General features: G+C 43.4%; 1 protein-coding gene across 1 annotated transcript; it reads left to right on the forward strand.

Moving 5' to 3' along the window:
• The first annotated feature begins 21,505 nt into the window (after window positions 1-21,505).
• LOC147438803 (DDT domain-containing protein DDR4-like) lies at window positions 21,506-55,505 on the forward strand. Its single transcript, XM_086484771.1, has 12 exons — window positions 21,506-22,013; window positions 22,330-22,440; window positions 22,543-22,629; window positions 22,719-22,756; window positions 22,841-22,922; window positions 52,403-52,509; window positions 52,608-52,767; window positions 52,859-52,951; window positions 53,595-53,718; window positions 53,815-53,857; window positions 53,959-54,186; window positions 54,277-55,505. The coding sequence occupies exons 1-12, from the start codon at window positions 21,693-21,695 to the stop codon at window positions 55,178-55,180; spliced, it is 2,298 nt and encodes a 765-aa protein (XP_086340897.1). The 5' UTR covers window positions 21,506-21,692; the 3' UTR covers window positions 55,181-55,505.
• Window positions 55,506-72,089: the final 16,584 nt, after the last annotated feature.

Genomic DNA, 72,089 nt, shown 5'->3' on the forward strand with positions numbered 1-72,089 from the left:
TATCTAGCATAAACTGATAACTCTGCATACCTGGCAATTCCCATAGCACATAAACTGCGACATATGAGAGCAGAGAGAGACTGAGAGCAAGACAAAGCAAAAGAGCACATGTAGGCGCACCTCCCAGAGTGGAGTGCTACGCCAGCATGGCGAGAGAGAAGAGAGGAGAGGAGAGAAGAATACACAGACACTGGGTGCAATCTCCCCCCATGCAAGAGTGAGCATTTCCCTCTTGCACATATTTCATTTATAGATTCTTGAATGCTAAAAAATGAATACACATTGGCCAGCCGACACAAATGACCATAGCTCCTAATGAGCACTTGAGTAATAAATGTACAAATCCCATATCCGTAACACTGTGTGTGTGTGTGTGTGTGTGTGTGTGTGAGAGAGAGAGAGAGAGAGAGAGAGAGAGAGAGAGAGAGAGAGAGAAGACATGGGGGAGAGAGGGGTGGTGGGGGGTGGAGCTCACTCCAAGAAGGGAGGGAGGGAGAGAGAGAGAGAGAGAGAGAGAGAGAGGGGGGGGGGGGGGAGGAGTGGGAGACAACGAGAGAGAGGGGTGGTGGGCGAGAGAGAGACACACGCACGGAGGGTAGACATCACGAGAGAGGGGTGGTGAGAGAGAGAGAGAGAGAGAGAGAGAGAGAGAGAGAGAGAGAGAGAGAGAGGTTATAGAGTGACTAAGAAAAGAGAGAGGAAGAAGGGAGTAGGAGATAGGAGGACTTTAGGGAAGGGATGGTGGTTTCTAGAGGAGGAGTTGGAGGAAGGGAAGGTGGTTAGAGAACTAGATGGAGAGACGACGTGGAGGAGAGGAAGGATGTTGGAGGAGGAGGAGGAAGCACATGGGCGGCAAGAGGAGGAAGGGGAGGTAGGGAGGGCGGCACTCCCAAAAAACAAAAAAAAAAACTCGCTGCGTTGAGCTCGCTTAAAGACCTAGCACCTTAGAGAGTTTACCGATAAAGGCTTGAACCACGTTCCCCATGTTCCAATTAACCATGACCCTGTTGTAAAAGAACTTTGTCTTGGCTGGGACAAACTTTGTACTATCATCATATCTACAAACTTTGTATTATCATCATATCTCTAGCCCTCAGAACACCACAGATTCATGAGAGAATCCACTCTTGAAATCTTTCAAGACAAATTTCCTAATCACAAATATCATCAATCTCCTTAATTTAAGGACCAAGAAATCATGAATGAATTGGATTACATAATGAAGTTCATTTACATTTGTGGGCTTGATAAGTCAACCCAGACTCCGATTTTTATTTGCAAAAAACAATTCTTTTATTCATGCTTTTGGAAATAGACCTAAAACAATGGCTGCTAAAGTTTGTGTCTCACAAGTCCTCCCAATCCTCTATAATGCTTCCCGTACTTTTATGGCATACCTGGACATTCTTCATCCGATCAGTATGTTTGTAAATAATGGTTTTCTTGAATCATCAATTTGAAAGTACATTCTTGGATTCTTGCAAAAGAATGAGTTCCCAGGAATAAGAATCAACACATTAGGATTGATCGATGCACTTGGTGAGGGGATGGGTCCAGTGGGCCTATCTCCCACTAAGTGTACCTGTCCCCTAGGATGAGGGAGGGCGACACACACACACACTCCGCTACCAGAATCATCATCATACTCTATTCCTCATATTTGTAGAAATCGATTGAAGATGAAGCTCACACTTCTTAGACCAATGGAAAGTAGAAAGTTCAACCTAGTCGTGGGGCAGATAGTTCAAGGCATCATGTATTCCAATTGATGTAGCCTCTACCACTGCAAAGAAAATGAATTGTCGACCATTTGCAACCTCTACCTTGTATCTTGGCGTGGATCATTCCATCCTGTTTCTAGACGTATGCAATCACCTGCTTCATGTAGAATCTCTTTTGTAAGCTTTCCCTTTTTAGCTAATTGCATGACATTTGGCCAAATTTGACCATGATGGTCACTCACCTCTTCATCACAAAAATGTTCAATTTTTACTCCATAAGTAGCTGCCTCAACTGAAGAGGTGGCATGCTTGGTTGCCATATCTTCAACTAAGGTTTGCATTCCCCCCTTCCCAAAGTTAGTTCTCAAGGGTAGACCTGTCTCTCTTAAGTGGATTTTACCATCCTTAAAAAAGACAACATCTTTTGACAAAGCATCACTAAAATCATCACAATCCCTTCTTACATGGTCTGTACTATCACACCAAATACATCTATTAACAAACCCTTCTTTGGGCTGTTGTCTTTGCCTAGGAAGTGGCCCTGATGGTTGGCCTTTTTCTTCAAGCTTTGCAAACTTCACCTTCAAGTCACGCATTCCCTTCACAAGCTCATCTATTATGGACTCATCAAACTTAGGAGAGATAAAAGTAGGCTTTACCATTTTGTCAGAAGTTGAGGTGGAAGGACTTGTAGTGTTTACTACCATCTTGTCCCTTCTTCTTTGTCGTTTGGCAAGCAGTGAGACAGCACCTTCAACCTCATTCCAGTCGGTCTTTAGTCCTTGCTCAGCATCTTTATCTTCAAGAAGAAGCTCCAAATTTTCTTGAAACTCTTTACCTGCAGCTTGTAAGAAAAGATCTGTCTTCTCTGCATCTAGTGTGGCCCTTTCTGTCCTAGTGAGTTGTGCATAGCGCCGCTCAAATTCCCTAACTAGCTCTGTTATTGATAGTCCTTGCTTTGGCTTGACTACCCATTTTAAGAATGTCCTTTTGGTCACTCTCTCCGAGTCCTCCATGAAATATTCCTCCTTTAAAGCTACTTTGAGTTCTTCCCAATTTCTCCCATGCCCATCTTTAATTGCCCTAACATGCTCCCTAATTTCTGGAGCAACAACTAGCTCAAAGCTTTGAATCATCTCACCTTCTGACACGCGATGCAGCTCCATCTCCTTCACATACTCGCGTAAGTACTTGGTTACATCTTTGCCATTGAACTGATCCATTCTGTTGACGATCGCTTGTATGGCCTTCGTTGCTGAAATCTCCCTTCTTTCAGTAGCATGTTGTTGTTGCATGAACATTGCAAATGCTTGAAACATTTGCATTGTTGCTGGGTCAAAATGCATACCCTGTTGCTCAACATGATCACCCATGGTTACCCACAAACTCTCACCCTAGCAGATTCGCGTCGGGTTCACCAAAAATATGTCGAGAAATTTGCGGTCTTGCTAGGAAAGCACCGGGCTTATGGCTGTGAGAGTTTGTGAGAGAACTCAACAAAACTATATGAAGGAGTTTAAACCATAGATGCCATGAAGAATAGGGTTTGGAAAGAAGTGCAATCAAAGAAAACTCACTCTTTCTCTCTTGTACTCACACACACAAAGAAAGAACGCAAAAGAGAATGTCAAAACAATACGAAGATGAAAACATCAAGGCTATGGTCATATCGTATAATGGGTAATATGAAAGGGTTAATGGATGAGTTAATGGCATTCAATCTTGGCTGACCAAATAGGCTACGAATTGTTCTTTGGAATTGTAGTTTTGTGCTTACCATAATATATATATTTTGTCTAGTGATTGGGATTAATTGTGTGTACAAATCCTCTTGGTTCATAGCAAGATAACTACGCTTACATCAAAAGAAAAATTATAGTCTATGAGAGGTAGTATGATGGGATCCGGTGATAGAAGTATTTCATTGAGCCTTTCAGGGCCGAAGAGAAACATTATACGTTGTTGAAAGTGTATTTTACGGCTAATCCATACGTTAATTCTAATAGATCGTACAGAGTGAAAGCGATAGAAATGATCATCATGTGGGTTATTCATCTAGGATAGTATGTGAGAAATGTAGATATGAGAGAAGTGAAGAGATGAGAAGTTTCCCTCCCAAGCCCTATTCTTGCCCGTAGACAATAAGGATACTGCGGGGAGAGATGTACCTGTAGCAAGGAGAACCTAAAATTCGTAGAGAGGATGAATTACTAAGAGTGAGAGAGATAGGTTTGGTTAAGGAGATGAGATTAGATACATATATATATATATATTTTGAATTAGAGATGAAAATGAAAACAACAAGAAATCAAGAAAACATCAATGTAGGACACATCTTACTTGACAAACCCTTCGGCACCATTATTGATGGAGAGAGAAGAAGAGGGGAGAATTCAACTTTGATTGATACGCCAAGTCCACGCCCTTCTTTGATTAGAGTTGATCTTCCAAGGATAGCATGCAAGGATGGCTAGTCTTCCTCTAGGAGAAAGTGTAGGCTTAGGCTTATGTTAATGGCTAAGTACAATTAGGCATTACTACTCACTCCCTCAAGAATTCCTCTCATCAATGGCTTAAATGCTTGAGTTCCTTCCAAGGAAGAAGAGGTCCCCTTTTATAGGTGAAGGGAACCCCCAAGGGTTTACACAAGAAGAGAGGAGCCAGTGTGAACAGGAATTGGAAAAGTTGAAAAAGAGTTGTCCCTGCATGATGTGGGCAGACTGGGGTCCAGTATTTTGATCATATCTCCTCAACCGTGGCTCCAAATAAAAAAGTAAAAATATGGGCAGAAACTTCAGCTCATTAGCTACGATTTTCATTTTAAAATCATTCTCCAATTCGGATTGGAACCTTGTGTAAAAAATTCATCAAAATAGGGTCCATTTATGGCAGCAAAAGTCTTCATGTGGTCTCCTTAGCCTAGACTTTCATTTAATTCCAAAGGACACCTCATGCCATATGAAAGCATGACATTGCTCCTTGACAAAGTTTTGTAATCATGCTTGCAATAATGCATTAAAATAAGTGTATCTTTGAAATCATGCCACCTACTGTCCCACTAGGATTTGATTCTCTCCTAGTAGCTATTTAAAAAGAAATATAAGAAAAGTATAAAAAATACATAGAATATATATATATTGGAGTTTACCCTAGATATAGGATCTAGCTAGGGTGTGAGATGATAATGAAATAGTAGAAATAAAGAATCAATGCTTTTTGCCCCAAGTTAAAGAGGCGTAGCTATTGATGCTTTTTCCATAGTATTTTCTGATGGTAAAGTAAGGATATGTTACCCTTGAAAAAAATAATAGGATGAGATAGAAGGCATATTATTATACTTAAATATGCATATGTACACTATAGGAAATATAATTATGTATCTAAAAAAATACAAGATAGATCTTGTAGCATGCGTTCCCACTATGTACGTGTCACAGCACGACATCCACCCCCTCTAAACCTGCACATCCTCCGGTATGTGCCACATTGTTTCCTTGTAAGATTAGACCTCTTGTACATCTTCCTTGTCTTCTTCTTCACTGGATGATTCCAGAGCTTCATGTTCACTTTGATCTTCACCTGTGTTTTTCTCTTCTTCCTCATCCATATCTTCTAGATCATTGTCTCCTCTTCTCTTAAACATTTTAATCCTTTTTCCTGCAATGGGAATCTTTACTTCTGTACCATCTAGTTCAGACAAGCTGTAAGTAGCATTTTCATGCACATGCGTTACAACATACGGTCCAAACCATCTTTTTGAGAACTTACGCATGACTGTGTGCTGGTTATCAAGGCTACTATCATACACTAAAACCCAGTCACCTTTGTCAATTGCTTTGCTCCTGAGTCGATGTCGCTTATCAAAATAGTGCTTGTTTTTCAACCTTGCATTTTGAGTCGTTCTTTTGCAGCTTCAATGTCTCCAGGTCTTCTCTCTAGCTGCCTTATATGCAGTGCAAGGAGATCTTCCCTACTAAGCCCCTCTTGCCAAGGTAGTACATTCCATGTGGGAATTGTATCCTCAATCGGCATCACTTGGTTTTGACCATGCATTAGCTCCGCAGGCATGTAGCCAGTTACTGAGCTATGTGTTGTACGATCAGCCCATAAAGCATATGGTAACAATTTTGGCCACTCGCCAACTCTTCCTTCGCAAGCCTTGGCCAAAGCTTTGATGATAGGAGGATGCCCTCTTTCACTCTTTCCATTGCCTTCAGGGTTGTAAGCTGTAGTAAGAGAAAGCTTGATCCCTAATCTAGAAAAGAACTCCCTTGCTTCTTCGGCATCCAGTTCACCTCGATTTGCAGTGATTTTTCCCACACAACCATAACGGCAAATCACCTCATCAAGAAGGAATTTGCACACAACTTCTGTGGTCTTAGCTCTTAATGCTCTTCCTTCAACCTGGTTAGTTAGGTCCTCTCGTGCAAGAACCAAGTATCTCATCTGCCAGAGTCCTAAAGGCATCGTGACTAGATCCACAACCCATTTATAGTGCATGGCTAGTGGATATGTAGGGTGCAATCCATCACGATATCGAACATTTGAATACATTTGACAAGTTACACATGACTCTACAAACTGAGATACATCTTTATACATACCCTTCCACCAGTATTTTTCTTTCAACTTGGAGAAGGTTGCCCACACACCCCTGTGTCCAGCCCATAGACTCTCATGAAACTCTTGCATGAGCTTTACTTGAGTCTCTTTTTTACATATAACCCGTTGTGGTGTAGCACCCTTTTGTTTAGGATGCTTCCACAAGTAACCATCCCTCAAAAAGTACCCATATGCTTTCCTGCGTATCCTCTTGAATTCTTGTTCAGACCAATCATCCCGTTTTGTTAGAGTACTCGAGTACCTTCCAATAGAAAGCCAATCACCTTCATAAAGATCTTTCAAGAACAATTCAAGTGAATTAGTCATGCAGACATTGTTACCTTTGACATGAGAGATAGAATAGAATTTTGTGCCTACATCATCTCCGTCATCAATCATTTGCGACTCATCTTCATACCTTACCCTTCATAGCATATCTGCCACTGTATTGTCTTTACCTGCAATGTGCTTAAACTCGGGATTTAAGGACTTAATGTAGGCAATCCACCGCAACATAGCAATGTCTGGTGTTGAGCAGCTTGTAATCATCCCAAGAAGTGGTAGACAATCTGTTTCTACAACCACACATGCACCAATTAGGTACTCTTTCCCGCTTTTCAAGGCTGTAACCATACCCCATAACTCTCTCTTTATCTGTGGATAGTTTCTTTGGTGAGCACCTAGTACCTTTGCTCCAAATCTTACCACATACCTGTGTCCTTCTTTGTCATCTTGCCCTATTGCCCATCCAATCCCTGTAGGACTGGTATCTACTGTCACAATCACTGGCCTTTGACACTCATAGTCTACCTTTCTCAAAGTCGTTGCTGACTGGAGTAACTCCTTTAGCTTTTTCATGGATTTTACATGTGCTTCTGTCCATTTAAACTTTTGATTCTTTCTAAGCAGCTGATAAAGAGGATCAGCTACATGTGCATAATGTGGAATCCAAATAACATAGAAGACACATGCTCCCAGAAACCTTCTAACCTCAGTGATGCTAGTGCATGTTTCTTTCATTCTTTGGATGGCATCTACCTTTGATGGACAAGGTTTCCTACCATATGGCCCGCACATGTGCCCCACAATGAGCACTTCTTTGACACCAAACATAGACTTTTTCCCTGACAATGTAAGATTCACTTCTTCCAACCTAGACAAAATTTTATCACAATCATTTATGTGATTTACCACAAACCTGCGACATCCCTTGAGATCCAAAGCTTCATCTTTGTCACTTTCTTCACATCCTTTGATAGGCAAATCATCAATGAAAGGCATTGTGATTTGAGGAATAAAGTCACGTAAGACCTTATTCATCCCATTCATCATATGTGCAACCGAGTTGGTTGCTCCCTGTGGCAAGGTACACATCCTTACCAAACCCAAAGGTGTCCTCATGGTTGTCAAGTCTCTGCTTTCGATTGCAAGCTGAAATTGATCATACCCTGAGTAGAGATCCCCCATTGAGTAGATTTCCCTCCCTGCAAACGCCTCTGCAAATTCATCCACAATTGGACCTGTACCTACATTTCTAATTGTCACCTTGTTCACTGGTTGCATATCTTGGATTAAGCGTAGAGAACCATTCTTCTTTGGAACTGTGAACCACCTGTTTGAGTATGGAGCACAAGAAGGCTCCAAGATTCCCATTTTGATTTTCTCATTCAGTAGCTCTACTAACTTTGGCAAATGAGCCTTTGGAACCGGAATAGGCCGCAGATTCCAAAGCACATGAGGTATTGTGAAAATTACCATAGGAGCTACAATATAAGGATCAACACATCCTATCTCATGTGGCTCAAATGCAAAAGCCTTACCATGCTTTGAAAGCATTTCTTTGAAGCACTTTGTCTCCTCCTGTGTTAGAAACTCCTCGCAACCAATCTGCAACTCTTGAAAGGACTCCTTTGTGAAGGTATGCCCGATCTTTTTAGGATTCCGCAAACTTGGTTGTAAAGAAGCCTGTTCAATCTTTTCCTTGTTGTTGGGTGGTAAGGGTGAAGCTACTGGTTTCACCTTCTTTGCTACACTCTTGTATTTAGTTTCAACATGGACTTCTGGGCCAACTGTTTGGATTTCTTTAAAGGCTTCTATTACTTGATACATTTCCATAGAGCAAACTTCCACAACTTCATTTTCAAGATGCAAACTAGACCTCATTATAGCATCAAGCTCACCCATAGTATCTACAAAAGAAACTTGTTCACACAAACCCAAAACATTTTCAGTAGGCTTTAGCAACCCACTCTTTTTCATGCCTATTTGTACATTATGCACATATTGCCTCTCATATCTCTTCAAATCTTCAAGTTTTGTAAAACATACTGATCCATTCCTTGTTACCAAGGAGCTCATTGAGAAAGTTTCACCTATTTTTGGATCAGGCGAGACCCTTTTTATTTCTGTACCACTGCAATCCTGCTTTACAATGGTACTTGGCAAAAACCCATCATTTCTCTATGATCATGAAACTCTTTGCTTACCTTTGGTAGAGGATGTTCTCTGAGGTTGTCACGATTTCTTTCATGGTTTACACAAACTGTGAGAAATTGGACAGCACGTTTACCATCTTTGCTACGTATCCTAGCATATGTTGAACCATCATCCATTATCTTTGTTTCCATTCGAACTCCCACAATGTGGGGTTGTCCAAGGATGAGATGATATGAAGATGTATCCTGAACAAAGAAGTTTTGGTCAATCTTTACATCACCTATTGTCACCTTCACACCTGGACATGCTGCATACAATTCACCGAATGAATTGTTTGCCACTTTTACCATCCAACCATGATATGTGTCCATTGGCCATTTGCACTTGTTGTAGAGACTCTTTGACATTATGTTTATTTCTGAACCATGGTCAATCAAGGCAACAAATGGCTCTTCAAGATCACCTACCTTGACCAAAGTTTCTGTAGTAGCCCTTGCCCAATGACTTCGTGAATAGTAACTCCTAGGAATATCTTCAACTTCTTCATCATCATTTGAGAAATGCACTTGCTTCACTCTCCCACTAGATTGGTGGCATCCTACCATAGCTCCATCATTCTCCTTATTTTGCAGTTGCATCCCTTGTGTCTTCGAGGTTTCCCCTTCAACCTGTGGACGAGAAACTTCAGCAAGGGTTTGCCTCTTCCTCTTGATGATGTCAATGATCTCCTCATGGAATTCACGCTTTGCAATGCCAAGAACTTCTCCCAGAGTAAACTCAATCTTGCTATTCAAGATCCTTTCCTCCAAGACTTTCTTTAAATCTGTAGCAACCTCAATATCAGATTGTAGTTTATAAGTTGGGCCTTTTGTCTTACCTTTCGTTGGCTCTTTCTTTTTTCCTGTTGTAGACTCCTCCATGAGTACTTCAGGTGGAGATGCTCCTTGTGTTGAGGGTGTTTGAGAAGGCATTGATTCGCTTCTTCCCCCACTTCTAGAAGCTCTTTTTGATGGTCCTTCATCAACATTCTCACGTCTGCGCTTCTCTTCTACAATTGCCTCATTTTGTAATGTAGGCATGCATTGACAATGAGTCCACTAGATCATTCCATCCTGTTTCTAAACGTATGCAATCACCTGCTTCATGTAGAATCTCTTTTGTAAGCTTTCCCTTTTTAGCTAATTGCATGACATTTGGCCAAATTTGACCATGATGGTCACTCACCTCTTCATCACAAAAATGTTCAATTTTTACTCCATAAGTAGCTGCCTCAACTGAAGAGGTGGCATGCTTGGTTGCCATATCTTCAACTAAGGTTTGCATTCCCCCCTTCCCAAAGTTAGTTCTCAAGGGTAGACCTGTCTCTCTTAAGTGGATTTTACCATCCTTAAAAAAGACAACATCTTTTGACAAAGCATCACTAAAATCATCACAATCCCTTCTTACATGGTCTGTACTATCACACCAAATACATCTATTAACAAACCCTTCTTTGGGCTGTTGTCTTTGCCTAGGAAGTGGCCCTGATGGTTGGCCTTTTTCTTCAAGCTTTGCAAACTTCACCTTCAAGTCACGCATTCCCTTCACAAGCTCATCTATTATGGACTCATCAAACTTAGGAGAGATAAAAGTAGGCTTTACCATTTTGTCAGAAGTTGAGGTGGAAGGACTTGTAGTGTTTACTACCATCTTGTCCCTTCTTCTTTGTCGTTTGGCAAGCAGTGAGACAGCACCTTCAACCTCATTCCAGTCGGTCTTTAGTCCTTGCTCAGCATCTTTATCTTCAAGAAGAAGCTCCAAATTTTCTTGAAACTCTTTACTTGCAGCTTGTAAGAAAAGATCTGTCTTCTCTGCATCTAGTGTGGCCCTTTCTGTCCTAGTGAGTTGTGCATAGCGCCGCTCAAATTCCCTAACTAGCTCTGTTATTGATAGTCCTTGCTTTGGCTTGACTACCCATTTTAAGAATATCCTTTTGGTCACTCTCTCCGAGTCCTCCATGAAATATTCCTCCTTTAAAGCTACTTTGAGTTCTTCCCAATTTCTCCCATGCCCATCTTTAATTGCCCTAACATGCTCCCTAATTTCTGGAGCAACAACTAGCTCAAAGCTTTGAATCATCTCACCTTCTGACACGCGATGCAGCTCCATCTCCTTCACATACTCGCGTAAGTACTTGGTTACATCTTTGCCATTGAACTGATCCATTCTGTTGACGACCGCTTGTATGGCCTTCGTTGCTGAAATCTCCCTTCTTTCAGTAGCATGTTGTTGTTGCATGAACATTGCAAATGCTTGAAACATTTGCATTGTTGCTGGGTCAAAATGCATACCCTGTTGCTCAACATGATCACCCATGGTTACCCACAAACTCTCACCCTAGCAGATTCGCGTCGGGTTCACCAAAAATATGTCGAGAAATTTGCGGTCTTTCCAGGAAAGCACCTGGCTTATGGCTGTGAGAGTTTGTGAGAGAACTCAACAAAACTATATGAAGGAGTTTAAACCATAGATGCCATGAAGAATAGGGTTTGGAAAGAAGCGCAATCAAAGAAAACTCACTCTTTCTCTCTTGCACTCACACACACAAAGAAAGAACGCAAAAGAGAATGTCAAAACAATACGAAGATGAAAACATCAAGGCTATGGTCATATCGTATCATGGGTAATATGAAAGGGTTAATGGATGAGTTAATGGCATTCAATCTTGGCTGACCAAATAGGCTACGAATTGTTCTTTGGAATTGTAGTTTTGTGCTTACCATAATATATATATTTTGTCTAGTGATTGGGATTAATTGTGTGTACAAATCCTCTTGGTTCATAGCAAGATAACTACGCTTACATCAAAAGAAAAATTATAGTCTATGAGAGGTAGTATGATGGGATCCGGTGATAGAAGTATTTCATTGAGCCTTTCAGGGCCGAAGAGAAACATTATACGTTGTTGAAAGTGTATTTTACGGCTAATCCATACGTTAATTCTAATAGATCGTACAGAGTGAAAGCGATAGAAATGATCATCATGTGGGTTATTCATCTAGGATAGTATGTGAGAAATGTAGATATGAGAGAAGTGAAGAGATGAGAAGTTTCCCTCCCAAGCCCTATTCTTGCCCGTAGGCAATAAGGATACTGCGGGGAGAGATGTACCTGTAGCAAGGAGAACCTAAAATTCGTAGAGAGGATGAATTACTAAGAGTGAGAGAGATAGGTTTGGTTAAGGAGATGAGATTAGATACATATATATATATATATTTTGAATTAGAGATGAAAATGAAAACAACAAGAAATCAAGAAAACATCAATGTAGGACACATCTTACTTGACAAACCCTTCGGCACCATTATTGATGGAGAGAGAAGAAGAGGGGAGAATTCAACTTTGATTGATACGCCAAGTCCACGCCCTTCTTTGATTAGAGTTGATCTTCCAAGGATAGCATGCAAGGATGGCTAGTCTTCCTCTAGGAGAAAGTGTAGGCTTAGGCTTATGTTAATGGCTAAGTACAATTAGGCATTACTACTCACTCCCTCAAGAATTCCTCTCATCAATGGCTTAAATGCTTGAGTTCCTTCCAAGGAAGAAGAGGTCCCCTTTTATAGGTGAAGGGAACCCCCAAGGGTTTACACAAGAAGAGAGGAGCCAGTGTGAACAGAAATTGGAAAAGTTGGAAATGAGTTGTCCCTGCATGATGTGGGCAGACTGGGGTCCAGTATTTTGATCATATCTCCTCAACCGTGGCTCCAAATAAAAAAGTAAAAATATGGGCAGAAACTTCAGCTCATTAGCTACGATTTTCATTTTAAAATCATTCTCCAATTCGGATTGGAACCTTGTGTAAAAAATTCATCAAAATAAGGTCCATTTATGGCAGCAAAAGTCTTCATGTGGTCTCCTTAGCCTAGACTTTCATTTAATTCCAAAGGACACCTCATGCCATATGAAAGGATGACATTGCTCCTTGACAAAGTTTTGTAATCATGCTTGCAATAATGCATTAAAATAAGTGTATCTTTGAAATCATGCCACCTACTGTCCCACTAGGATTTGATTCTCTCCTAATAGCTATTTAAAAAGAAATATAAGAAAAGTATAAAAAATACATAGAATATATATATATTGGAGTTTACCCTAGATATAGGATCTAGCTAGGGTGTGTGATGATAATGAAATAGTAGAAATAAAGAATCAATGCTTTTTGCCCCAAGTTAAAGAGGCGTAGCTATTGATGTTTTTTCCATAGTATTTTGTGATGGTAAAGTAAGGATATGTTACCCTTGAGAAAAATAATAGGATGAGATAGAAGGCATATTATTATACTTAAATATGCATATGTACACTATAGGAAATATAATTATGTATCTAAAAAAATACAAGATAGATCTTGTAGCATGTGTTCCCACTATGTACGTGTCACAGCACGACAGCGCTCTTTCAACGGTTCTGAGAGGCCTTTGTTTATCAAAACATCTTTCGTGCGCTCTTTCCACATGGGGAAGTTGCTGCCATCGAACTTGCGAATGAAATACTCCTCCTTTTCTGAAGAAGAAGCCATGGTTGACAAGAGGGTTTGAGAGGTGCCAAACTATGGCGAGAAGCTGCAGAAATTTGGGTAGAATAACCTTTGTATCGAGAGTAGAATCTCAATCGAAATAGGCTCAAAAGTGCCAACAATGAAAGTTACGACTCGCGGGAAGGAAATCCGGCAGAGTCTCCTTTGTATGAGGAGTCAAAACTCAGCTCAAAATACGCATAAATGTGCTAGCTGCACTAACTGGGCATTTACTGCACAAAACCATTGCTGTGTGACCGCCAACTCGACGTCAAAAGCACAAAAATCCGTCCAGATACAGATCCTATGGCGAGGGTACCGTAAAGGGGAACTCCAGTTACCTGCATCACCGAAGGTGTCTCAACATTTGGGCACACCCTAGCTCAAAGAAAACCTCAGGCTATCGACCCTCCAAAGGCTAATGCAGACACAAATGGACTAGCCATAGTCTTAAAAAGGGCTCTTCCGGTCCAAGTCTCAGAAACGACCGAAAAAAACTGCCAAAATAGCCAAAAATGGCTCCACACGTAGTAAAGTGGGCAGTGTCCGCAACTCAATGTACATGAGTAAAACCGCGCTCAAACAGGCGCCAAGAACTGCTGTATGTAGTAAAAGTGATCCCTGCGGGGATATCTGCTCTCAAAAGAGCTCAATAGCACTAGGTGTGCTCACAGCAAAATGCATTTGTCAACGCATCTGTCCACAGAGAATCCGTTGTCGAAATGACTGTCAAATCGTCTGTGAAAAGCGTTATCTAGTAATTTGGAGAATCTGTGTGTGAATAGGCTGAAAAACCCCCTGTAACCTGTAACCTGTAACCTGCGTGTCAGTGTCGCTATGTGCCGATTTCTATCGTCGAGCAGAATTGCATTAGTCGAATAGCCGCCAAAGGTGTCGTAGCCAAAAATCGTACCGTATAGCACGATCGGTGGGCTCAGTGCCTATGTCGGGTGTCACTGCTCTTTGGTAGAGGTACCTCACCCTTGCGTGTGGCAAGTACAACTGTTGATCGCGAAAAAAAATCATCCGCGTGAAACCTTTGTCGGGCCGGATATCGAGAAATCTGTCGCAGTGTGTAAGTAATGCCGAGTCGGTGTGCTAGAAATGGTGTCAAAAAATGATGTGCCGACGCGGAGCAGCAAATCGCTGATGTCGGTGTCGTCGCCTGCCGCCAGACGGGAGTGGCTAGCCGAGTAGCCGCAGACGCCTATGCTCAAAGCGGAGAAGTACGCCGAGGTCGGGGCGATGCCGAGAGTGATGCCGGAGCCAAAGAAATCGGACTTGATATCGGAGAGTCCGGAGGCGAAGACAAGATGCCATTGTCGATTTCGGAGGCGGATATGCTCCAACACACGCAACCGTTGTTTGCTCTCTCTCTCTCTCTCTCTCTCTCTCTCTCTCTCTCTAAGTTGCAATTTCTCAAAGGTGGTCTCTCTTTACTCGAGCTCGAGGTCAGGGATCAGGGGTTTGTCGCAAGCTCTGTGGGAACAACCTCTTGCACACAAGAGGGCAAAGCAAAGTAAACAAGGTGAGGAGTCACGATGGCCTGCAGAGATAAAGCTAGGCAATGCCGAGGAGAGAGAAAATGAAGGCTTCTTGTGAGAGATTGAAAGAGAGAAAAGCTGCAACCACTGGCGGACAGCGTTAGGTGACAATGACGTAAACGCCTTCTCCACAGCGTTAATGCACTCCTCAACAGGCTGCCCTTGTTTCCTCCTCTATCGCATCGAGTAGTGTCGTCCTGCAACCCCCGCCTTCACTCAAACCCCACTGGCCGTCCACGAGGACGCCATCCGTCAAAGGACGCCCAACCCGACCCAACACTAAGGCCTTTCTTGAGCAGGCCAAACAACTTTTTTTTTGGTTTTATTGCTTCTGCGAGCTCTGACTAGTCTGCTGAGATGAGAATTTGGGTGTGTGTGGTTGGCTCTGAACTTGCTCTGTTGCGCTACACACCCTTGCTCAATTTCCCCTGGCAGGTGCTCTCCTCACTACTTGTGACTTGTCATGTCCCACTCCCAATTGCTCTGCTTCACTAGCGGCTGTCAACGCTACCAATTTCCCTACAGCTTCAAGCTCTTACTCCCGAATTTACTGCTCCCAAGATCCCTCCTCGTGAGATGAAGAGATCATCTACATTATTGTCAAGGCAATGGTTTCCAATGGAGGGCAGACGTCAGCTTCGGATGGAGAGCGAAGTTTACCTCTCAAGATTCCCCTCGCAGAGCTTACTCGCTCGATATTTGTAGATCTGCTGCTACCTCTCAAGTTCAATGCTCTCTTCATGCTCTGCACAGTGCAAGATTTGCCCCATTCTCTGCAGATGCTCCTTGGTGCCGACCTGTTGAATTCAATTTGCTTTGCAAACCTTCCAAGATTGCCTCCTTTGGAGGGCAGTTGCACATGCGGGGTGTAGCCGGGGATGCCAACGAGCTCCCTCAGCTCTGATACCAATTGTCATATGAGATGCATTGGTTGGCAAGCGCATCGAGCTTGTCAAGGTTCAAGGACTTATGGGTGTAAGATGAAGTAGAGCTCTGATACCAGGGTGTGTGTGTGGTCGATTGCAACGCTGCAGCCCTCTGCCCGGCTTTCCCTTCTATTGGATCAGCTCACAACCTGCTGCCTGAGATTTCCGCTCAATATGCTGCTTATACACACAGTGTGTGTGTGAGCTCTGTTCGGTCTTGCTGCTGCTCGCCAGCGCTACTTGGTGCAAGCCTATTTCAAGCCTTCAAAGCGTTCTTATTGTCGACATTCTCTGCTTGCTTGGTGTAGCGGTGGTCGATTGCCTTGCTTGGTTTAGTAGTGGCTGAATACACACAGGGTGTGTGTGTGTGTGTGTGTGAGCCCGCGCCCTGATTGAACCTACAACTGGTCTCAGTTTTCCCCCTTGCTTTCAATTGCTCTTCAAAATTGATCTACTGCTCGATCTTCCTCAAAGGCTCGATTCTCCTGGACACAAGCTCTCCAAGCTTGTTTAGGCTCGCTATGCCCGAAATTGCCTCAATGAGGCAATTTCTACATGCTCTCGGTGCTTTGCCTTTTTTCAGCATTCGATTTTTCATGCCTTGCTGAGCTCGTAGCTCTGTTGGTTCTGCTTTTTGACAACAATGTTGTTTCATGGAGTGCATTGATTATGTCCAACAAGGACATGGTCGTGAAGCTCTAGGCTGTTTTGAGCAGATGCAGAAGAGAGGGCATCTGATGCTAATATGGGCAAAAGAATTAACGATAGTATTGTTAGTCAGAGGTTGTTGAAAAGAAAACGTCATGCTTGGAACTGCCTTGGTCGACATGTATGCCAAATGTAGTGCACTTCATAAAGCACAAAAAGAACTTGAGGAGCTTCCTATTTGGGATGTTGTCTCTTGGAATGCATTGAGGAGGTTCACGTGAGGAGCACCATGAGTAGCGCATGTGAAAGCTTTAGATATTTTTTCACATTTGAGAGAGAGAATCCAACCGAAATTAATAGATTGCTTTACAGGTGCCGTGATGAGCGGCGCTTCTCAACTTGAAGCTGAGGAGGGGCAGGAGTAAAATTGTCAGTTCTGGCCAAGGGAGCTAACCATGGAACATGCCCGATGGCACTGCTTGAAAAAAGGAAATCCTGCCAAAGGGAAGACCCATAGAGATTTAACAGTTGATCGCCCCCTCACATAATCGCAACCTTCGGCAACATTCATGGTGTTAGCTCCACCGTTACCAACTCTCATAGCTCGAGGTCCTCTTGAAATCTGCCATGTTGATCTCCCTTGGCCTCCACATCTCCTTCAATGCTCTCTCTCTCTCTCTCTCTCTCTCTCTCTCACACACACACACACACACACACACACACATGCAGTCCACATTTGAAACACGAGAGAGAGAGAGAGAGAGAGAGAGAAAGAGAGATTTCCGAATGCTATTGAGGCCCATGTCACACAAGCGTCCCATATCCTCAAAAAGAGGATATTTGGGAGCATGCATGTTTGGCTATGCTTCACTTGAAGATGTGAGATGTGTGTGGTTCACGTCCATTCGGCAAGTTTTGTGTGCTAGATTATGGGCGAGGGGATACAACCGTCTAATTGTGAGTTGACGGACATAACTGTCAACTAGTGACCTTTGCCATCGCATTTGCACGCGTCGAGACGAACATGTGTCACAACAGCCTAAATATATGCATAGTTCTTTGCTATGTGTGTGTGTGTGTGTGTGTGTGTGTGTGTGTGTGTGTGTGTGAGAGAGAGAGAGAGAGAGAGAGAGAGAGCTGAGTGATTGTAGCTTTGTTCTCCGTACACATATAAATGGTAAGAGAGAGAGGTAGCCTTACTGTTGTACCGTTCGGCAACATGAAAGTAAATGATGATGACAAAGTCAATGTTGATTACATCAAAGTGAATCTATACATATATAATGGGGGGAGGGATTTTGCCCCCCCCTCCCTGCCACGCGTCAACATCTCCTTCAATCAGCATGTGTTCCTTGCAGCTCGGGCAAGACAGTGAACAGCCTGCGCGTAGCGAGAAGGGTGCAGAGAGAGAGAGAGAGAGAGAAAGAGAGAGAGAGAGATATGAAATGAAATGATATATTAACGTCTTCAAAAGGCCAAAGTGACCTATGAGACAAAAGAGTTTACAAATGGTGAATCTGATACAATGTCTGTGTAAAAGACTAGAAAACTAAAAATTGAAAAATTGAAACTGAACCGAGCTAAAGTGAAATGGGATGAAATGAAAGGCTGAGATACTGAAATCAAGATCCTATTCTATGATATCCAACATCGGTCTTTGGCGAAGCTCATCAATGTCCTCCTTAGTGAGTACTCTGACTGGGCGTCTCCCATGTCGTGCCAGAACAATCCGGACCCTCTGATGCAGCTTCCATCGATGTCTCGATGACCCTCATAGTCGTGGGTGTTTGGATCTCCCAAGCTCAGTGGCCCTGTCAGTCAGTGTACCTCTGGTACAGGTGGACTCTGAAGTCTGTTGTGATGCCTGCTCATCTGAATGCCGTGTATGTAGTCTAAAGAAATTAGTGATCTCCCTCTGTGAGTGTCTCCTACCGTCTGGTCTCCTCAAGAGGCTCTCCCTATGTCTGTGTAGCTCCAATAAAAAAATAGCCGAAGGTATTTTTGATCATGGTATCTCATCGCTTTGGCGGGTGGTCCAAAACCCTCTCTAAATAGGCAGTGGAAGCAAGGGGTTTGAGGTAAGAGGGGCGATGCACTGCCCGCCGAAGGCGGTGCCGTTTTACTAGTCTAGTGAAATAGGAGAGAGAATGTGCGTAAATTCTCGTCTTTTTTTTTTTCAAAATGGGTATCACATACTATTTTTGATTGACTGGTACATACTGGGAGGTAGGAAATAAAATTCATTAGTGACTAAGATTCCCTCTACTCCCTCCCTTCGCATGCGCCGCCTCTCCCCTCTCCTTGTTGTTGCTCGCAACCTGCACTGCCCATTCTCAAACGCCGCGACCATCACATCCAGGTTTCCATTTACCTTTAGCTTGCAAGATAAGCTGCAATCCCTCCTCCTGCCTATGCCCCATCCCTCCTACCTGCGGCATCTCTCTCTCTCTTTCTCTCACTTGGAGCACCTCTCTCTCTCTCTCTCTCTCTCTCTCTCTCTTTGTGCGTGCACTGTCTTTGATCTCCAACCTCAAGCCCATGCAGTCACACATTTGGTTGGTCATGTAGGAGTCTCTCTCTCTCTCTCTCTCTCTCTCTCTCTCTCTCTCTCTCTCTCTCTCTCTCTCTCTCTCTGTGCGGCTCGCGTCTTTCTTGCCTCCGCCCTTGTTGTCCCTCCTCTCAGGGTTGCTCCCCTCCCGCACCAACCTCGGTCCACTGATTTGCACTGCTCCTTGAGGCCTCAACACGAGACGTCCACACACACACACACACACACACACACACACACACACACACACAGAGAGAGAGAGAGAGAGAGAGAGAGAGAGAGAGAGAGAGAGAGAGAGAGAGAGAGAGATAGATAGATAGTTCTATTATCGTCTTGGGAGGTCAAATATGACCTATGGGACCAAATGAACATGTCACGTGGTGTGAATGGAGTTCATAAGTGACTCTCGATGCTCAAAAATGGCTGAAATGAGCGTCGCAATAGAGAGTCCACGTCGTGGTTGGGAGAGGAAGGTATGTAGGGAGAGCTCATGGCTGAATATATGGGAAAAGAGGACCTAATGTGGTCAAAAGCTGAGCACTCAAGTAGTGTGTGGTACTCACTCTCTCCCACTTGACGAGGGCATAAGGTGCAAAGTCGATGACACTCCTCGCCAGTGCCCCAACGTCCTGTCTCGCAGCGTAGAGAATGGGAGCTAAGACGAATGGAGGCAATGGTGTGGATCGCACTCAACGGGATGGGTTCAAGGATGTAGGAATGGGTTCGGTTACCTCGTTCCGAGAAGAAGAGAGATTTGTAGTTTGGGGCAACGTGTGTGGTGTAATGGCTGAAGCGAGAACCTCCGGATTTCTCCCAAACCATGATACATTGGCGTTGTAAGAAGGCCTCATTAACTTGGGAGTCGATCGACGCATCCTTGACCAAGTGACATGCATCCCATCTTCCAAACCATTTCTTGATATCAAGCATCCACCCCGAACTTAGTATTTTGCTCTTGCATGTCTTTTGAACCTTTTGACTTGCTTCATATGCGATTCTAGGAAGTCGATGCAAAGGGCTACGTTGTGTCTTACGCATGTACTCCACAACCCTTTCCATGCCCAAGACCTCAATGGGAAGCGATCCGGACTCAAGAAGTAAGAGCATGTAGGGTGTTTGTGTCTTGACTTGGAGAAAATTGGTGAGAAAACGTTTTTGGACATTCTCAAACTCTTTCCAAATAGACTTCCCGATGCTTCCACCCCACACCTCCACTCCATAAAGAAGCACCGGTGTCACCAATGTGTCAAAGAGGTACTTTTTGAGAGCCCAACACTTGATCTCTCCTGCATTGCACATGTTCTCAAATGCATAATAAGCCCTCTTTCCGGCTTCCAAGCGATGCATTGCACAATCCTTCCATTTATGATTGGATGGAACCTCAAGGCCAAGGTACTTGAAGTGATCTACCACTTCAAGTTTCTCATTGTTGTATACAATGGATGTATTTTCGTCATTGAGGGTCTTTACAAGCATAACCTTGGTTTTGGATCCATTCACGATCAGCCCACTATGTAGGCAAAAGCGTTCCAAGACACTCATAAGCTTTTGTGCATCTTCTAAGGTATGTGCCAAGAGCACTACATCATCGGCATAAAGCAAAAGCATGATCACCGCATTTCCGATCTTAACCTCTTCTATGCCTTCTTGCTGCATAAAATCAAGAACCATGCATTCCAATTCATCAATGAGTAGCCCAAAGAGGGTTGGGGAAAGTGGGCATCCTTGTTTGATACCAATAGTGCTTGCAAAAAATTCTGAAATTCCATCTCCCATACGTAATCGACATATCACTTTTTGGTAGATGCGAAATACTGCATGCATAAATTCTCTCGGCACTTGAAGGCTTTGCATACGTCTCCAAAGATTTCCTCGCGGTACCATGTCAAAAGCTGTTTCCACGTGGTGTACCGCCCTCTGGACTACTACTGGCTCCTCTTTATTGATATTGGTTAGTTTCCTAGATTCCTCCTGGGAATCTTGGTCACGCCCATAACTTTCAACAAGGTCAAATTGAAGGGCCTTCAACCTCCAAAAGTTGGATTCGATCATGGGTGGAGGAGACGAAAGCCTTACCCCTGTCCACACTAGACACATAGGCTCGCATGTTGATCTCTTATAGTAGCACGTATTTTTTCTTATAAAAAAGGAATTCTCCACCGTTTCATTCACTGCTCGGGCTTCCTGCTAGCATGACATTTGTCACCCCCGGTGACTCCGCAACGCGCAACGCGACACCCTTCCCGACTTTGCCTCCTGCTTGCATGACATCCCTTTCGCCTTTTGCTTGCACTGCCTACGTCCAACATCAATGAAGTTTCTGGATCTTGCGTGTTTCTGTTGTTTTTCCGATTTTCTTCAATTGGGTACCCCCTTCACATATGTACATACATACATATACATTCACATTCACCATAGCTAAGTTGCATCACTCATTTAGTTAATCTTCGCAATTAAATTTTGTACCCTGAACAGTGGGAAGCTTTAGCGAGGAAAGCCTTTTTCCCTGTTTCGCGCCCCAGATCAGCGCTTTCTGCTGCTGCTGCTACTCCCCCCCCCGCCCCCTTCTCTCTCTCTCTCTCTCTCTCGCTCGTGGGTTGCTGTCGTCTTCTCGTCTCTTCTTCTCTGCGTATCGTGGGTGTCCTCAATTTTCTGTCGTGGGGGTGGGCACGTCTGGTATTCCGTTCTTTGGGCTCTAACTCTTTTCTCCCTTACATGGGAACATCGAACGGAGGCGTGATGACGGACCTGCCATCCTCTGCAGGCGGCCGATCGCAACATCAACAAGCGAGACAGAGTTCGCGTAGACCCCCAAGGGCTTGCACAGCCCGTACACCCTCTCGATTGGCTCCTGTTGCCCCTTCTGTCGAGCGCACCCCCTCCCGCAAGCAACATGGCCGTCCTAACTCCTCCCGCTCTGATGTCGATCCACCGTTCACTCCCATGGTGCTCAATTCCCCCCCTTCCCCTGGCCAGAAGGACCGTTGGCTCCTGCGCAGCATGTGGGAGCTTGCATCCATCATCGACTTCTTCAACGTAAGCACTAGTCAGAGAGAGAGAGAGAGAGAGAGAGAGAGAGAGAGAGAGAGAGAGAGAGATTTATTCAAACTGTTAGTTCTTTAGGGTTGAGTACGTCGTCCTCAATGCCTCTCCTGTTCATGTCTTAGACAACCGATCACTTCAGACACACACACACACACACACACACACACACACACACACACACACAAAATCACTTTTGGTGCTCTCTTGCCCTGTGTTTGCAAGGGAGGCTCGAAGCTAAGTCCCAGAGACTGGAACACTATTACATGGTAAAATGCAAACATACTTTGACTTAATACTGATACTGCAGGTCTTTCGATCAGTGCTGAACATTAAGATTGAATTTTCCCTCGAGGAACTGGAGAGCGCTCTTCTGACACCTGACACATTGCTTGATACCATCCACATCGCTCTGCTGAAGGTTCAGCTTCTGCTCTTTTTTTTTTTTTTGTAAATAAGGCTGCACTTGAAAGCTACCCCTATATTGAACCTGTTCAGAACTAACAGAAGTAGCTTATTACAGGCCATTCCTCCAATCAGTAGGAACCCTCTAAACCGGGAAACGTGGGTTCCTGTACTTTGCAAGAAGATGAAGGATAGGTGGCGTTGGGTAATGTAGTCTTTGGCTCATGCGGTTATTCATTTTGACTTTATGGTTTAGAAGTTGATCACAAGAACACTTATTGGTTGTCAATCCAGGTAGCAGAAGATTCTTTTCCTTTGGCTCCTTATCATGGGTTAGTCTCTTTTTGTTGGCATTATTTACATAGTCATTGGTGATTTTTTCTAATGGATTTTATTTAATGCTATATCCTTCTCAGGGAAGAAAATGCAACTTACAGAGAGCTTGATCCAGATGCCCGAGTTGTTATCTTGAAGGCTCTTTGTGAGGCCCGTCTCGAGGTGAGCAATAAGTTTGTTATGCACATGTAGCGTTATGTCTTAGTTTTTAACTTTTAACATGCACAGGAAGACGAAGTGTGTGAGACTAGTTCAGTTATAAGCTACATTACAGATAGCAGTAAAAAGATTTATAACTACATCAGTTGTATACTTATAGGGACTTATAAGAACTGCACACTGCTGGAGCGTTTGTGCGAGACCTCACTATGAAAAACTTGTAAGCTCCATGCTGCATTACCAGCAAAAACAAAAGTACATGGCACATTGACCTTGATAAGCAGTAATTTTCACCACCCACAACAAATTAACAATCAGGTCCTGCAGAGGAATATGCATTGATCACTAAATGTGTGCTTCTGGGCTTTACTGCTTGTAATTATTAGCACACTTAGTCCCACAGAAGATGTGGACCTTGCACTTTGAGAACATTAGTCTAGCTGCGAGAACATTAATTCAACCCAATCCAACTCTCTTGGAATTTGGAAAGATGAGCACGTTTATAGAGAGCTGTTTGGGTGCATAGAAACTTGCTCTGAAACACTCTTTTCCTATTCAATATGTGTAAATCCCCATTGATTGGTACCCTTGTGTATGTGGAAACTCTGGCTGATTTGCGCTGAGCTACTAGAGCATAGTCACAGGGACGTGTCCCGAGGAGGGGGGACGCTAACAGATTTTTAGTGTAAAAAAGAGGGCGGGACGGCAAGTAGGGACGGGAAGCCCAAAAATGGGCGTCCCCTCCCCTGTGACTATGTTTTGGGGGCCAGTTGCTTTTAGAAATAATGCTTTTCATTGTACTGCTTTAAGATGGCTTGAGGGGCCTTTAAATAGAAGTTGTGGGCTTGTTCTCTGGCACTCTACCGCGTTTAAGTGCAGAGCAGAGCCACAGTTGATGTACTGAGTTCAAGCAATATAAAGAAATACCGAGAGGGGCGCCAGGGTTTGGGACGAGTGCTCTCTTGGGGTGGAACTCCGCCACCCCCCGTCTCGTGTGTTGTGTACTCTCTCTCTTAGTTCGGTTGTTATTTGAAGTGCTTAAAGTTGTCTCGTATGTTCTGTCTCGTTGGCACGTGGTGCCTTCTCGTTACAGTGGTATGAGAGCTTCAAGCATGCACTTTTTGAAAGCATATTGGTCCTTCAAGAGCAGACAGAGCAAGATGGCGCTTCCAGATTTTATATAAATTTTTTGTATTAAAGAATCTTCATGTGTCACGAGACAAGCACCACGTGCCAACGGAAAATAACAAACTGAACAACTTTAAGTGTCACAAATTGATGACGTGGTAGTATTGCCTGTCCGGACATACAATGATGACGTGGTAGTAATTGTACGAACTGACTGTATGGCAGTTGGCGTGGCAGAGAATACGGCTCCCCGTGAAATGTTCTGATAGGTTGATTGTACGCACGTCCGTAAAACCGTTGACAGGTTGCTGACGTGGAGATTGTACGGAATTCCGCTTTTTGTGCTGATGCCTTTTTTGGCATGGCAGCTTTTGGAACAAGTTGTTTTTGAGATTATTGCTTTTAGGAACCAATTGCTTTTGAGTTCAACTGCTTTTGGGGCTCTGCTTTTGGCATCCTTTGTAAGAATTAAAGGACCCAAGGGGCCTCACTCTTCAGAGCATCTGGCCGCAGAGTCTGAGAGTAGAGGACCCCTCGGGAGTTGTACTTTGCTCAAATATTAATATAAAAGAAATACCGAAAGGGGCGCCAATCTTTGGGGCCAATCTCTTTGGGCACGGAACTACGTCGGGCCGTGTAGACCAAATTGAATTGTGATTTAAAGTTGTGAAGTATTTCAAGGGATTTTCTCGTGTGTCGTGCCGGATTCTCGACTTGGGGGGTCCAAGCCTGTGACAGTGGTATCAGAGCCCGGTCGATTTCTCTTCTACTTGGAAATCCGGTCCTTTTACCCCGACACATGGATTCAAACGACGAATCCCGCAAGAATCAGACGAACCCTCTGACACTTGTGAAATAGGAGGCGATACGAAAAATTCGAATGGATTAGCAGATCACGAATATGGGCCACCTTGGCCTACGCAATATTAGCTAATTGAGATGCAACGTCAACATCAGGTTGATGAATGCGCAAAGCAGATGCTCAAGTTTGCAAAGGATCCACAATATGCAAATTTTTTTGACCCGGCACCCGATTGACTAGGTACATAACATTGGCAGCAAGCCATTGATACACCAATAAAGTCAGTCCTCAAGCAATGTTCCACGGATGTTTACTGAAGATGAATTGGAGGACGTGGTTGAAAGACGAGTCAACCAACTGTTGGGGGTAAAGAAGAAGTAACAAGGGAACTGACTTCTTTGGTTACCTGGGCCAAAAATCCTCTTTTGAGAATGCAAGAAAACAGAAGAAGCGTGTATACTTCGAAGGATTGTCTAGTTCGTCCTCATCTTCTTTTGACAGCTCAGACAACTTATTCTCTTCTGACTCGAGTGACGAGGACAGAAAAGGCAAGGAACGAGGAAATGACCATATGTTTTATTAAAAAGGAAGCACGTTTACAGAGCCAATCAATATGATTTTCTCGATGACAAGGGCCAAAAGGCCAAGTTCAGCGTTCCGAGATTCCCAAGGCTTTAGCCTGAGAGAGAGAGAGAGAGAGAGAGAGAGAGAGAGAGAGAGAGAGAGAGAGAGAGAGAGAGAGAGAGAGAGAGACCACGAACGCTAGATGTAGGAAGGGGCGATCAAACCCCCATGACTACCATGAGCAGAAGACCCTGTCAATACATCAGATGTGGAAGTGGGTACCCCCCTGTCCCCATAAATAGGTGCCCAAGGGGAGTAAAAATCCCTACGACCCAACAGAAAAATGATATATGAAAATATATGTGTGCGCTCGGCCCCAAACTTGGGCGGCCGGACCAAGTATAACCTAGACTATGGGTGGCCCCCGGAGACATACTAGCCGTACAAGTATGCCCTAGACTTGTGAAGCAACAGAGTGGTGTAAGTCTAACACCCCCTCTCAACACCTGATATTGAACAAACCGCACGAAATTGAAGATGTGAGGCAAATGATGAAGATGTCTGCTGCGATGTCCCCTGAAGGACAATGCCCCGACGAACTCCGCGAGTGTAGCAACAGTCTGGGTGTCCTGACCGCCAAGAAATCTTGATGTGTGATGCCGTCACGAGCAATGTAGCAAATTGCCGTACTCCGTCGGTACAGGGTGAAGATATTGCGTGAAGGTCCTGAACTGAGTGTGAAAAACAACTCCTTGTCCTGAAAGAAGTGCAAATAGACCTGTAAGTGTCCTACCCAATAGGATCTGTGGTGTCTGTAGTCAAACCGTCTGGAGAAGCCCATGAACACTCATGAGAATGACTGGAAGCTTGTCAATGCATAAACCTGTAACCCAGTGTGGCCAGGTGGCTAAGCTGTGTAAAACTCCAGGAAGGCCAGATGTAGTAATCTGCGCCATAAACTCCTCCGAATCAAGGAAAGCTAGACTAAGTAGTTTGTACTGTAGAAGCTACCGTAAGCTGCGGCAGCCACCGATAGACCACCACGAGATGGTGTCCTGTTAGTAGGTAGGGTAATCCAAGATGAGGGGAAAGCTAGACTCAACAGTTTGCATTGTGAAGGGCCTCTGAGAAGAGGTGTGGTCAGACCAAGCTGTCTGCATCGTAATCATCGTGTAGAAGTAGGGTAGCCAGACTAAGCAGTCTGCGCTAAGAAGATCCTCTGAGAAGAGGAAAGGCCAGGCTAAGATGTCTGCGCCGTCTTGCCTGTATCTCCCGCCTCCAATCCTACGGTGTCAACCAAAACAGAATCCGCGTCAACAATGCCACTAAACCGCAACTCGGTGTGGCTCTCAATGTAAATGAGCTGGGAGTGGCCTACTGCCCAGGTCGGGGGACGAGTCTGCTGTAAGGTTACTGTAACAGACTTGGACACTCCAAGTCAAGAATCTACCGCGACAGCACCAAATAACCACTTCAAAACAGTTCACAGTTTACAATTGGTCCAACACTAGCCCGACGGAGTTTCGTGCCTAGAGATATTGGCCCCAAAGACTGGCACCCCTTTCGGTATTTCTTTTTGTATCAATTTGAGTTCACAGTACAAGAGTGCGGGCAGGCGCTCACACTCAGACTCTGCATCCAGATGCTCTGAGTTGTGAGAGGCCTGCTCACGTACTTAAAGGTACAAGGGTTGCTAAAAGCAGAGCCCCAAAAGCTGAAATCAAAAGCTTCAAGTAAAAGCTTTGAAAATAAAGCAAAAGTTCTCTCTCTCTCTCTCTCTTTCTTTTAATAAATAAAGCAGAGAGGCTTTCTCTTTCTCTCTCTCTCTTGCTAAAATAAAGCAAAAAGGCTCTCTCTCTTGTCAACTTGCGTGGCTAAAAGCAAGTCCAAGACAGCCCACGCAAAAGCAAAAGCAATGCCAAAAATCTGCCCAGTTTTTTGTGAATCGCGCTGGTGTCCGTACAACAGGCTACGTGTCAGCCCGGCACATCAGCAAATCAGGGTTAGGGTTAGGGTTTCAACAAAATTAGGGTTTTTGATTTTAGGGTTAGGGTTTTAGCAGAGCGGGCAGCCACGTCATCACTTTGTGACATACCCCCCTCTTGAAAGTATTGTAATCGCCCTCGATTACGCCTGCAAAACAGACTGAGGCCATAAACCATCTTAGCAGACACTGACTGTTAGTACCTACACACTAGGAACACACACTATCAGCTTTCAGTATCCTTGAAGCTCAAAGAGGCATCAGTGAATCTAGTATTCTAAACTCAAGGCATCTGTTGACAAAGGGGCGGAGTAACTCCTCTCTTGTGCATCCCACTACACCAGATCTGCGGCCAAGCTGAATTCTGGGTTCCATTTGGAGTAGACTATGCTAAACCAAAAGCTTCAAGGTAAAGTTTCACAATCTGAGGAGTATCTGCTAGGTCCTCCTCCTCCATCCACTTCGCATCCAATGCAGGATAGTTCTTGAACAAGAACTTAACCAAGAACCGCTTTCTTACTTTACCCTTAATCTTTGTGTCCTTATGTGCCAAAATCTGTTCAGGAACAAGGATCTCCTCGTGTTTCTCTACGTCGGGTTGCTTATCGGGCTTCCCATCGTCAGGCACATCACCTTTAAAAGGTTTCAAGAGACTGACATGAAATGCATTGTGAATCCTCCAAGTGTCAGGCAGTTTCAGTTGGAAGGAGACATCATTGATCTTTTCGGAGATCTGGAAAGGTCCGTAGTATCTCATACTAAGCTTTGGAAAAAGCCTCTCCTTTCCCTTTTTCTTTCTCAGGCGTGCCTTCTCAAAACGTAAGAGCACCCAATCATTCTCCTTCAATTTCAAATCGCGACGATGGCGATCCGTTGCCTTTTTTTGTCGTTCTTGAGATTTCTGCAAAGATGCGTGGACCTTGGCAAAAGCTATGTGTAAGTCGCGCGTATACTCATCCGCTTCAAAAATCTTATCTTTCGTGCTTAGGAAGTGTGGAACCTTCGCAGCGCCTTCAACAATCTCAAATGGCGCCTTCCCTGTCGAAGAGTGTATCGTGTTATTGTAGGCAAATTCCACCAAAGGTAGATACTTTTCCCATTGAGTCTTCTGATCTGAGATGTAAGACTTCAATAAATCTAAAACCATTGAATTGGCAATCTCAGATTGCCCATCAGTCTGCGGGTGGAAAGATGACGAGAACTGCAACCGCGTGCCAATGTTCTCCCAAATTGCCTTCCAAAACAAACTCGTAAATCTGGGGTCCCTGTCGGAGATAGTTGTTTCAGGCATGCCATGTAATATGAAAATCTGGGCCACAAACAGTCTCTCTAAGTGATCCGGCTTGACTGTTTTCTTCACTGGAATGAAATGAGCCTGCTTGCTAAATCTGTCAATAACAGTCCAGATACCATCGTGACCACTCTGTGTTCTCGGGAGATCAAAAATGAAATCCATTGCAATACTTTCCCAGGGGCGGGTGGGTATGGGTAAAGGCTGTAACAATCCTTGTGCTTTATGCATGTCAAACTTGACCTTTTGGCATACAAAGCAACTGTGCACAAACTCTTCCACATCCTCTTGAGTCTCGGCCAAAAGAAGTATCTCTCTACCCCTTTCATGGTGGTAGCAATGCCGCGATGACCCGTAAAAGGTGGACAGTGGCATTCGGTCATAACCTTTTCCCTCAATGGTTGTGTAACGCACAACATGGTTTTCCTCATCAAGTAGCCATCCCGAATGGAATATCCCGCTATTGTCTCCCCATCCCGTATCCATGTGAAAACGCCTGCAAAATCCATATCCGTGGCATATTGGTCGACCATATCCTCGAAGCTCCTATGATGTATCGCGGAAATAGCCAGAACCAATGGCTTTCGAGACGGAGCATCTGTCACCACATTCTTTTGTCCTTGAATATGGATAATCTGGAAGTGAAATTGTGACAAGATGTTCGCCCACCGTATCTGCTTTTGCGAAAGCTACTTCTGTGACAAGAAGTAGTGTAAACTCTGATGGTCTGTAAAGACAGTAAAATCTGCTCCGAGTAGGTAGTGCCGCCACTGAGTAAGAGCATGGATGACCGCCAAAAACTCTCATAAAACTGTGCTATCAATTTCGGCCTTGAGAACAATCGGCTCTCGTAAGCAATGACATGGCCTTCTTGCATTAAGACCGCACCCAGACTACAACCACAAGCATCGCAATATACTTCAAATGACTTCTGCAAGTCCGGCAAAGTCAAAACTGGTCCCGTAGTCAATTTCTCTTTCAAAGTCTGAAAGGCAGTTACCTCTGTGGGTCCCCACGAGAAAGGGACTCCTTTTTGTGTCAAGATATGCAAAGGGAAAGCAACCTCCGCAAACTTTCGAATGAACCACTTGTAGTACGAACACAGTCCCAAGAAGCTTCTACTTCATGGACATTCTTTAAATCGGGCCAATCACGGATAGTCTCTATCTTGGCCGGATCCATTTGTACGCTTGCTGCTGATACAATGTGTTCCAAAAAGTGTATCTTTGGTAAGAAAAATTCACTTTTCTTTGCATTAATCACTAACTTGTGATCTCGTAATGCCTGAAAGACCTGAAGCAGATGATCTCTATGTTCTGCCTCATTCTTGGAGAAAACAATGATATCATCAAAGAAAGTGCCAACAAATAGCCTGTACTCTCAAAAAATCCTGTCCATCATCCGGTTAAATGTCGCAGGAGCATTGGTTAAGCCAAAAGGCATCACCAAAAAGTCAAATAACTCAAAAGTCGTCCGAAAAGCTGTCTTATAGACGTCTCCTGGCGCGATTCTGATTTGATGATATCCACTCTTCAAATCAATCCTACTAAAACACGAGGATCCCTGTAATCTGTCGAGTATATTATCGATCCTAGGAATCGAAAATCTGTTCTTCATGGTGATTTTATTGAGAGCTCTATAATCGATACACATTCTCCAAGATCCGTCTTTCTTCAAAACCAACAACACTGGAGAGCAATACGGTGAAGTACTAGGTTGGACAAGACCCTTTTCCAAGAGGTCTTTCACTTGGTTCATAATCTCTTCGTTTTGTGCTCGGCTCACACGGTAAGGTGGCCGGTTTGGTCGTGTGCTTCCAGGTATCAGATCAATGGTATGATCTTCAGGAAGAGCAAGTGATAACTCGCCTGGCAGGCCCTCTGCGAAGCAATCGGCATGAGAGGAGAAAATCTTGGCGTTCTTTATCAAGTTCAAACATATTTGTCCTATCCTCATCACTCAATTCTTTCATAAAGATCGAGTAAACAAATAGACTGGATTTCATTAACTTTGAAATGGCCGAAGCCGATACAATAGGGACAGACTCGCCCTTAAGTTTAATGTCAAGTACATTTGTTCTGCCCTTCTCTGTAGTCAATGTCGCTTTCCTCACCCGATAGTCGACCACGGCGTTGTTCTTGTGGTAACAGGGAATTCCCAAGAGGACATCACAACCTTCTAAAGGCATTATGTAAAAATCCTCGTGCCCCAAATACCCCAAACAAAGCAACCGAAGTTTGCCAATGACAGGTGTAATGGCTACGTCCTTGCCGGGTGCCGCTAGAACAGCCTCCGCAAGTGGTTCCATCCAATCGGGAGTGATCTCGAGCAGTGCCGCCAATTTTGGTGAAATGAAGTTGGCCTTGTCTCCTCTATCAAAGAAGATCATGGCTTCTTGGTCTTTCACTTTGCCCCAAGCTCGACAAAGTTCTGTACTCTCGTCCATCGTGCTGGGATCGGTACCCACACAATCTGGAACCGGTCCTGTTTTCATCTTGCCTTTTCTTCCACGTTCCTCAGCTGCTCTCGAACTCTCAGGCCTTTTGTCATCCTTGTCGTTCTGTTCTTTCTGTGCCCTTTTAGGGCACTTCGTGGAGATGTGTCCAGCTTCCCCGTATCCAGAGCACTTCCCCTCCCTGATGAAGCGAGCCCGCTCTTGAGGAGTAAGCTTGGGTCGTGCATCTTTCTTTTTGAGTTGCTCTTTCTCTTTCTACTTTCATTTGTCGAAGTCTTTTCAGCTCTTTGTGTCATGATCTCATCTTTGGGGTAAGTTAGACAGCTAGAGTGAATGGCAAAACCCCGTTTCTCATGACTCATCAACTCCTGAATAGAAGCTGACTTCTTTTCCAAGCAATGATCTCGGATCTCTGTAGGAAGACCCAAGGTAAACCGCTCAATCCGCTCTTGGAACAAGATCTTCTTAAATGAAGAGGCAAGTAGAAAAGAGCTCCAGAATCTCTCGCAATAAGCGTCCACTGTATCTTTCTTGGTCATCTGAAGATGGTTCTAAGCAGTTCGGATATCCCATTCATACTCTCGAGTCAACCAAGAAGAAATAAAAAGCCTCTTGAATTTCAGCCATTTAACTGGCGCAATCTTGCTTAATAGAAGTGTGGACCACCAAGTTCGAGCATTCCCCTTAAAGTAAGAGGCAGCTCTCCGAATCTTAGAGTGCTCTGAGTAAGGTCCTCCTGCGGAAGCGATGTCAAACTGTTGTACAAAAGACAAAGCCTTTGAAGCATCTCTATATCCCGAAAACGTGTCAAATTTAATTGACTGTCCACCTTCCTTAAACTCTCGGACTTTCTTGCTTTTGTCTTCCAGAAAGTCATACTGGTCGACTTTGTAAAAATTCTTCTTCTTTGCATAAAAGTTGCTGTCGTCAGAGTCCGAACTGTTTGTAGACGAGTCCTCTGTAGAGCTGTCACTCACGGGGCGAGATTTAGACTTCTTTGCCTTTTTCTTGTCCTTTCCGAAGCGTTGCTTTTTGCTTCGCTTTTTGCCTTTTCGGTCTTCTTCGCTCGAGTCAAATGAGCTAGAAGAACTATCAGAAGAAGGAGAAGAAGAAGAACTGGATACTCCTTCGAATCGAACACGCTTCTTTTGTTTCTTTGCCTTTTCAAAAGTGGTCTGACGACCCAAATAGCGCGGGAAGTCAGTGCTTTTCTTTTGCTTTTTGCCGTCCTTTTCAGCTTTGTTTTGCGCGTCAAAAAGCTGAGCAATTCGTGCATCAACCACCTCTTCTAATTCCTTCTCTGAATACTTCTTGGGAGTAGGAGGTTTCTTGAGGATGGGTTTTGGGGGTGGTGTTGTGGTTTTCTGCCACTGCGTGTGCACCTCCTCCAAAGAGGTCTTGCTCATATATTTTGCCATTTTCGGGTCCTTGGCAAATTTAGGCATCATCTTTGTTGCGTCGCCGATCAATCCTTGACGATCCATCTCTCAACGCTTCGCCTGAGTAGGCCGAGGCGGGCCATACTCCTTGTCGGAATCTTCGTTGTGATCCCTTCTCGCATCTCTGGATGCAGAGGGAGTCAACTGATCCTTGCCTGAAGCCATAGGTACCGTGGGAAAAAAATTAGGGATCCGATTTCCCGTAGAAGAGAAATCGGCCGTGCTTTGATACCATTGTAACAGACTTGGACACTCCAAGTCAAGAATCTACCGCGATAGCACCAAATAACCACTTCAAAATAGTTCAGAGTTCACAATTGATTCAACACTGGCCCGACGGAGGTTCGTGCCTAGAGATATTGGCCCCAAAGACTGGCACCCCTTTCGTTTGTATTAATTTGAGTTCAAAGTACAAGAGTGCAAGCAGGCGCTCACACTCAGACTCTGCGTCCAGATGCTCTGAGTTGTGAGAGGTTTGCTCACGTATTTAAAGGTACAAGGGTTGCTAAAAGCAGAGCCCCAAAAGCTGAAATCAAAAGCTTCAAGTAAAAGCTTTGAAAATAAAGCAAAAGTTCTTTCTCTCTCTTTCTTATAATAAATAAAGCAGAGAGGCTTTCTCTTTCTCTCTCTCTTGCTAAAATAAAGCAGAGAGGCTTTCTCTCTTGTCAACTTGCGTGGCTAAAAGCAAGTCCAAAACAACCCCAAAAACAGCCCACGCAAAAGCAAAAGCAGTGCCAAAATCTGCCCAGCCAGCTTTCCGTGAATCGCGCTGGTGTCCGTACAACAGGCTACGTGTCAGCCTGCCACATCAGCAAATCAGGGTTAGGGTTAGGGTTTCATTAAAATTAGGGTTTTTGATTTTGGGGTTAGGGTTTTAGCAGAGCAAGCAGCCACGTCATCACTTTGTGACAGTTACCGAGGGTGAGTGTAAGCAACTCTAAAGGTAGCAATCCAAATGATCAGGAGTGTAAAAGAGCAACTGCACTACCATCCAAGCCAAGCTCCTGGTGACTCCGGATGTAGTCTCATGATGCCTGATCGCCCGCATCTCGTGGGTAAACTTTCCAAGAGAGTCCAAGGCACTGAAGTCTCACTCCAGTCTATAGATCCGAGCAATGAACCTGTCCAAGAAGAGATCCAAGATCCTCTCCCTAAGTCTATGTAGATGCTCCTGTGTAAGCAAGTGATCTGATGTGTCGAGGTCAATTGGTAAGTGTCTGTCCACCCAAGATGGTGGTGTCCTCTCTGGGAATGTTGGAATCCCATATGCCATGAGCATGGCCATATCTCGTGTGAACTTCTTTGATGAGTGCATAGGTGTGTCCAAAGCAAACCACAAGTCACCACCCCATTTGGAGTGTGCAACCGCCGAATGATGGCTGGAATGAATGGATCTCCCAAGGATCGTATGCCCGTAGATGATCAAGCTGATGTCGAAGATACGTGTACTGCAGCAGTCACAGAGAGACCGCATGGACCACCACCGGATGGTGTCGTGGTAGGAGGTAACTTTATCCTCTGTGAAAAAAACAAACCATGTGGCTGCTGTCCACCCAAAAACACAACTACGAGGTGATGAAAACGCTTCTGTCCAGCGATTTTCAGCGTGCTCATACGCTCTCGGCATGGTCCGGAGCGGTGCAGAGGAGTATGGGAAGGGTGGTGAATCACTGTCACTGCCTTAGATGGGCTGAAAACAGAGAAAACAGCAAGGGGTAATGGCTGAAATCTGATGAAGACAGAGAGGATACTCGCGGTCAATGCACCATATGCAAAGCCGGGTAGGTGGTGGCAAGATCCGGGGTTTAGAAGTTGAGCGTTGCCCTCCTGCTGCAAAAAACGTAGGTCAATTTGCAGTCAACTTTTGCTGCACTTGTTGGCACCAAAAACCTTTTGTTTGCTGAAAAAACAAAGGCTTGATGGGTACCCTAGGTGCCCAGCGTTTTGTGGAAGGTGTCAACGACACAAAGTGACCAATAAAACCGTTAGAAATGGGCTGAAAACCCAAAAACGCAGATCTGGCTGAAAAACGCAGATGGAGCAGACGAGGTTTCCGGCGATGAAATGATCTTGAAGTCAAGCGCTAGCAGCCTGATGCAAAAACGCTGACCTGATCTGCAAAAACGCAGGTAGAGGGGGGTTCTCCGCTACCTGGGAATTCTGGGAATTCTTTACCTGTATCTAGCTAGATACCACCTGTTTTGGCCAAATTTCGGCAGCATAACAGCCCCAAAACTTACGCGAAACCAATTCCCTGCTGGAACTCACTGCCATTGGCATAAACCCTCCGATTCCTGCCCAAAAACAGTAAATTCAGCAAGCTGTATTTACTGGTTTTTGCCCTGTTTTCAGCTCTCTACAGTCCCTGAATTGTCCTGTTAGTGGGGCACTGTTCCCAATGGTTCTGGCGTCCGTATGGCTGAAAAACAGTCAAATTACAGCGCATACACAGCGCTGAAATTGCACCTGTACGGTTATCACCCTCACCGGTGCCTGTCACAAACTACTAACGTGTCAAAGCCTTAAGAATGGAGCCAACTTGCAGATGCCTGCCGAGGGGCCTAAACCCTAAGAAGAACAAGTAACAGAAGAAGAAGTCCTACCAACCCCATTCGATGGGGCCCCAAGTGACAAAGGATTAAAAAAAGTAGGACCTGCGCACACATACACAAACTGACGACGTGGTAGAATTCCGAAAATTGCGCTGGCATGATGATGTGGCAGGCTGTACGAATTTCCGTGATTTACGCTGGTAGCTTTTTGGCTTTGCTTTTGGACCAGATGCTTTTGAGTTTGAAGGCTTTTCACTGTAAACTGCTTTTGGGGCCTAGGGCCTTTAAATATGAGGTTAGGGCTCATTCTCTGGCATGCTTCCTAGAGAAGGCGCAGAGTGTGGAGTACCGGCTTGTACTGTGTTGTTGCAATATAAAGAAATACCGAAAGGGGTGCCAAGGTTTGGGACCAATACTCTTTGGGGTGGAATTCCGCCACTCCGTGTCGCGGGTCGTATCTCTCTTTCAGTTCAGTTGTTATTGAAGTGCTAAAAGTCTGTTCCGTCTGTTCTTTTCTATTGGCACGCGGTGCACGTCTTGTGACAGTGATATCAGAGCATCAGGCGTGTGCTTTCCTGAAAGCATACCGGTCCTACAAAAGAGCAGACAGAGCTATTATTTTATTTGAGGTATCTTCGCCCTCCAACCCGGACTTATAAGCCACTTCCACCCTTACTTCATCGCGCATTATCACTTGCAAGAGAAGGATCCAGATTTATTTCAAGTCATTGTTTTTCTCAGAAGCAGTGCCATGCAGATGTTGATGTCTACAACTACCAAGCAGCATACTCCAAGTACTTGGCAAGCTTTTAAGAAAAAATTTTTGCCCAAAGTTGTATGGTTTCTGACATCTTCCTTCGGAGTGCAACTTCTGGCAAAGTGGGGTTTCCTGAAATGCTTGCCATGGAAACCCTAGCAGATTATAACTTGAAATTTCTCAGTAGATGTCTCTTCACGAGTAGATGACCTTGGAGGTCCAGTGCGATTTCTATCTTGGGACTACCATCGCCGGCAAAGAAACAGTGTTTGTCTAAGAGTTGATGGACCATGCTGTGCTCGGCTACGATCTTATGGAAGGAAATCTAACCCTAATTTTTGGTGCAGGTTTCAAGATGGAAAGTCAGTCGACTTTTCGAACTCGACTGATGTCGAGATTGCTTTTTAAGTTTGAAATGTGTTTGAGAACTTGTTTGGTGATCCTGTTTGGAATTTGTTTGAAATGGATGGTATCTGTTTTAAACCTGTCTTGGTGCCGATTTGATTTGTTTGACTCTAGTTTTAATACCGGTTTCATTGATTGGTGATTGTACTCTCGGGTGGAGAAGTGAGAAATACTGTTTTGGTATTGTTTGAACCTCGGAACGACGTAGGCCGATGCCTGGGGAGTGTTCCGTTGTATGTTAGAAAACCTCTGAACGACGCAGGCTGATACTTGGGGAGCGTTTGGTTGTATGCTTGAACCTCCAAGCGACGCAGACTGCGGTCTTGGGAGCGTTTGGTTGTATAGTCCTCTGAGCTCATGGCTTGGACCTTTTTAGGTTATTTGCGGGGGGAGTGACCAGGTAGTCGTTGAATAGCTTCATACCGCAGACCGTTTGTCTCTGGGGAGTGCTCAGCGTCGCTGTTTGTTGTGTCTTGTAACATGCATTTGTGAGCATTTGTGTTGCATTGTGATGTGCCAATTACTGAATATTCCTAATTGGATGAGATTGCCTGGGTATGTAATTTTAGTGCATCAAGACACCCGTGGAAGATCAGTACGGTCTGGGTGTGATGGCTAATTTTACTACGCCGGAATATCAAAGAGTTCTGATCTGGACGAAGGGAGAAGCTAACTCCTTGATCAAAAGAGCAGAAAGGAGAAGCTAACCAAAAGAGTAGAAAGGAGAAGCTAACTCCTTAATAAAAAGAGCAAACTGATGTCCCTCGAAATGACCCTCGGAAAGTTTTGAGCTAACTTGAATTTGTTTTGCAGATATGTTGTAATAGTGGACGATTACTCTCTTTCAAGAAGGGGAGATGTCACAAACTGCTGACGTGTCAAAGCCTAAAGAATGGAGCCAACTTGCTGATGCCGGCCGAGGGGCCTAAACCCTAAGAAGAACAAGTAACAGAAGAAGAAGTCCTACCAACTTATGGGGACCCCGTTCGATGGGGCCCCAAGTGACAAAGGATAAAAGAAAAGCAGGACCTGCGCGCGCGCACACACACACACACACAAACTGATGATGTGGGAGAATTTCGAAAATTGCATTGGCATGATGACGTGGCAGACTGTACGGATTTCCGTGATTTACGTTGGCAGATTTTTGGCTTTGCTTTTGGACCAGATGCTTTTGAGTTTGAAGGCTTTTCACTATGCTTGTACTGTGTTGATGCAATATAAAGAAATACCGAAAGGGGCGCCAAACCTACTCTCTGTGGTGGAATTCCGCCACTTTGTGTCGCGTGTCGTCTCTCTTTCAGTTCAGTTGTTATTTGAAGTGCTAAAAGTCCGTTCAGTCTGTTCTTTTCTATTGGCATGTGGTGCCCGTCTTGTGACAGTGCCTGCTTTTGGAGTAGCAGTTAGCTACTCCTGTTCCTGCTCAAGGAGGCTCTTGCCTTAGCACAAAAGCATGAAACCACACAATTGTACATCAGCCAAATGAAGAGCCCTCTTGTGGGGCATCACATAACTGTACGTAGAGGAGGGAGAGAGCAGTGTGTAGTGTGCAAGTCATCACTCCTAGAATCACACTGTACATAGAGTGGAAAGGAAGCACTCCATAGCTCTTAACCTGTGACAAGTTTCACAAATGAGCCCTCCTAGCTACAAAATTCAGTGCCCATTTTTCTGCAAGAGGAAAGTGCACAGAAATGTGCCACTTGGCGCGATTACAAGTATTGCCGCCTAAAAATCTCCTGACTGGTTGCCCAGTTGACTTCGCGACAGAGTTGTAAAATGTTCCCCTTGTCATTCCGAAGGTAATGACGCGAACACATTTCACGGCCCAAAATAGCAGTTCTCTAATTTTTAGGAGATGCTTCTGTTGGGTTCCCATTGGTCATCTGACCATCTATCCTCATTGGGACTGCATCCAAAAGTGCAATGTGGCCCAAAATAGCAGTTCTCTAATTTTTAGGAGATGCTTCTGTTGGGCTCCCACTGGTCATCTGACCATCTATCCTCATTGGGACCGCATCCAAAAGTGCAATGTGGCCCAACTGTCGGATACTTTTTGTTGGTAATCCAACCTTGACTTTATGTCTTTATTGAGTTCACTTCCTAGTATCCACCAACTTGCTAAGTGCGACGAGGGGACCTACATGATTTTGAACTGAGCCTAGACCATCCTCTTATTATACGAATTCCAGTGCTGACCCACTTCCCGTCTGCGGGTGAAACTACCGTTCACATTGGTCATACAATGTCCGACCATTTGCAACTTCAAAAGGAGGGTCTCAAAAATAAAACAAAAATCATTGGAAAGAAACCAACAACTAAGGTTAGCAGTTGCCACGTCCTCGTGACATACCCCCCTCTTGAAATCGCAAACGTCCTCGATTGCATACCATAAATACACGTCACTGATGATTTTGTGTTGTTAGCACTCTTTTATCATCGCATGTATCCGCAAGAAAGGTCGTAACACATAGATACAAATGACTTAATGAGACCTTCGTACTTTTGTCATTTCCATCCATTACACTGAATTCATATGTACCTTTGATGTGCTAGCTCTATCATTACCCCTCCTTTGCACACGTTGGGTTGGGGCATAACTAGGTTGTAACCTCATTTGGTGACTTTGACAGTTCATGCTCTTCCATCCACTTTGCATCCATAGGCGGATAGTTTTTGACTTCACCAAGTAACATCTTGCAACCTGTCCTTATGTGCCAAAACTTTCTCAGGTACCAGGATCTCATCTAGTTCCTCAACTTTTGGCTGATCCTCATCTGACATATCTTCTGGCACATCACCCACGAAGGGTCTTAGAAGACTCACGTGAAACGCATTATGAATCTTCCATGCATCAGGCAATTTCAGTCTGTAAGCCACATCGTTGATCTTGTCAAGCACTTGAAAAGGCCCATAGTAACGCATGCTGAGCTTACAAAATAACCGTTCCTTGCCCTTTATCTTCTTTCGAACCTTAACAGAACCCAATCACCAGGTGATAACAACAATTCACGACGGTGACGATCAACAACCTTTTTCTGCTTTGCCTGAGTCTTCTCCAAGATAACTTTAATTTTCTTATACATTTCATCTATGTTTTCAACATATCGATCTGCCTCAAAGATTTTGTCCTTTGTATACACAATGGGAGGAACCTTTTTACCACCTTCAACAATCTCAAAAGATGCCTTGCAAGTCGATGAATGCACCGCATTATTGTACGCATACTCAAGCATAGGCAAATACTGTTTCCACTTGCCCTTATTATCTGACACATAGCATTTCAGTAGATCTAAGACAATAGAATTAGCCTCTTCTGACTGTCCATCAGTTTGTGGATGAAACGAAGACGAGACTTGAGCGTAGTGCCCATGTTCTCAAACAATCCTCTCCAGAACAAACTGGTCATGCGAGGATCACGATCATTGATAATCAATTGTGGCATACCATGGTACTTAAACACATTGTACATGAACAAGCGTGCTATCTGATCAGATTTTATCTTCTTCGTGATCGGGATATAATGGGCCTGTTTGCTGAACCTGCAGATAATGGTCCATATGCCATCATTCCCTGTTGGCGTTCTTGGAAGATCAAAGATAAAGTCCATAACAATGCTTTCCCATGGCTTATCTGGAATCGGCAGTGGTTGTAACAGCCCTGGTGCCTTTTGCCTGCAAATCAGGCATGCTCGCACAAAGGCATCTACATCTCTCCTTAAGGTAGGCCAATAGAAGAACGTCTCTACTGCTTTAATTGTATATGGTGGGACATGACTCTCTTCCATGACCTTAGGTTGCAATGGCCTAGTGACACAAAGTCTGCCATGCATCATCATAAAACCATCTCTGAGGATGTAAGGTGCAACGGAAATGAATGTTGAACTTTGCTCAAGATGAGTGCTTCGAACTGTGCTCAAGGGTTCCTTTTACTTGATGAAGGGAGAGTCTTGTGTTCCTTTAGTGAGAGAGTGCAATGGACACAAACAAAGTGGATGAACATTGTGAATGAAGGTGCATGAGACTGAGAGATAGAGAGAGAAGAGAATACGACACCAAAATGTTGTCAAACCCTCCTCCGAAGGCCCCACTCTCTATGGCGAGAGCGGTCTACTTATGATTGCACAAATCTCTACAATGCTTGGACTTGCCGACGATGTCGACGACGATGAAGACGACGACGAGACGGGCTGAAATATGAAAATGCTAAGAGCTGAAATATGCAAATCTTTATCTGCTGAATTCTGACTCTATGTCGGTGACGATGTCGATGACGACGGTACAGATGCTGAAATCTGCGTTTTCCGGGCTGAAACTGCAAACTACGTTGGATTTGACCGTGCGGCGAGGATCTGCTGCGGGAAGGTGAAATCTGCGAGGTTCGGGACTTCTTCTGCGGGTACTGACTGCTGAAAACTGAAAACGCTGGTGCTTGTGTTGATTCTGTCGCGGAGATCTGCAAAAACGCTAAAGTGCCTTGCAGATGTAAAAACTCTAGGGCTGGTTTCTGTCTTCTGTTGCTGCCAGTGGTCTTGCAATGCAAAACACTAGGCTGATCTATTGGGGTTCTGTCGCCAGGCTGATGCAGAAGCAAAAACGCTGGCTGATCTGAGTTCTTGTCCAAAAACGCTAGCCAATGTGCTGTGGAGCAAAAACGCTAGAGGTCCTTAGGGTCTTGCTGAGAAGTTGCCTGTGAGCAATGCTCCTGCTGCCTCTTCTGCCAGAAAGTGCTAGCACTAGGTTTGCTTATATACAAACTTAGCAAAATTGCCCTACCTACTTTCCAACAAAAGTCACTTAATAAATAGGTGAAAAATGTCAAAAATAGGGAAAATAGGTTTAATGCACTGGAAAATTCCCCTAATGGATTCTGATGAATTCTGATGGGAATGCTGATGATCATGCTGTGTGCAACCGGAGGATATGCATCTAATCTAAGTGACTGGCCATGCACGTTCTGCGAACAGACTTACAAAAGTGCCAGATCACTTCCTATCTTAGACTGACTTGATTGAACTGAACCCTGGTCATGTTGTATCTTGTCCACACACACATAGGGTTAGATGTGTCACGTGACATCCCCTCCTTTTTAAAGTGAGGTACTGGTACTGAACTGTATGACATCGAGGGAGATCTTCAACAACATCCGGAATCCTTGAAAGGAGTCTTCGCCGGCCCACTCTGATGTGTGGGTCGTGCGATACTTGAACTTCATAAAGGTCTGCATGCTTGCTTCTTTGGGCTGTGCCGAAAGCGACAAAGTCTTCTGTGGCTCCGTCAATGCTTCAACTTCGTGTATGGACGTATATCCATCTTCTTCAAGAATCTTCGAGGATGAAAATTCGTGAAACCACTTCCAACACAAAAACATGAACATACCCATTCCACGTAAAGTGACTGGAGAAAATTTTGTCTTCCTAAAAGACTGTGCATGCAATGTAGATGAACAAATAGACTGAGTGCCAAACCGTTCACCACACACATGCAAACAATGAGATCGAATCTTGTCGTGTTGATCTAAATCAATCAATTGTGGCTAAACACAATGGAAATGTCCATGCTTGGTGCTCATACTTTCTTGTGCTCTTTCTACAACTGTGTCGTGCCAAGGAAGAGACAAGGACTGTGACTTCCTTGAATGCATACTTTTCAGCTTTTCATGAATAATCCGCATACATCCGTGCTCATTCATGAGTGAAACGTGCTCAACGTACAATATGTCATGCCTAGGAAAAGGAATCACATAAAGACGCTGACTAAAATACAAGAAACGATCACGAATGAAACACTCGAACAATGCATGCGTATCAATCATGCGAACACATAGTACTTCTTGTAAGGGTTCTTTGGACCTAGGCTCGAGAGCCAAGATCGGTTTTTCGTAAGGGATCGAATCTTCCTGTGGGGGTTCCGTGAACCTCGGCTCGAAAGCCAAGACGGTTCTTCGTGATTGATTGAATCTGCAATGAGGTTAGCTTCACTAGAAAAAGTATTAACTAACCCATCATCCTTGTGAACAATCACGTCTTGATCATACAAATCATCATGCTTGTGACAAATCACATCGTGATCATCATGCAAATCATCATGCTTGTGAGAAAACACATTGTGATCATCATGCAAATCATCATGCTTGTGAGAAAACACATCTTGATCATCATGCTTGTCATTGTCATTCAAATCATCATGCTTATCATTATGCAAATCATGTGTGTCATGCTTTGGAAAAGAAGAGACGGAGAGAGTCCCCTTTTCCCGAATCTCTTGCATCTGTGCTTGCACTTGAGAAAAGAGTCGCAACAACTCTTGCATGTGTCGCGCTTGCTCATGCTCATGCTCTATGGATGCCTTTCTTTTTGCTTCTCTTTCTGCTTTTCTTCTGCGTGTCTGCGATCCAATTGTGCTTTTCTTTCTTTGCATTCACGATCAAGTTCTACCATTCTTTTTGCTTTTCTTGCTTCGCATTCTAACTTCATGTCTATTACTATCTTGTCGAAATGCTCCATAGGATCTGGTGTAATCTTTGGTGTAGATGGGGAAGGGGGATGGTTGGAAAAACCTCCTGGTGGGGAAAATTCTTCTTCGCCTCTCTCATGCTCATCACCTCCAAGCGAAGTATCCGTTCCGCTTCGAGTGATGACCATCCATTGAAGTCGTGGGTTCTTGTGGGCTTGGGTTCTTAAGTTCACAAGGAACTTGGGTTCTTGGGGGTCTTGGTTCTTGCGGCTCTTGAGGTTCTTCTGTAGCTTGCAATCTGTGTTAGAGAAGGATCTTCTCTTCACCCAAGTTCTGATCTTTTTCGCGGGTGCACCCCTTGGCGGCCTTGCGCTCACACCAAGGTTGCTTTTTCCCACCTCACGTCGATTGGCCGGCCGCTAAGTGCACGGTCCGCTCTCAATGAGTGAAAAGAGGCACATAGGGAGGCTGGACAAGCCCTTCTTTCTTGGGTTTCCTATCGCTCTTCAAAAACACGATTAGGAATCGACACGCCTAAGAGGACTTGGGTTACGTGCGACCTCAACAAGCAAAAAACATTCTGTGGTTCTTGTGATTCTTTCCTTGAGTGATACAGAACACTGCCAAAGCTCTTATACCAATGTAAGGTGCAACGGAATGAATGTTGAACTTTGCTCAAGATGAGTGCTCCGAACTGTGCTCAAGGGTTCCTTTTACTTAATGAAGGGAGAGCCTTCTGTTCCTTTAGTGAGAGTGCAATGGACACAAACAAAGTGGATAAACACTATGAATGAAGGTGCATGAGACTCAGAGATAGAGAGAGAAGAGAATACGACACCAGAATGTTGTCAAACCCTCCTCCGAAGGCCCCACTCTCTATGGCGAGAGCGGTCTACTTATGATTGCACAAATCTCTACAATGCTTGGACTTGCCGACGATGTCGACGACAACGAGATGGGCTGAAATCTGAAAATGCTAAAAGCTGAAATCTGCAAATCTTTATCTGCTGAATTTTGACTCTATGTTGGTGATGATGTCAATGACGACGGTACGATGACGACGCGCTGAAAACGCAGATGCTGAAATCTGCGTTTTCCGGGCTGAAATTGCAAACTACGTTGGATTTGACCGTGCGGCGAGGATCTGTTGTGGGAGGGTGAAATCTGCGAGGTTCGGGACTTCTTTTGCGGGTACTGACTGCTGAAAACTGAAAACGCTGATGCTTTGTTGATTCTGTCGCAAAGATCTGCAAAAACGCTGAAGTGCCTTGCAGATGCAAAAATGCTAGGGATGGTTTTTGTCTTCTGCTGCTGCCGGTGGTCTTGTAATGCAAAACGCTAGGCTGATCTGCTGGGGTTCTGTCGCCAGGCTAATGCAGAAACAAAAACACTGGTTGATTTGAGTTCTTGTCCAAAAACGCTAGCCAATGTGCTGTGGAGCAAAAAAAGTGCTAGCGCTAGGTTTGCTTATATACAAACTCAACAAAATTGCCCTACCTACTTTCCAACAAAAGTCACTTAATAAATAAGTGAAAAATGTCAAAAATAGGGAAAATAGGTTTAATGCACTTGAAAATTCCCCTAATGGATTCGGATGATTTTTGACGGGAATGCTGATGGTTACGCTGTGTGCAACCGGAGGATATGCATCTAATCTAAGTGACCGGTCATGCACGGTCTGCGAACAGACTCACAAAAGTGCCAGTTCACTTCCTATCTTAGACTGACTTGACGGAACTGAACCTTGGTCATGCTGTATCTTGTCCACGGACATATAGGGTTGGATGTGTCACGTGACAGAGGAGGTAGTGCTCATGATGTTGCGCCTCTTACAAATGTTCAAAGACCCTTGCAAAATCTTTATCCGTAGCATACTGTTCCTTCATGTCATCTAACTCATGATGATAAGGAATTGACACAATTGAAATTTCCTTGATAACGCATCAACCACAAAAATCTTCTTGCCTTCCATATGCATAATCTGAAAGTGGAACATAGAAAGAATGTTTGCCCATCGCATATGCTTTTCGGATAACTTTGATTGTGTCAAGAAGTATTGCATGGTTTGATGGTTTGTTTGGACAATAAAATCAGTACCTAAGAGGTGGTGCTTCCAGAGCTAGAAAGTGCACTGTGCTCAAGGTTCCTTTTACTTACGGAAGGGAGAGCCTTCCGTTCCTTGAGTGAGAGAGTGCAAGTGATCACAAACAAAGTGAATAAACACTGTGAATGAAGGTGCTGAGACTGAGAGATAGAGAGAGAAGAATACGACACTAGAATGTTGTCAAAACCCTCCTCCGAAGGCCCCATACTCTATGGCAAGAGTGGTCTACTATTGATTGCACAAATCTCTACAATGCAATGGACTTGCCAACAATGTCGACGACGATGAGGAGGACGACGAGACGGGCTGAAATCTGAAAATGCCAAGGGCTGAAATCTGCAAATCTTGTATTTGCCGAATTCTGACTCTATGTCGGTGACGATGTTGATGGCGACGACGTGACGACGACGCGCTGAAAACACAGATGTTGAAATCTGCATTTTCCGGGCTGAAATTGTAAACGCTCATTGATCTGACCGTGCGGCGAGGATTTGCTGCGGGAAGGTGAGATCTGCGAGGTTTGGGACTTCTATTGTGGGATCTGATTGCTGAAAACTGAAAACGCTGGTGCTAATGATGGTCTTGTCGCGAGGCTGATCTGCGAACGAAAAACGCTAGGGCTGAATCTGTGGTGTTCTGCTAACGCTAGGGTTGATCTGCTGTTCTATTGTCGCTAGGGTGCTGCAAGTTGCAAAATGCTAGGAGATCTTGCAAAGCTGAAAATGCTGGCTTGTTCCTTGGCTGAAAACGCTATGTCTCCTGCCCGGGGGGGTCTTGTTGAGAAGGTGCATTGTTGGATGTCAGGTCCCTGTTGCCTCTTCTGCCAGAAAGTGTTAGCGCTAGGTTTCTTTATATATTGGCTTAGTCAAATTGCCCTACCTAGTTTCCCAACAAAAGTCACTTAAAAATAATAAGTGAAAATTTGCTAAAATAGGGAAAATAGGTCTATGCAATGTAAAAATGCTTCTAATGGGTTCTGATGGTAATCTGATGATCATGCTGTGCGCAACCAAAGGATATGCATCTACTCTAATTGTTTGGACATGCACGGTGTGCGAACAGACTCACAAAAGTGCCAGAACACTTTCTAATCTAACTGAATTGAACCCATGTCATGAAGTAGCTTGTCCACGTACACATAGGGTTAGATGTGCACGTGACATCCCCTCCTTTTCAAAGTGAGGTACTGGTACCGAACTGTATGGCGTCGAGGGAGATCGCCAACAACGTCTGGAATCTTGGACAGGACTCTTCGCCGGTCCACTCTGATGCATGGTCATGCGATACTGGAACTTCATAAAGGTCTGCAACGCTTGCTTCTTTGGGCCGTGCCGAAAGCGACACAAAGTCATCTGTGGCTCCTTAATGCTTCAACTTCGTCTATAGTCATGTGTCTACCTTCTTCAAGAATCTCCGAGGATGAAAATTCCTGAAACCACTTCCAACGCAAAAACATGAACATACCCATTCCATGTAAAGTGACTGGAAAAATTCTAGTCTTCTTTAAAGACTGTACATGCAATGTAGATGAACATATAGACGGAGTGCCAAACCGTTCATCAAACACACGCAAACAATGGGGTCGGATCTTGACTTTTTGATCTAAATCAATCAACTGTGGCAATTCACAATGGAAATGCCTATGCTTGATGCTTAATCCTTCTTGTGCTCTTTCTGATAGTGTGTCATGCCAAGGAAGAGACATTGAATGTGGATTCCTTGGGTGCAAACATTTCATCTTTTCATGAGTAATCCGCATACATCCGTGCTCATTCATGAGCAAATCGTGTTCATCGTACAATATGTGATGCCTATGAAAAGGGATCACATAAGGATGGTGACTAAAATACAGAAAAGCATCACGAATGAAACACTTGAACGTGTTGACTAATGCGTGCCGACTAATCATTCGAACATATAATACTTCCTGTGGGGGTTCTTGGGACCTCGACTCAAGAGCCAAGATCGGTTCTTGGTGATTGATCGAATCTGCAATGAGGTTAGCTTCACTAGACAAAGTATCAACTAAACCATCATCCTTGTGAACAATCACATCATTATCATGCAAATCATCATGCTCGTGAATAATCACATCTTGCTCATGCAAATCATCATGCTTGTGAGTAATCACATCTTGATTATGCAAATCATCATGCTTATCATTATCATGCAATTCTTGTGTGTCGTGGCACGTGCTTTGGAGAAGACAAGCCTGAGAGAGTCTCCTTCTCCTGAATCTCTTTAATCTGCGCTTGCACATTAGAAAATAGTAGGACCAATGGGGCTTTCCTTTCGTTGTGTTCATGCTCTGTTTCAGCTCTTCTTTCTTTGTGCTTGCGATCCATTTTTGCTTTTCTTTCTGCTCGCGTTCTAACTTCTTGTCCATCATCATCTTGTCGAAAGCCTCCATAGGAGTTAGTGCAATCGTTGGCGTAGATGGGGAAGGGGGAGGGTCCGAAAAACCTCTTGGTGGGGAAAATTCTTCTTCACCACCCTCACGCTCATCACCTTCATGCAAAGTATCCACTTCGCTTCGGGTGATGACCATACACTAAAGTCGTGGGTTCTTAAGTTCACGAGAAACTTGGGTTCTTGTGGGTCTTGGGTTCTTGGGGATCTTGAGGTTCTTGGGGGTCTTGGGTTCTTGGGTTCTTGAGTCCTTGAGGTTCTACTTTAGCTTGCAATTTGTGTTAGAGAAGGATCTTCTCTTCACCCGAGCTCTTCTCTTTCCCGCGGGCGCACCCCTTGGCAGCCTGAGGCCTCGCGCTCACACCAAGGTTGCTTTTTCCCACCTCACGTCGATTGGCCGGCCGCTAAGTACACGGTCTGCTCTCAATGAGTGAAAAGAGAAACAAGGGGAGGCTGGACAAGCCCTTCTTTCTTGGGATTCCTGTCACCTTCAAAAACACGATTAGGAATCGACACGCCCAAGTGGACTTGGGTTATGTGCGACCGCAACAAGCAAAAAATTTTTCTGTGGTTCTTTCCTTGAGTGATATAGAACACTGCCAAAGCTCTGATACCAATGTAAGGTGCAGCAGATGTGAATGTTGAACTTTGCTCAAGATGAGTGCTCCGAACTGTGCTCATGGTTCCTTTTACTTACGGAAGGGAGAGCCTTCCGTTCCTTTAGTGAGAGAGTGCAAGTGATCACAAACAAAGTGGATAAACACTGTCAATGAAGGTCCTGAGACTGAGAGATAGAGAGAGAAGAATACGACACCAGAATGTTGTCAAAACCCTCCTCCGAAGGCCCCACTCTCTATGGCGAGAACGGTCTACTATTGATTGCACAAATCTTTACAATGCAATGGACTTGCCGACGATGTCGACAACGACGAGACTGGCTGAAATCTGAAAACGCTAAGGGCTGAAATGTGCAAATCTTGTATTTGTTGAATTCTGACTCTATGTCGGTGACGATGTCGATGGCGATGATGCGACAACGACACGTTGAAAATGCAGATGCCGAAATCTGCGTTTTCCGGGCTGAAACTGTAATCGCTCGTTGAGCTAACCGTGCGGCAAGGATCTGGTGCGGGAAGGTGAGATCTGCGAGGTTTGGGACTTTTACTACGGGATCTGACTGTTGAAAATTGAAAACGCTGGTGCTAATGATGGTCTTGTTGCGATGAATCTGCAAAATGCCGAGGCTAATTTGCAAACAAAAAACGCTAGGGCTGGATTTGTGTTGTTCTGCTAACACTAGGGCTGATCTGCTATTCTATTGTCGCCAGGCTGTTGTAAGTTGCAAAACTTGCAAAGCTGAAAACGCTGGCTTGTTCCTTGGCTGAAAACGCTATGTCTCTTGCCCGGGGGGGGGGGGGGGGGGGGGGGGGGGTCTTGCTGAGAAGGTGCACTGTTGGATGTCAGGTCCTTGTTGCCTCTTCTGCCAGAAAGTGCTAGCAATTTGAAGTGGAAGAGAGCGAGAAGATACTCGTTTCAGAATAGATACTTGCTCATAAAGAAAGGATAGTGAAATCCAAGAACAATCCGGCATTGGATGTTGAATCTGGTGCAAACGGGACTGCACGAGAGGGGAGTCACTCCGCTCCTTTGTCACAAATTAGTAGATTACCGAGATGGAATAAAGTCACTGATTTTCTTTTGGATTTTAGGGATACTGATGTGCTGACAGTATTGTGTTGTATGACTTCATGAATAAAGAAAATAGAAATGGGAATTCCCGAACTTGAATTTGATTGATGTGTACTCTCTCATGTGATTTTGTTTGAGTGCAGGATTGAAAGGCAAAATGACTGCAACATTTTGGTCTTGAGAGTCTATAAACATGATCGCAATAAGAATTAGTTAATCCGACATCAGTGAGGTCCGGTGTGGATCTAGATTTGATTCCTAAATATGTTGCCAGGAATCACGGTCTTGGATTTAGATGGAATTTTATGTGATTTGATTTGGATATGATCTGAATGTGCACTGACTGAGTCGTCTTTGTGCAAGTACTAGATTTGCGTCACCTAGTGCGTCGGTACTTAGGTTCAGTGTCTACTGAAGTGGTTTATGGATTATGTTTGTTTTTGCAGGCGATTATAATTCTTTCAAGAGGGGGGTATGTCACAAAATTATGATGTGGCATGCCGAACTGAGGAATTGCACTGACTTTGTTGACGTGGCACAATGTACGGAATTCCGCAATTTGCGTTGGTTGAAAAAGGATGCGAGCTTTTGGAACAGTTTGCTTGTGAGTTTGAAGATTTTCACGTGACCGCTTATCCATGGCCAAGGGCCTTTAAATTAGACCCAAGGGCCACTCTCTGGCTTAGTTGTGCTGAAGTGCCTATGAGCAGAGAGGACCTGCAGGCATTGTAACTTTGGGGCCAATCTCTTTGGGCATAGAACTATGTCGGGCCGTGTCAACTCAATTGAATTGTGATTTAAGTGTGAAGTATTTTTGAGTGATTCTCTCGTGTGTCGTGACAGATTCTCGACTTGGGATGCCCAAGTTTGTTACAATTTCCGCAAAACGCGCTGGATGTTTTTGGGACTGGGAGCTTTTGAATTGATTGCTTTTGGGGCTTTGCTTTTAGGCATTCCTTGTACTGTTTATAAGAGCCCTTGGGGCCTCACTCTGCAGAGCATCTGGACGCAGAGTCTGAGAGCAAAGGTCCCACGGGAGTTGTACCTCGCAATGATTAATGATAAAGAGTCTCCCATCTATATCCAGTCACATGTGGCATAAGCTGTCTGTCCCGGTGCGTGGTGTGTCTCTGAGTAAAAGATGACCTCTCCCCACGTAAAGCTGTCCTTAAATGCCTCTACATCAAAAATTCCATGCTGTCATCTTTAGTGTGGTCCCATAGGTCTCGCACCGTCATGTGGAGCGTCGCTCCAACATCACCACCCTTCCATCTGGGTAAAAAGCAATCTTACCTTTTTCCATTGCCGCTCTAATATCCGGCATTAGTTCTTGCATAAGAGCCTTTGAGCCCAATGATTTGTTTGTGGAGGAAAGAATCTTTCAAGGACTCTATCCTAGGGCCAAGTTATGTGTATGCCTTCAATTTCATTTGTGTGTGCCTATTGATGCTACCATTAGGCTATGCGTAAGGGTAGGTTAGGGTTGCATAGAACGGGTTTCAATTGGAGCAACACGAGCTCTTAAGTCTTGCCTCCTCCAAGAGGTTATTCATCCTTAAAAGATATTCTCATGTAGTCGAGTACTCCTAGTAATTTGGCTTATAAGCGGCCTGTATAAAGCAAGTTTTTGAAAGGTATAACATCGTTTTTGCATTACCATCACAAGATCAAGAGGCTTCAGACACTATCATTGTAACACATTTCATGAATGGTAAGAATATTTCAAATCAAGGATCATCATATTTGTGAATGTAAGGTGCAGCGGAAGTGAATGTTGAACTTTGCTCAAGATGAGTGCTCAAGGGTTCCTTTTACTTACGGAAGGGAGAGCCTTCTGTTCCTTTAGTGAGAGAGTGCAATGGACACAAACAAAGTGGATGAACACTGTGAATGAAGGTACATGAGACTGAGAGATAGAGAGAGAAGAATACGACACCAGAAAGTTGTCAAACCCTCCTCCGAAGGCCCCACTCTATGGCGAGAGCAATCTACTGATGATTGCACAAATCTCTACAATGCTTTGGACTTGCCGACGATGAGGACGATGACGAGACGGGCTGAAATCTGCAAATCTTTATCTGCTGAATTCTGACTCTATGTCGATGACGATGTTGACGGCGACGATGCGACGACGACGCGCTGAAAACGCAGATGCTGAAATCTGCGTTTTCCGGGCTGAATCTGCAAACTACGCTTGATCTGACCGTGCGGCGAGGATCTGCTGCGGGAAGGTGAGATCTGCGAGGTTTGGGACTTCTTCTGCGGTATCTGACTGCTGCAAACTGAAAACGTTGGCCTAGGGACTGATTTTGTCGCGAAGATCTACAAAAACGCTGAGGGTGTCAGGCTGATGCAAAAACGCTAGGCTGATCTGGTCTCGATGTGGAGAATTTGCTAACGTTGGGGCTTCTGTTGTGTCTTGATGTGGATCTGCTGTGCCTTGCTGTGGATCTGCTGATCTGCAATGCAAAAACGCCGAGGGGTTGAATTGCATGCAAAAACGCCAAGGCTGATCTCCTTGCAGAAAACGCTAGGTCAATTGCTTTGGGGGTCTTGTTGAGAAGGTGCCTGTTGAACTGAGTTCTTGCTGCCTCTTCTGCCAGAAAGTGCTAGCGCTAGGTTTCTATATATACTTGCTTGTGAAAAACAAAAGTCACTTAAAAATAATAAGTGAAAAATGGCTAAAATTGGGAAAATAGGTTTTCTGCACTGTAAAATGCTCTTGACGGAATCTGATGGTAATCTGATGATCGTGCTGTGTGCAACCAGAGGATATGCATGTACTCTAAGTGTCTGGACATGCACGGTCTGCGAACAGACTCACTAAAGTGCAAGATCACTTCCTATTCTAGACTGACTTGACTGAACTGAACCCTGGTCATGCTGTAGCTTGTCCATGGACGCATAGGGTTGGATGTGTCATGTGATAGTGAAGGCTTGGTAAAGCACGCATTTGCCACTCGTATTAAGGCAGGTAGAGATTGCCCTTGTAGCTAAATGCACAAACAATAGGACACACTCACTATGGATCTAGATCTTATTGGTGCAGTCTAGCAAAGAGGGCTTCCATACGTGGAAGATGTAGACCATGTGTCACCTAAAGCACAAAGATTTATGGGAACTCTCCAAAGACGGGAAATCGAATAGCCAAGTTAATAGCTCATAATCGAAAAAGCAAAACAATATAGCGCTAGGCTTAATCACATGGTTCATGAGATGTCTGGTGAGCGTTCAATCTCAAACAAGATGTCTGTCCGCTTGTTGAAGTGGTAGATTTGGTAACATGGTTTTCAAATCATTTAAAGGAGCAATTTTGCAACACACATCGTTTTACTTCTCTTGGCTGTTCCTCCACAAGTTGACCAATTATAATCAAAGGTGGTTTGTGTCTGATTAGTATATGTTGGTTTTCCTTAAACTGATGTGTATCATATTATTTTTGTTTGCAGCAAGATGATATACGGGGCTTTATTGATGACATGCTCAAGAAGGGGGCTCCTCTGTCTAATATCAGGAAAGAACGAACTGGCAGTGATACGCAAGGGACGACTTATTGGTAAGTGTCTTTTGGTGCACTCATGAGTCATATGGGTTAATATTTTCTTCAAACCAGGGTTAAAAGAGCCTTATTTTTGACCAGTCTTTGATTTGTAGGTATGAAAACGATCCAGTTGCTGGACAAAGGCTCTACAGAGAGCTCAGGAAGTCTGATAATAAAGAAAAGTCCAAGGTTCGTGGCCGATTAATGCCCCCTCCAAATCCTCCTCAATGGGAAACTTTAGCGACAGATTTGGACGAGTTCTTGAATGTTGCGGTGAGTAAATAATTGTTCACTTATGGCACTTGATGTTTTATATGAACGAGAGAAAAGGAGGAGCAGTTAACTTGTTTTCTTTATATTGCAGGATAAGCTCTGTTCAAGTCGGAACAGGATGGAGATTGCCATTGGCAAAAGGATCAATAATGATATTGTTCCTGATTTGGAAGAGCTGCAGAAGGTAATGCTATGGTCATGGAAACTTGTTGACACTTCAAGAATATTCCATTTTTGTTGCTCAGCTGTAGTACTTCCAGAAGATCGTGTTTAAAAGTGGGATTGTGGAGAATCAATATGACGTTGGCCCTACTAGCCTTCTCTTTTCCACCAGAGGCAATATAGCGCCTAGCTGTCCCAACGTCATCAAAAGAATTCTTTTGATCACATTTATGCCAAATAAACAGGCATCTATTAGGTGGCTCTCAACTTGTCAAACATGACAAATGCTCCGCCCTTTGATGTGTATTTTTTTCTGCATGGATAACGGCAAAAACCCAAGTGGTAAACTGTCTTGCTATACCATCTGTGTTGAACTCAATATTGTAGACCTTGATGATCTGCAAAGAAGAAAACTTCCTGGCCAGTGAAGAACGCCTAGAACATTTTAGACCTCTCTTATTTATAAGCTTGAGCCTTTAGAATCTTTGCAAAGCAGCTTGTCTGAGCATCTTTGTCTAGGATTATATTACCAAGTTGTTGACTAGTAGTTGACTTTAGGTTGATTCAGGAGAAAATTGGTGTCTATGTTGTTTTTGAGTCTGAGTCTCCACACTAGTGCGTTTGTTGATGATATTAAAGGCTGTTTATGTGTGCTCGTTTAACAGAAGAAGGAACGCGCTTTGAAGAAACAGCAAAGGCAGGCGCTTCTGCTCGACAGTTATTTGAACACAGAGAATATGACTTCTGGTCGTCCAAGGCGTGATCGCAAGCCTGTCACTTACACATTCGGTGAGGAAACTGTTTTTGTTAGGTTTGCGAGAGTCAAGTTATTGGTTGCTGGACTTTGTCTTTGTTCTCCCTTTAAAACAATTACTGTGCCTTCAGATGATTACGACAAGTCAATCAGCGAAGCTATCAAGATTACAAAGTATGTGTGTACTTGCTGGCCTCTATTGAAATATCGAATTGAATGCTCTTTCTACTGTAATTTGGCTAAACTGCCACTAATATGTTGGTTGGAACTCACAGGAGACGGAATAGCTCCCCGGAACTGCCAGCACTAGGGGAAAGGAAAATGTCAAATGGGGTCTCAAGACAACACACAGAAGAGGTTGATGCGAACTCTTTCGATGATGAAGAACAGCTTGAGACAGCTAGTGGCGTGAAGCACTTGGAGGGCACAAGCCCATCTAAGCAATATGAATCGGCAATTCTCTCCTCTGAGTCTGAATTATCTGGCGCCAGGCAATTTGGCAGGTTGGTATTGGTTCTTTAAGCAGCCGCTTATGTTTGTTCCGATTGGAATCGAGGAATCCAATTCCTTTTTATTGTTTTGGTGGAATTTAGGGGGCAGCGTCTTCGTAAGCCTCAAAGATATACTGAAAGTGATTTTGTTGACCCAACGTCTGACAATGAGCCTGGTATCTCTAGTGAAGAGGATATCGAGGGCGAGGCTGTATACGATGACGACTACTCCTCGAAAAGGAGGAGATCAGCAGGAAGCTCAGATGAAGATGATGAGTATAAGGGAGATGAGGATGAGGAGGATGAGGAGGATGCAGATGATGAAGATGACGATGACTATTTCGGGTCCAGTGAAGAAGAAGATGGTTGGAGAGGGCGGAACTTGAAGAACACGGCCACGGCAAGGGGCAAAACAAGGGCAAAATCTAAGGCGGCTGAAAGATCACAATCAGGGCTTCGGCGGAGTCAAAGAGCCACCAGAAGCCACATAGATTATAGCAAGTATGAAGAAAGCGATGATGGCGATGAGAATATGAAAGATGCCCACAGTCCGGATAGAGCAGACAGTGATGAGGGGGGAGCAATGTTGGCAAATGGCAGGGATTTAAATGAATTAGAGCCAAGACATGCACCCAGTGGGCAGCATTGGGACAACACTGATCCAGTAGGTGAAGCCTATGATAGAAAGGATATAGATCAAGGTAATGGTCCTCTTAGGACAGGGAAGGGAGTCTATGAAATGGAGGAGCTTCATGGAGGGGATGATTCGCATAGACCAACAAATGGTGTCGATTGCGAGCCCATGGTTGATGTCAAGCCTGATGTTAAGGTGCACAGATTTTTGGATTTGAATGTAGCAGCTCCCATGATAGGCGGACTAGATGATGGTTGCAGCAAGGTCTACAATCACTCCTTGCCTTTCATGGTTGAGAAATTTGAAAACAGTGGTGATGATGGTTCTACTAGTGGTAGTCCAAAAACATCGATGGAATGGCCGAGACGGTGAGGACAACGTGCCCCGTGGTTACTTCCTTTCATGTAAAATTAATGGGTATAGCTAACCTTACGTCCTTAGCTAAGAACGCTAGCTTTGGCTATGCCCTAAAACAAAATACTCAATTCGACGTCTGATTTACATTGAGGCTCCCAGGTGAGAGGAGTATGTAAATTGCTAGACCGGCGAATCCTTTGAAGAGTAACGAAAGCATGAGGATTTGATATACTTGCTTCCTATGCTTCTAGTTCCATCATACAGATGTCCATCCTGTGTCTCCATGGCATCCATGTACTATGTCTATATGTAAAATGCTGGTTTAGAAACCCTTTCAATATCTTGTGTGTGTGTGTGTGTGTGTGTGTGAGAGAGAGAGAGAGAGAGAGAGAGAGAGAGTCTACTAGTATGTTTCTGTCCATGCAGATGTTGATGTGACTTAGTTGATATGCAAGACTTCGATGGTTCTTTTGCATGCACACATTTTCTTGACGAGGGTTTAGATTGTAATGACGACTTCAGAACTCTCACCCTCCCTATACATCCAGGTGGTCTCTCTCTCTCTCTCTCTCTCTCTCTCTCTCTCTCTCTCTCTCTGTCTCTGTGCAACAACATACCTTGTTTAGAAAGGTGCCTATGAGACATAAATCATCGTCCTGATGCCATGGCTAGCCATGCCTTGGTCTTAAGTGGGCCTAGTGTTTCTTGGTGGTAAGGGCATATTGCTCACAACTGCAATTTCCTTTTAGGGTTAATGTGCCCACATAGGACACCGAAGCCTTGTGTTAGTCATTGCTTTTTGAAAAAAAAAGTGCCGATTTGAGTGCTTTGGTCAACGTATATTCCCCTGCAGTGATCAAAAGAAGTCGCTTTTTGTTCGGGATTGCAGGATAGGTCCTAGATGTCATCACCTAAGCTTGCATATAAAGGCTTGTGGTGTTATAAACACAAAATTCTCAGCATTGTAAGTTGCTAGTCAAGAGCATTAAGGCTACCGAAAAAGGAATGTGTTTGGCAAAGGTTTTGGATGATCACACATGGAGCTTTGTGTCTTGCTTGTTGTCCCTTGGAATTCACTAGCGTAGTATATGTGTGGATAAGAGGGTAAGGCAAGAAATTAATGGGGCTTCTTAGCGATGCAAATAGATTCTGACTTCGGATTAATATCCATCAAGAAGTTGCTAGTTAGGGTTTATGGGCTCTCTCCTTAGGGTGAGATTGCTTGGAGTGCACATTATCCCCATTAGGGGCAAGGGTTCCTCTCGAGACATAGCATCGTAGTTGTAGTAGGGCACTATCCAAAGAAGGAGGTGAATATGATCTCTAGGCTAGGTTTGTTTCTTTGTCTCCAAGTGGTGTTTGTTTTGACTTCTTGGAAAATCATGTATATTGTCTTGTTCTCTTGTATTATTGCTTTTTCTTAGTAAAACTTGATTGCTATATAGAAATTTGCTAGCTTGTGAAAATTCTATTCATAAAATTGCTATTCACACAAAGGTTGTGTGAAATAATGTTAAAGAACATAGAAATATAATAAAAGACAATGGGTGCTTTAATCCTTCATCAATGTTGCCAAATTTGTGCCATGGAAGTTTTGTATTTTATGGTATCATGTCCTCAGAAAATTTCCATTAAATTGAAGATAGTGCTTAAGATTTATTTTTTTCCATATAATGTCTTAGACAACTTGTGAAGTTTAGGCTAGATGATTAAAGAAAATTAGATGACTAGGCACAATATATAGGCCCTCATAATTCAATGGGAGCTCATGTATTTAGTTTGCCAAATCTTGTTCATAATTGGTATGCAAGACATTGGCAGTTATCATGCTCTAGTTTTCTATGTGCATGGTATGCAAGTTGTGTTTGTAAATATTGCCATGGTGATTCTACTTAAAGTTATGCTATTGGAGACATGCATGAGAAGCTTTGCAATACTTGTCAGAATTAATAAAGGAGTTATACAAAGTAACACTTCTTTTTTGGGGCAGTTTGCATCACTGAGGGGAGAGGGTATTAATCTCCTTGTAATTTTGAGGTTAACCTCCAAATTTTACGTTGAAAGCTATATAAAAAAACACCCTAATAATTCGGTATAAAACCTAGTTTCTTGTAATTTGGTGAGCGTATATGTATCTACTTTTTTAACGTTTACCAACAATGATGTGCATACAATTGAAAATAACCATACTCAATTTAATTTTGTGGGAATATGGTCCATATCCACAATACTATTGGTTTGTAAAAAAATTACAAAATTAGCATTGAGAGTTGAAGAGTCACTTTTGTCTCACTATTTTACTCACACCATTAAAAAAGACTTTGACGATTTATAATATTCTTGGTCTAATCGAATCCAATTGATGTTATAGCTCTTAAATTAGCAGTCTATCTTTCTTCTCGCCTTCTTGTATGACATACTTATGTTTGGATATTGGTAATGTATTGATAAAAATGTGATTATTCATGGCTTGTCCATTCCAACTCAAAGTAGGAAATAGAAAGTCCATTGGCAGTATGACATCTAGTCCAAAGACTAAATTGAATGGATTAGTGTTCAAACTATATACCCATAATGCAAAATGTAACTGCAGTTCCACTCTCTCCTTCCTGAACTGACTATTTTAGTGAGGATTGAGTTTTATATCTTGGTGGTATGTCGTGTATGTCCACTGTCTTGTGGGTGATAGTGCCAAGTTATTGTGGATGATCACAAAGTCATCTAGCAAGTGTTCCATCACTTCATTTAAGAAATGCGTACCCTTGTCACTCACTATTCTAAAAGGAAACCAATATCTTGTGAAGACATAATCATTCAAGAATAAAGCCATCATCCTTGCATTATTTTTCCTAGTAGCTTTTGCTTCAACCCACTAGGTCAAATAGTATGTGGCTACAATGACATATTGAGCGTGGCTCTCATATACGATGGTTGAATGGGTTTTGCAAAATCAGTGTCTCCTTTGGCAAAAACTCTTGCCCCCATTATAGGCCTTAAGGGCATACTTTCGCGTCTTTGTGAATTTGTTTTTCTTTGATAAACATCGCATCATTTAATGTACTCTTTTGCATTGGAAAATATGATACACCACCATATTCTAGCCATCATAATAGATCTAATTGTGATATCAATTGAAAAATATCTTCACGCTAATCTTACATGCACTTGCTTTAATAGAGGAATGTATTTGTTTTCACTAGCGCACAAGTGAAGTTGATGATTCTTACCTCGCTTACAAAGCTAGTATCCAATAAGAGCATAATCTTGAGAGTCGATCTCAAGTGCTCGTTGTCTATGCTTACTCATGGTTTCAGGAGAGGTGAGGTATTCCATCAATGTCCTCATTTTGGTATAGTAATAACTTGAAATAGAATGAAAAAAGTTATTGGAGATACCTCGAGGCATTGCTTACAATTCTCAACATATTTATGGACATCCGTTTTCATTGATGGCCAATAGACATCTAATCATTTGAGCCTTTTAATATTTGATCTTTGGCAATTCGCAAACCTGCTAGATTCTTGTGAACTTGGCTCAAATGGAAGTTTTTCTCTTGAAGTTCTAATCATAAGTTCAAAATTCCATAAGCACTCTTCATGTACAATCTTCCTGCAAGTAACTTGTACATCGTTGATTGCTCAATGATTTAGGGTTTGAAGGAATATGAATCTCCATGTCAAATTGAGCTACAATCATTAGAGTCACAGTATCCTCAGATAAACTTGATATCATCTCTATAGAGAAAATATAAGTATTTGGTAGATTGTTATCTACCCCTTGTGGTGCTTCTCTCTAATGTGTGGTACCCTTCTTTATCACAATGATACAATAAAATTCTAACAAAATTATAAGCCATCTCACTCTTCTACCATTGTTAGATGGTTTGCTCACTAAATAGAGTAGGACTTAGTGTCTATAGTGAATGTAAACTTATTGGCCAATGGATAATATCAAATTTTTTTAACATCATATAGAATCCCCAACCCTTCTCTCTCAGTGGTGGTATAGCTTTTTTCTGCGAATTTTAATTGCCTACTTGTATAACAGATTGAAAAATTCATGGTTTCCTCCATCAGGTCACAATCACAATCTTCCTATTTGAAGTGTATATTTTTTGTAATGGGATGGAACACTTATCTCATCTCTACACATCCTCATCCAATTCCGTTTTAGTTGTCTAAACCTCTTTCAAGGTCCTTTCAACTTCCTATATTTTTCTCTACACTGGGTTTTTGACAATTTTGGTTCACCTTCAACTTTAGTTGTTCTCACTCGTTTCTTTTCCCACTTTGATTTCTTGTTTAGTTTATTTTGAGGTTATTTAACTTTGTGACAAATAATGTCCAATTATTTTATCTTTGACTCAATCATCAACATTTATCAGCATCAAGTAATGAGATTTACATTTCATGGTTGGCATGCAATCGAATGTGTCTGTGTTCGTTTAACCTTTTGTTTCTTTCTGTAGTGCTTGTCGGTTGTGACATTGGTTTGGAAAGTAAAAAAATAATAAAATATTCTCCATTCCTTGCAAATATTTACTCTCTTGATTGTTCTTTCTATAAAGCTAAGCCACCATAAGTGACTAATTCTTTTCAATCTCATCTGAAACATCATTAAAGGTAGCTTTGTCTTCTTGATCCTTCTCAGACAAGTTGTTAATGGACATATCTTCTTGTATCTTAAATACATGTATCTCCTTTTCGTTTCCCCTTCGTCGTTGTTTGGATTCCTCTGTTGGGTCCTCATCCCTTTCATTTACTATGGATACCATGTGAATTGGGATTATTTCATACCCCTCTTTGTCAAAAAAATTTGTAGGAGTGGACTCGTTCACACGTGTGTCCATCGTTGCCAAATTCCGAGTCTATTTAAATGGCTTTAGTAAGTGCTCATAAAATAGCTTTGGAATGTATGTTCTACCCTCTACCTCTCGATCCAAGGTACACATCCAAATTTGATGCTTCACACTTAATCATGATGGAAACTTGTTATCTGTAGCAGATACTGTGAGGCCTTGGGCTTTGAAACCTATCTCTTTTCCCAACCTCTTGCCCCTTTCATAAGGAATTCTCGAGCTTGATTTCAGACTAGACCCTTTGCCTTACACTACTCTCCCCTTGCAAAAGTTTTTTCATACTTGAAAATAAAAGTAGATTAGAAAAAACAGAACACTAATGCTTTCCCAAGTGGAATTTTTTTCATGTCAGTCTTTCCACTTGACTAATGCTCGACGACGCACATGATGACAAGTACGTAAATCATGATAGTTGAGAATGCGCTCAGATTCATGTGACTAGGTTAGAGATTCAATGAAATCAACCAAAATCTATTGGTCAATGACATTGTCCTTCCTATGCAAGCATTTACGTAAACAAATGAATATTAGAGTGTGTAGGTAAAGCGAGTTTGTAAGCCATATCTCCTACTTCCTTGAGTATCTTAAAAGGTCCATAATATCTCGGAGATAATTTAGGTGCTGGACCAATTTTCAAACTTTCTAAATTGTTTGGCACATGTAAAAATACCTCTCCCCCTTTTGTGAAGATTACTTGCCAACGCTTCCCATCAACGTACTTTTTGTATCTATCATGTGCTTGTCAAAAATTTTGATGAGAAAGTTTCAACATATCCATGTGATCTTAGAGAAAATCCTTGATCTAGGTTGAAAACCATGCATAAGAACTAAAACTAGTTGTGACATGCGTTGCACTATTATAAGCAAATCCTAGAATAGGGAGATAATCTTCCTAACCAAATTATTTTTTGCTAATGTATGCTCTTAGCATATCCTCTAGCACCGGTCCAAAAGGAGGTACTCTATCAAAGAGCAACGTGCATCTAATGGAGCTTAAAAGACCTTAGGGTTAGCTTCATTAAAGACCTCCAAAAGTTAGTGTTATAAAGTCCTTTGACCTTAGGCAAGCTAGGGTTGACCTTGAGGTGGGAATCCTACCCAAGCATGAGGTGCTTGTCGTGCTTGCTAACTAAAGTGCTTAAAGTGTTTGTGGGAACCTTTCCCAAGCTTGAGGTGCTTATTATGCTTAAATGAGTAAGGTTATTGACGTGTTCAATTCAAACATAAACTCTCAAGAGGCATAAAAGGTTTCCATGCTTAAATGACTAGGTGCTTGAAGTGTTCAATTCAAACATGATATCTTAAGAATCATAAAAGACACATTTCAAAAGGGGTCCAATGAGAATTTAGATGCATAAAAATAAATAATTAAGCTCTTTCTCTCAAAGAGGAAAAAGGGGACACATGTCCAAATGATATAATTAAATAATACGAGAGAGAGAGAGAGAGAGAGAGAGAGAGAGAGAGAGAGAGAGAGGTGGACCAAGCATGAGAGGGGGTATACTCTCCCACACACACACACACACACACACACACACACACACACACACACACACACTCATTGTGTGAAGTGCAAAGTGCAAGAGCTCCATATCCTTCTCCAAGCTTGTTGAGAAGTTGAGAGCCTACACCAACACTCTTGCCTATGGAATGCAAATCCAACCAAGAGCCATGCTTCAATGCTTAAGCTTGCCATCTTGTTTATCTTCATTACTATGCTATTATGCTATGCTAAGCAAGAAGAGTGATGATAAGTGAGGAACTATTTATTTCTTGTATGAATGATTCTTCTTCCTCTTCCCTGCCCTCATTCCCCTCTTGCTCTCTCCACCTTCAAAGGTGTTTGAGGCCTTGGGAATGAGGCTTAGGATAGTTAATGCTTTTTGCAAAGTTTATGTTATGCTCGTGATGCATGAAGCTTTCCATCTTCATTGCATCACCTAGGTCACAAGGAACACAAAGATTGTATTGTACCAAGTCTATCTTGATGGGAGAATCTATTATACAAATGCCTTTTGGAGGGGGGACCGGCTCCAAGTAAATCCGGTTCTCAACTATTGCCATTTTCTCTAATACTCTCTCTCTTGCAAAAGTATTGTTCATGCCAAGTTAATTAAGTACTATGCTTATGTTTCTACCATCAATTAAGTTCACCCTCTATGTTCTCAAAGTAATCCCACAAAAATGCTCACTCTAGTTCTCTTAATTCCGATATTCTCAAAGTTCTTAGGCCATTTCCATTACACACAACATAGCATGAAAGAGATATTTGAGAGATCGAGAGTGAAAGAGATGTAATCTGTTGCTCCACATTCAGCTTGGCACTAGCGCCCAATTTTAGAGAAAGACAATGAAAGATATGATTGAGAGAGGTTAAAAGTGAATGGGTTAGTCTTCTAGCGTTTTTTCGGCAACAGTTTTTTGCGACATCTCACCCTCTCTATTGATCTTGGCGCTAGCGCCCGGGGGCTTTGAGAGAGAGAGAAAGTAAAAGAGATGATTTCCAAAGAGATTCAAAGCCATGCTTGAGAGAGAAGGGCCTATAAATAGCCTATTATACATGCTAATGATTACTGTCGGTGTTCACATTGAGGTGAGTCTCTAGTCTCTTTCTCCTTCTCTCTCAGTCTATCTCTGCTCCTCTTACTCTCTAGAGGCATGAGAGACATCAGAGGAAAGAGCACACTTGGACATGAGAGGCCATTGACATACCATCAGACGATGCCTGGTTCGATTCACTGGAGGAGGATGATTGGGCGAAAGAGGTGGACGGGACAACTATGCAAGATACACTTCGATGTCCACTGTTTCTAAATAAAGTTTTTTGACATGCTTTGACTTTTGTTTGGCGTGCAGGGTGTATGGAACGTGGACATTGGTTTGTTTGGCAATTGCTCGCATAATATACAAATGAGATTGACATTGTCATCTAGTACGAAGGAGACTGTGGAGCGTTGGCTTTGTTCGGGAGTCAGACGGGCCGTATGCTGACAATATTTGAGAGCAACGAAGAGTTCTCCACCAAATTATGCTCTGTTCTTGAAATGCAAGCCCGTGTCTAAGAGAGATGCAGGAGCGAGACAAGAAACATGCAGATGAGGTGGATCATGCCCTAAAGGAAACATCTCTATTGGGGCCGCATCCAAGCATTGTGAAGTTAGATCCACCCGCCCCTGACCTAGAGTAGATATTTCAAATAGCACCTCGATGTGGATGTTAATATTTTTTGTAAACAATTATCAACGATTAGTTTAGCCTCTACAATGGTCCAAATCTTGCATCAGAGAAGTTCTATCCAACACCATTTACTTTAATGCTAGTGTTTTTATTCTGTTGTGTTCCAAGGTGAAGAATCTATTGCTTTTTTGGTGGAATCAGGTGTCGTATTATGCTTTTGCGTGTCAAACTTATACACTTGTCTTCAAGTGTCCATTAGCTTGTGTGCAATCACATTGTTAGAAGTCTTGCACATAAGACCTCCAACCACCCAAGCACCATTCTATTAATGCAATGTGTCTATTGATATGGCGGGACAATTTTTGGTGAGGGGCCAAGACATTAACCCATGAAATGCGAGAAGTGCGTTGCTAGTCATTTACCTCCGCACAACAACAATAGCTTTACTTTACGAGCTTCCTACCATTAGATCGGTGCTCTTACATTCATTTGACCTGCTATTAACTTGACCTACTCGTAACCTTGATGATGAAGGTAAAACATTGTGGAATAGTGTTTGGTTGCTCTAGTTGGATAGCAGTAAAGCAGAGTTACATGACTTGGCCTACAGTCATTATGGAGAATTTCTATTAGATAAATTACGAAGAAAACTACTACAGATGGAGCATGAAGGATCTTACTGACACTCACACCTTGTTAAATACATCTTTCCCCCCAAATTCCATGAAAAGAAGCGCATTGCTTGTCATTTACCTCAACACAATAGCAACAACCTTGCTTTACACACTACCCACCATTAGATTGCTGCTCTTTCATGTGTTTGGCCCGGTGGATTGTGTTGGTCTTATGCGCTGAGCATATAAGACCTCCAACCACCCAACCACCACTCTATAGTGGTGTCTGTTGATGTGGCTGCACAATTTTGGGTGACGAGGTGCGAAATTAACCTAAATTCCATGAAAAGAAGTGCATTGCTTGTCATTTACCTTGGCACAATAGTAGCAGCCTTACATTACACGCTATGCTCCATTAGATCGTTTCTCTTTCATGTGTTTGATCCGTTGGATCGTGCCCAACATCTCTCTATTGAGAGAGAGAGAGAGAGAGAGAGAGAGAGAGAGAGAGAGAGAGAGAGAGAGAGAGAGAGAGAGAGAGAGAGATTGGATTATCGTCCACGGAGGTCAAATATGACCTATGGGAGAGAAAGCAAAACAATACAATGGCTCCTTCGAGTTGATAGTGGGATACATATCAGTTAAGGACTGAGGGTCCATTAGGGTCCATCAGGGAATGAGAGAGAGGGAAAGAACCTAGGGGAGATTAGGTGGGGAGGGAGCCGGTTTGGGAGTTCGAAATTCTTGAATGATGGCTTTACCACCTCGATAGGCTAGCCATTTACCTTCTTTACGAGCATCGTGCACCTTCTTGAGCTTGCTTTTTTTGACCTCGAGTTGAGTATTCATGGTCAATTCTTCGGCGATTCACAACTTTCTTCCCTTGAGGAGGCAAGATTGGCGCAGTAGCTTTGCCCGCTCCTCTTTTGTTGGAATTAGGGTTGCAGAGAAACACACACAACTTGGAGAAGACAAAGGAAGCTCAAGGCACACAATAGAGAGTGTATAACTTAGTGTGCAATGGAAAATTAGATAGCCCTAGAGTGATGGGCGTATATACAATGCTCAGGGGAAAAAACCTCCTAAAGAGGGAAAAAATTCCCCGGCGGTCCTAGTGTGTTCACACACATCACTAACACATGTATATGGTAACAAATCCCCCCTGGAATGATGCGGTGAATGAGAGCTGGCACATGAGTAAAGGGAAGTGCCATGCCCTGAGGACATGATCAGTCCACAAAGGGGAGTAAGCCCAAAGCTTTGCGGAAAGCTTCAAGCTTCTCACGAGACAATGCCTTTGTGAAAAGATCTGCAAGGTTGTCCTGTGTTGGCACATAAGCCAAGCTGATCTCTCCTACTGAGAGCCTCTCCCTGACATAGTGGTAATGCACCTCAATGTGCTTTGTGCGAGCATGAAAAACTGGGTTCCTCGCAACTGCCAATGCGCTCTGACTCTCAGTGTAGATAGTGTTGGCAGTGTCCTGTCCAACACCCAAATCAACCATAAGGCGTTTGAGCCATACACACTCAACCGTGGCTGTGAAGACTGCCCTGTACTCAACCTCACAACTCGAAGTGGCCACAGTAGGTTGCTTCTTGCTCAACCATGATATACATGAACTGCCAAGCATGAAACAAAAACCACTTGTGGACACTCGCGTGCCAAAACAACCAGCCCAATCTGAGTCCGAAAAAGCATGTAAGTCTGGCGGCAATGATCCCCCCTTGGGATAAAACAAGCCAAGATGTAAAGTGCCACTAAGGTAGAGGAATATCCTCTTGACAGCATGCCAATGCTTAGACCTTGGGCTATGCATAAATCTGCTGACCTGTGAGACTGCAAACTGAATATCTGGCCTCGTGTTGCATACATAAATGAGGCAGCCAACAACAGTTTGGTAAAGAGTGACATTAGCAGGATCGCTAGCATCATGTAGACTCAACTTCAAACCTGTTTCCATGGGAGTGGCAATAGGTTTGCAATCCTCAAGTCCAAACTTACATAGCAATTCTCTATGTAACTTTTCTGACACAAGGCAATACCACCATCACATTGCTTAAATTGTATACCCAAGTAATGATGCAATAGCCCCAAATCTTTCATTCAAATCAGTCTTAAATTCAGCAATATGTCTCTCATTTGGTCCAGTGATCAGAAAATAATCAACATAAAGAACCACAATGAGAAGTACATCACCCTTACGCTTTACATACAATGTGCTTTCTGTTGGACTGTTACGAAAGCCTTGTTTGACCAAATGAGTGTCAGCTTTCTCATACCAAGTATGAGGAGATTGCTTCAACCCATACAAAGCCTTGTTACATTTGCACACTTTGTCCTCTTGTCCTTTTATGACAAAACCGCGAGGCTGCGTTACATAAACTTCCTCAAATATGTCACTATTCAAGAAAGCAGTAACAATGTCAGATTGATGTACATCACAACCAAAATGAGTTGCCAATGCACATAGAAAACGCACAGTAGTCATACGACAAGTGGGAGAAAAAGTCTCTTCATAATCAATGCCCTTTTGCTGTGCATAACCCTTTGCAACAAGTTGAGCCTTATGGCGATCAATCTCACCATCCGGCTTGCGTTTCAACTTGTAAACCCACTTCGTACCAATGGCCTTTTTGCTAGGAGGCAAATCACATAAAGTCCATGTGTCATTTTCTATAAGTGCATCATATTCTGATTGCATGGCAGCCATCCATTTTGTTGAATTCTGTGCTTCATCAAAAGACAGAGGCTCCTCAACATCATGTAAGCTAGACATAGCCAAAGCATAACAATCTGATGCATAAGATGCATGGCGAGAGCCTGAACGAGTACGACTAAACAAAGGTGCATCCAATTTACTGTCACACAAAGTGATACCTCTAGCCTGCTCATTTTCAGCCTTTTTCTCATCAAGTAAATCATGTACATCTGCATCAGTAATAGGCTGATCTAGAACATTTTCAGAAACCCCCATAGGTTGTACATTTGCCTCATTGGAACTTACATTCGTATTTCCACCTCTGAAAAGAGGCAACAAAGTGTCATAAATCTCCTGTGAGCTGACATTACTGTCTCTAGTACATGACAGCAAGGGCTGAATAGAATCTTCCACAAACACTACGTCCTGAGAAACCAGAATACGTTTTGTTTGCGGATGATACAACCTGTAACCTTTGCTTTCGGCACTATAACCAAAAAAAAAACATTTGACAGCCTTATCATCCAATTTTCTGCGCTGCACTTGTGGCACCAAAGCATATGCCAAACAGCCAAAAACAGGCATGTGCTTAATAGAAGGCTTTCTATCATGCCATGCTTCATATGGAGTAATAGACTGCAAAGCTTTCATAGGACACCTGTTAATTACATAAGTGGCACACATGATGGCCTCAAGCCAAAAAGAATGCGGCAAAGCTTGACTTTTAACCGTACATCGTGCCATTTCCGTTAGTGACCTCTTTTTCCTCTCAGCAACACCATTTTGCTGAGGTGTATAAGGCATTGTACATTGGTGTTTTATCCCACGACGAGCCAGAAATGCATTAAAGTCATGAGACATATACTCCCCCCCTCGATCGGAATGGAGGGTGCCCATAGTAGATTTCGAGACATTTTCAGCCATAGCCAGAAATTGTTTGAAGCACATAAAAACTTTGGACTTCGCTTTAAGCGGAAATACCCATGCATGCCTGAAGTAATCATAAATGAAAGTCACGAAGTACAGGTAATTGCCCGAGGACGGAGTTTGCATGGGCCCACAAACATCACTGTGCACAAGCTGCAACCTGCATGTGGCCCGAACTGAACCATCCTTTGGAAACTTAGAACGCTGCATTTTACCCAAAATATAGCCTTCACAAACATGTTTGACAGGTGCTTCAAGAGGCGGCAAAGAAGCAACCATATTAGATTTTTGCAAACGCAGCAAACTGAAAAAATTCAAATGACCAAAACGTGCATGCCAAAGTTTTGTATCTGAAATAGCCCTTGAATCTGCAACAGCATTTGCAAAATTTTGTCCACACTTGTCATACAAAGTGAGTTTATACAGCCCACGGCACAAAAGGCTAGATGCAACAATTTCATCACCAAAACTGAGATCATGAACTGTACATCTGTCATCCACAAATTTGACTACAAGTCCAAGTCTAGCAAGTGCGGATACAGACAAGAGATTTTTCTTGATCCGAGGTACATAAAGTGCATCAACAAGTGTGAAGGAACTGCCATTTGCAGCAGTAAGCACAATCTTTCCAACTCCCTGAACCGGATAAGAGGCATTGTTGGCACAAGTGACGGAATTCCCGAGAGGGACAGACTCGAGAGAGGTAAACAATTCACGATGTGAGGTAATGTGCTTTGTAGCACCAGTGTCAAAATACCACACATGTGAATCTGCAGCAACTGACAAGCATGCATCATGGACAACAGGATTGCAAGTGCACTCTGCGCTAAAAGCCCATTCTGCATCAACATCAGCATCACAGTCTCCTTTCACAGAAGACTCAACAATGGCTACATTTGTAGTGGACCCAGCATTTGCATTGGAATCACCCTCTTTCTTCTTAGCCTCTTTTGCCTTCAACTCAGGACACTGCTTGATTAAGTGATCATTAGCTTTACAGTAATGGCAACGCATCTTCTTTTTGCCCTTATCACCAGAATTGCCAGACGAAGTGCTGCCAGCAGAAGCATTGGGAATAGAAGTTTTGCCACTCGTAGCAGAACCATAAGAAGTGGCTGTTGGGGTATAAAGCCCAATGTGGTCGCCCAGGTAAGTGGGCGGGCCGCCAGGTACGTACACATATTCTTTTGTAATAACCTAATTAGAACTCACTATGCTCTACACATTACACCAGAGCGAGTTCACCATATCGTCGTGCTCTTCTTCTCGCACTCTCCCTCGCGTCGCACTTCCGCTCGTACTCCTTCAACAACTGGTATCAGAGCTCAGATCGAGGCTCGGGACAGCATTGCAAGAAGCTAGAGTCACCTGCTCAGATTGGAGTGAGATTCGATATGCAAAGACACGGTCCCAAATCCTGTGGGTAAGCCCGAAGGCCTTGGTGTTCTCAGAATTTCATTCTGAGGTCATCTAGGCCACCGTTCGGCTTCAACAAAGTTCTGCGCAGGCCATTTTCGACTACGTGGTCTCGACGGGTGCAGACCGACTCTGCAAATTTGGGGTTTCGGCTGACGATTGCAGGTGCTGAGGATATCGGCACTCCCAGAGTGCTGATTTGTGGTTGTCTACACATCGAAGGACGGCTCACAATTATTGGAGGCGTGTCACATACGACACGGGCGCATCTACACACAGACTGTAGGCGACATCCACTAGTTCATCAGGTAGCTTGTGTTTGCTGCTTGATATTCCAAATTTCATCCTGACATTGCAGGTACTTCCACATGGGATGTATTGTCAGAGATGATGTATGTCTGTTGAGGGTTTGCTGGCTGTGAGTCACGCAGCAAACAACCGCCGCAGCGGTTATAGCATACAGTTGGAAATTTGTGGATGTATGACTTTGTGGGAAGTCTGTGTATTGTCAGATTTACTGCAGCCTTTGTTGAGGGTCGAGTGAGGTTTTATTGAGCTGGGGGATTCTCGAATGTTGAGATCCTTTTGGTGATACAGGTCTTGGAGCGATCCCTTGAGCACCCTTAGATAGGCAGCTAGGATGTATTGACTGTGAGTTAGACAGTTGGGATTGCATCTTTGCTTTACTCCTGTTGAGGCATTGTTGTAGTCTGTGCTTACAGGACAGTGAGAGACAGTACAGGTGCACGACAGGTTTAGCCACACGTTACAGTGTTAGAGAGACAGTGGTTTTTTGAGCTGTTTTTTGGTCTGTTTTTGAGTACACCAGAGCCATTTTACAAAGGAGACTCTGCCGAAATTTCTGCAGAATCTGAAGCTTTCTTGGTTCATTTGACTTGTTGATATTGGTTCATTTGACATGTTGATATTGGTTCAGAGGCCAGTTTACAGGGGAAACTTTGCCGAATTTTTCCTAGGAAAGTAAACTACTGTGAAGCATAGCTATGGCTGGATCACAGGACACTGCTCTTTACAATATCAAGAAGCTGGATGGAACCAATTTCCCATTGTGGAAGAAGCAGATTTGGCATGTGTTGGTACAAAAGAAGCAGATAAAACCTATAAAGCTCAAGGGGATAAAACCAGAAGATATGGACGAAGATGAATGGAGCGAAATGGATGAATTGGCACTTTCTACCATTATGCTGACTTTGGCAGAAAGTGTTTACTTCAATGTAGCAGACGAGATGTCGGCTTATGAAGCATGGACAAAGCTGAGTGATCTTTATGAGAAGCAGAGTGCAGCTTCACAGGTATACTGGCTTAAGAAGCTTGTTGACTTGAAGATGAAAGAAGGGACACCTATGTCCAATCATCTGAATGAATTCAACACCATCTACAGTCAGTTGTCAGCTCAAGGTGTCAAGTTTGATGAACCTGTTAGAGCTATGTTCCTGTTGATCACATTGCCGGAAAGTTGGGACACTTTTTGCACAGCTTTGAGTAATTGTGCACCTCGAGATGGTTTGACCATAGCAGGTGTAGAAGGCAGTCTGCTTACTTAAGAAACCAACAGAAAGACAATGGACAAAGGCAAAGGAACAACCTTAGTTGTCAGGGGAAGGACCAAAGAAAAGTAAAAAGGTGGAAAGAGGAATCAGTCTCGTAGCAAGTCCCGCAGTGCTAAAGGCAAGAGTGACATAGAATGCTACCATTGTGGCAATAAGGGTCACATGAAAAGAGACTGCAAAGAATGGAAAGCAGAAAGAGGCAAAGAGAAAGCTGAAGACCATGGTGAGAAGAACAAGTCCTCAGTGAAGATTCAAGAAATAAATGTGACAAACACTGTTGCAGAGGATGACAGTCTAGTGTCAGGAGACATCTACTTCTTAAAGAATACAATGGACTTAGCTCTTCTTATGGCATCTGATGGACATGCACTGAGTGACTGGATTATAGACTCAGGGGAATCACTTCATGTGTCTCCGAACAAGGAGTGGTTTACCTCTTATGTGACCACTAAAGATCATGTTCGGCTAGGCAATGGGTAGACATGTGAGATCTTAGGTGTTGGAGATGTTCAATTGAAGTTTCAAAATGGCTCTTCTTTCACGCTAAAAAATGTGAGACATGTTCCCGCAATTACAAAGAGCTTGATCAGCACAGGTTTACTTGATGATGCTGGCTACGTCACCACTTTTGGACAAAACATGTGGAAGATATCCAAGGGTTCTTTGACAGTAGCACATGGAGTAAAGTCTGGAAGACTTTACATGATTTATGTATCAAATGTCTCTAAAAATGTAATCAATGTAACCGAGCAGCCGAACGTTTCTTTGTAGCATAGCCGGTTAGGACATATGTCCAAGAAGGGAATGGAAATCTTGTCTCGTTCTGGTTATTTGCCTGGCTTTTCATTTAATGATTTTGAATTCTGTGAACATTTTCTGTATGGTAAGCAAACACAGCAGCCACATAAGCATCGAAGCAGTAGAAGAGATACACAGTTGTCACTTGTTCATAGTGATTTGTGTGGACCTATGCCTAACCTATCCCTAGGGGGAGGTTCTTACTTTATGACATTTATAGATGATTACTCGAGGAAAGTATGGGTTTACTTTCTCAAGCACAAGGATGAAGCGTTTAGTGTTTTCAAAACGTTTGTAACACTTGTGGAGAATCAGAGTGGCAAGAAGCTTAAATGCTTACGCACTGACAATGGTGGAGAGTATGTTTCAAAGGCCTTTCAGGACTTTTGTGAGTCAAAAGGTATAAAACGTGAACTTACTGCTCCTTACAATCCTCCTCAAAATGGTGTTGCTGAGAGGATGAATAGGACCATACAAGAGAAGGTCAGAAGTATGTTGTCTAATGCACATCTGCCAAATGGGTTTTGGGCTGAAGCTGTATCAACAGCTGTTCATCTTATAAATAGATCTCCTAGCAAGGTTTTGCAGAAGGATTCAGTGGCAGAGATGGTATGGTCAGGCAAGGTGCCCTCATACAAGCATCACAGAGTCTTTGGCTGTGAGGCATATACTCACGTTCCGAAGGAATTTAGGAACAAACTTGAGCCAAAGAGTAGAAAGTGCATCTTTTTAGGCTATGGTAATTCTGGTGAGATGGGGTACAGACTTTGGGATCCCGAATCCAGAAAGGTTATCCGCAGCAATGATGTTTACTTTAATGAAGCCAAATATCATTCTAAACCAGAGAGGGTTGAGGAGATCAGA

The sequence above is a fragment of the Adiantum capillus-veneris genome, chromosome 16 (assembly GCF_014529385.1).
Source record: "Adiantum capillus-veneris isolate H3 chromosome 16, ASM1452938v2, whole genome shotgun sequence".
In the NCBI taxonomy this organism is placed as follows: domain Eukaryota; kingdom Viridiplantae; phylum Streptophyta; class Polypodiopsida; order Polypodiales; family Pteridaceae; genus Adiantum; species Adiantum capillus-veneris.

What these genes read in the sequence shown, in the direction of transcription:
- LOC147438803 (XM_086484771.1), top strand. Translation starts at nt 21,693, where the DNA reads ATGGGAACATCGAACGGAGGCGTGATGACGGACCTGCCATCCTCTGCA. An exon ending in CCTTTGGCTCCTTATCATGG is followed by an intron (nt 22,757 to 22,840) that starts GTTAGTCTCTTT and finishes TATCCTTCTCAG; the next exon opens with GGAAGAAAATGCAACTTACA. An exon ending in GAAGCTATCAAGATTACAAA is followed by an intron (nt 53,858 to 53,958) that starts GTATGTGTGTAC and finishes TGGAACTCACAG; the next exon opens with GAGACGGAATAGCTCCCCGG.